This window comes from Mytilus trossulus, chromosome 10, assembly GCF_036588685.1.
Source record: "Mytilus trossulus isolate FHL-02 chromosome 10, PNRI_Mtr1.1.1.hap1, whole genome shotgun sequence".
NCBI lineage: Eukaryota > Metazoa > Mollusca > Bivalvia > Mytilida > Mytilidae > Mytilus > Mytilus trossulus.
Genome location: NC_086382.1, coordinates 894,533 through 966,621, shown reverse-complemented (window position 1 = coordinate 966,621; position 72,089 = coordinate 894,533). Strand labels below are relative to the sequence as shown.

The 72,089-nt window shown below is 32.2% G+C and overlaps 4 protein-coding genes and 1 long non-coding RNA gene across 5 annotated transcripts; 4 read left to right on the top strand and 1 right to left on the bottom strand.

Moving 5' to 3' along the window:
• Positions 1-12,289: 12,289 nt before the first annotated feature.
• LOC134686478 (uncharacterized) lies at positions 12,290-17,922 on the bottom strand. The gene is made up of 4 exons (XM_063546145.1): positions 17,863-17,922; positions 17,042-17,240; positions 16,388-16,496; positions 12,290-12,440 (listed from the first exon to the last, which is right to left on the bottom strand). The coding sequence occupies exons 1-4, from the start codon at positions 17,920-17,922 to the stop codon at positions 12,290-12,292; spliced, it is 519 nt and encodes a 172-aa protein (XP_063402215.1).
• A 12,841-nt stretch (positions 17,923-30,763) lies between these two features.
• LOC134685985 (uncharacterized) lies at positions 30,764-32,614 on the top strand. The gene is made up of 3 exons (XR_010101494.1): positions 30,764-30,849; positions 31,414-31,554; positions 32,504-32,614. It is a non-coding gene; the product is annotated as an uncharacterized LOC134685985 (long non-coding RNA).
• Positions 32,615-32,731: 117 nt separating this feature from the next.
• LOC134686476 (uncharacterized) lies at positions 32,732-35,672 on the top strand. The gene is made up of 4 exons (XM_063546143.1): positions 32,732-32,764; positions 33,300-33,498; positions 34,262-34,379; positions 35,493-35,672. Exons 1-4 carry the CDS (start codon positions 32,732-32,734, stop codon positions 35,644-35,646), a joined length of 504 nt encoding a protein of 167 aa, XP_063402213.1. The 3' UTR covers positions 35,647-35,672.
• A 9,685-nt stretch (positions 35,673-45,357) lies between these two features.
• On the top strand, positions 45,358-52,854 carry LOC134686475 (uncharacterized). The gene is made up of 6 exons (XM_063546141.1): positions 45,358-45,540; positions 46,198-46,275; positions 47,937-48,077; positions 48,763-48,873; positions 50,143-50,356; positions 52,733-52,854. The coding sequence occupies exons 2-6, from the start codon at positions 46,207-46,209 to the stop codon at positions 52,852-52,854; spliced, it is 657 nt and encodes a 218-aa protein (XP_063402211.1). The 5' UTR covers positions 45,358-45,540; positions 46,198-46,206.
• A 209-nt stretch (positions 52,855-53,063) lies between these two features.
• Positions 53,064-60,764, top strand: LOC134686697 (uncharacterized). Its single transcript, XM_063546379.1, has 6 exons — positions 53,064-53,153; positions 54,805-54,945; positions 55,631-55,741; positions 57,011-57,224; positions 59,600-59,717; positions 60,426-60,764. The coding sequence occupies exons 1-6, from the start codon at positions 53,085-53,087 to the stop codon at positions 60,577-60,579; spliced, it is 807 nt and encodes a 268-aa protein (XP_063402449.1). The 5' UTR covers positions 53,064-53,084; the 3' UTR covers positions 60,580-60,764.
• The last annotated feature ends 11,325 nt before the right edge of the window (positions 60,765-72,089 follow it).

Genomic DNA, 72,089 nt, shown 5'->3' with positions numbered 1-72,089 from the left:
AACTACAGGTCACTGTAAGCACTTCACCGATGGGTAAAATCAAACTACAGGTCACTGTAAGCACTTCACCGATGGGTAAAATCAAACAACTACAGGTCACTGTAAGCACTTCTTCGATGGGTGAAATCAAACAACTACAGGTCACTGTAAGCACTTCACCGATGGGTAAAATCAAACAACTACAGGTCACTGCAAGCACTTCAGCGATGGGTAAAATCAAACAACTACAGGTCACTGTAAGCACTTCACCGATGGGTAAAATCAAACAACTACAGGTCACTGTAAGCACTTCACCGATGGGTAAAATCAAACAACTACAGGTCACTGTAAGCACTTCACCGATGGGTAAAATCAAACAACTACAGGTCACTCTGAGCACTTCACTGATGGGTAAAATCAAACAACTACAGGTCACTGTAAGCACTTCACCGATGGGTAAAATCAAACAACTACAGGTCACTGTAAGCACTTCACCGATGGGTGAAATCAAACAACTACAGGTCACTGTAAGCACTTCATCGATGGGTAAAATCAAACAACTACAGGTCACTGTAAGCACTTCACCGATGGGTGAAATCAAACAACTACAGGTTACTGTAAGCACTTCACCGATGGGTGAAATCAAACAACTACAGGTCACTGTAAGCACTTCACCGATGGGTAAAATCAAACAACTACAGGTCACTGTAAGCACTTCACCGATGGGTAAAATCAAACAACTACAGGTCACTGTAAGCACTTCACCGATGGGTAAAATCAAACAACTACAGGTCACTGTAAGCACTTCACCGATGGGTAAAATCATACAACTACAGGTCACTGTAAGCACTTCACCGATGGGTAAAATCAAACAACTACAGGCCACTGTAAGCACTTCACCGATGGGTAAAATCAAACAACTACAGGTCACTCTGAGCACTTCACCGATGGGTAAAATCAAACAACTACAGGTCACTGTAAGCACTTCACCGATGGGTAAAATCAAACAACTACAGGTCACTGTAAGCACTTCACCGATGGGTGAAATCAAACAACTACAGGTCACTGTAAGCACTTCATCGATGGGTAAAATCAAACAACTACAGGTCACTGTAAGCACTTCACCGATGGGTGAAATCAAACAACTACAGGTTACTGTAAGCACTTCACCGATGGGTGAAATCAAACAACTACAGGTCACTGTAAGCACTTCACCGATGGGTAAAATCAAACAACTACAGGTCACTGTAAGCACTTCACCGATGGGTAAAATCAAACAACTACAGGTCACTGTAAGCACTTCACCGATGGGTAAAATCAAACAACTACAGGTCACTGTAAGCACTTCACCGATGGGTAAAATCAAACAACTACAGGTCACTGTAAGCACTTCACCGATGGGTAAAATCAAACAACTACAGGTCACTGTAAGCACTTCACCGATGGGTAAAATCAAACAACTACAGGTCACTGTAAGCACTTCACCGATGGGTAAAATCAAACAACTACAGGTCACTGTAAGCACTTCACCGATGGGTGAAATCAAACAACTACAGGTCACTGTAAGCACTTTACCGATGGGTGAAATCAAACAACTACAGGTCACTGTAAGCACTTCACCGATGGGTAAAATCAAACAACTACAGGTCACTGTAAGCACTTCACCGATGGGTAAAATCAAACAACTACAGGTCACTGTAAGCACTTCACCGATGGGTAACATCTTCATCTGATTAGATAATCTTAAAACATCTATTTGAAGTGTGTCCAAATACCATGAATGACTTTTTTTTTATACGACCACAAACACATTTGCTGTCGTATATTGGTATCACGTGGTGGTCGTCGTCCGAAGACATTTGGTTTCCTGACAATTACTTAAGTATAAGAAAATAGAAATCTATGAAATTTAAACACAAGGTTTATAACAATAAAAGGAATAAGGGGCCCAAATAGGCATTTTTTTCTAGTTTTGAGACAATAACTTGTAAAATGTTGCATGGATCTCTCTGAAATTAAACGACAAGTTTCCATACCACAAAGAGATGGTTAGGATTGGTTTTTGGGGGTTATGGCTAAAACCGTTTAGGAATTAGGAGCAACAAAGGGGAAAAACAAGGGTTTCCTGGTTAATGGTCAATTATTTTAGTACAATATAATTTTAACAGCAAAGTGGATTGCACAAAAGAAAAAATATTGAAAATATAAATTCAAATCATAAAATCAATTCTAAGGTCTTTGGCTACAGTTATTTTGTGTCAGAAACCTATTTTGTGGAATATTTAATTACAATCCAAATTGAGACCTGTATCAAGCACGAAAAATGTGTCCATTTTTGCCTCGACTGTTCAGGGTTTGACCTCTGCGGTCGTACCCAGCTGTGCTCAGTGAAGCAATTTATTCATAATTGCTATACATAATGATCTTTTGTATAGCCCTCTTGACATTTCGTTTGCCTAAAAAATGAATACATTTAGCTGAGTACAGAATTACAGAACTCCGACTCACATTCAGAAGTAGGAAGATTTCAACATTCTAAAGACGACCTTGGTGGCTTAGTGATCGAGGTAGTAAAACTAATGTATTACTATCCTGTCAACACTGAAGTTGAATTCGAAACCTGTTCATTACATGTGCGCTCGACTCCAATATTAATTGAATAGGATAGTCAGTTTTACTACCGAAAAGCGTCTGTTCTTTCTAGGCACTCCAGCTTCCTCCACAACAAAATTTGACCGCCACGAAATTGCACAACATTGCTGAAGTTTAGCCATTCGCATCTCGTTGGTTGGTTGGTGGGATAATCAGACTTTGAAAAAAAGATATGAACCCAAATGATGTTGGTGGCCAAGTTTGGTCAATGTCCCAGTAGTTTCAGATGAACAGAAGTTTACGAATGATGATGAGGTCAGAGGACTAGCCAGAACAACCATGGCCGAAGTGGTAGTGTGACCGAAACATCATGCATTGCTTACTTTATATCCCCTCTCGGTTTTTTTAGGGTTTTATTTGTTTATTTATTTGTTAATTTGTTTGGCCTTCTTGATTGCATACTCAAGTGAAGGTATAAATGAATGTTTTAAATTTTCAATTACTAGTACACAATGATATATTTCCTACTTGTCTATGATAAACAACTAAGTAGCAGGTTAGTGCTCGTATGCTGGTGTTTACTTTGCCTCTATTTGGTCTTTGATATTTCAGTTATTCTATCACTGACAGAGCGTTGGTATTGAGTGGACAAATAAGACTAGACTGGGATCCAGTATCATCATATTTTGGTGATATACATGTTGATCATTGTCGCTAAACTCGGATTTACGCGCATAATTAGCTTTTAAGTATTGCGTGTCTGATAAATTTAATTTTGTCTCGGAAATTATCACTAGAGTACGGAATCATTGGAAAATTAATAGATGTTGGACCCCTACGCCGACAAGTGCTTGAAGATGTGGATAACGTGCTTCATGAAATGACTTGGACAGGATTGAAACCACATCTGAACATCATGTATGATACTATTGGATATTTTGATTGACTACGGGTAGCTTTTGGGCATATAGATAGTGACAATTGCAACAAAAGTGAACCAGAGACATCAGATACCAAGACACAGATAAAAACTTTATTACATCTCAACATGAGGATGAAAGGCTACAAGAAATCAAAGATTTGATCAATCAAATTCATGCCAGATTGGATTCGAAAGACCAAAAATTGGACTAAGAACCATGGAACCATCAACAACCTACACAACATAGCCATGTCAACTGCCGAGTCAGTTCACATTGGCAGCAGCCAAATCCATTATCACCATGGAAACAAAAACCATAGTTAAGACAACAGCAACAACAATGTAGGTGTAATACCACCAAATCATAGTACATCGCATCCGGTTGCATACGAAATTGGGTTGAAAATAGAGACAGTTGTATGAAATTAATCCTACATTTCATTGCAGGTAAAAACAAATCTGGTTCAAAGAAATATATCTTTGGGTTTTCAAAGTACCATTATTTTTTTATTTATTGAGTGTATCGAATATTTATGAAACTTGAAGTTACATGGTTATTATAACTTGACTGTCCCTTTGGTATCTTTCGTCCTTCTTTTGTACGCAGGTAAAAACAAAGAGGTGAACATTTATTGGTTGACTTCCAGTGACGGTTATTTTCTAATATTCAATGCAATGTTATGTGAAATTGTCTATAATACTGGACAGGTTAAAAACTTTACTCATGCCAAATATTTTTTTATTTGAAAAAAAAAGATAAATTCTGCACAATTCTACAAAAGACTCATCATTGACGCTCGAATCAAAAAATGTTTAAAAGACCAAATAAAGTACGAAAAGTTAGTGATCTAAAGACATCACAGGGACTCTTTAGCCAGCCAACAGAAGTAAAATATGCATATGTAGGAAATATAAACATCAGCATTATGAGATACCAGGTTCAACCGTCAGCCAGTATTTCTTTGAACAACACACACACACACACACACACACACACACACACACATCACATTTAATGGAGATTGAAACCTTTCCTGAGATAGAGTGGGCAGCAACTTCCATACCTGGGTCATACTAAGATTTACATACAGATACCAGATTAACATCAATATTACCCATGTTTATTTCTAGTTATACCAGACAGTAGATAAAACAAACCGCTGGCTTTAGGTGCCAACACACTTTCAATCATTATAGATACACTACAGGGTAGTATATGAGGTAAACTTAAACAGTAAAGAAGCTTGACTACACCATGACACTTAGATGTATTAAACTCAGAGAAAAGCTAACGAAGAATAGCAACCGTCTTGGAGTTATCAGTTGAGAGATCAAGTCTATAACAGTACCACTACAATTATATATCACAGTAATCGGACACCTAGACAACGAAATACCGTACCAAGATTCGCCAGCTATATTACAGTTATCACAACTTATCAAAAGTTACACCTATCTAGACATTGAACTAACGCTTATCAGCTAACGACACCGAAATTATTAGTTTATATATGTTAATAAATTTGATATTATATTGCAGGGTTTCTTCTGACGACTTATTAAAACTACACAAAACCCTACATTAGTCAACTATGCATTTACGATCTGAATAGTGCGACTATTTTTTTGCCGTCTTAATTTTTTTTTATAAAGATCAAACTTGCTGGATGACCATTTTAGCAACAAAGTGAGGCTGTCACTGACTGATTCTATCTTAAGATACTCATATCATTCATGACAGTCTAAAACAATTTGATTGTGTTAACAAAAAAAATTAGGATGAAGTGTAATTTCAATCATAATATGTGATTTGTTTTAATAATGGGTAACAAGTTTGATAAAAATTACCTAAATTCTACATTTGCAAAATTGACAAAATTGACAAGAATATTGAAACAGTGCCAAATATAAACCAAATTAAAGTATAACTATCAGTTAATAAATTAATATTCTTTTTATCTTTTATCTTCATAGATATGAAACAGAAGTATAATAGAATCGACTTTCAATGTTTAACACGAATGACAATTTTCTCTAAAGTATTTTATGTTTGTTGTAAATATCTTCTCATATACCTGTATTTAAATATCATTCAATTTAAATTGAAACGCTAGACGATTAACAACTACTGCTGGTTTGTTGAATATAATCCACTATAAGATCTATTTATAATCAAAAACTATTTAAAAATTGTTAACGCCATCTTGTTTGGGAAAGAAATCCACATAGTTTGATATAAACAAGGTGTCGACGAGACACCATTTGGATTTCAATTTGGATAAAAATATGCGTGCTTAATATCTGGATTTTTTTCTATCAATTCAAGTGATTTGAATCTTACTACATTGACATATTATGAAAGACAACCGTTGTTTAAATCAATAATGGAATGTTTAGAACAAATTGTTAGTCAGGATGACATAGATCTGTATAATATTATATTTAAATATATACTACCTTTACCTATTGTCCACGAATCAACAAACATTAGCAATATTAATAATGATATTCCGGAAACATTAATAAAGACAGAATATCCAGAAATTGAAAATATTTTGTGGGCCGGTAGTAAAAGGGAAGGATTTACAATTCCAATTACAGCCAACCAACCAAACAATTATGCTATTCTGATGTCCGACTTTGACTTAATTGCAGTTCTTTCAGGTCTTATTGCCGTAGATGAAAATGCTTTAATAACCGAACTTCAACATGATGAGATTTTTCAAGTAAAAGTTGCGTCTCATCCTGGTTTTGTAAAACTGTTTTCAGTCGCTGATCAAAAATTATTTAGCGTGCGATTTGATTCGGATTGCTCCGGGAAAGTGAATTTGATGCGCAATGACGATTGCAAGTCTACAATAAATATTCCGGTGAATGAAATTATCGTTGAAAAAGTTGGACATTTCACAAGTGTCACAGAAAAATCTGCCCATGGTCCAGCATTGTGCTTTAAAATAAAAACCGAACATCCGGCAGTGGCTAAAACGACAGTAATCGGAGGTACCGAAGTTGATGTTGTTTTAGCCGTAAGAATGAGTTCGTGGCCTCAAGCGGCAAATAACTGGCATGTAAGACATAGAAGCTGTAACTGGCCATCCAAGGATTTGATCAGCAAAATAATGTGCTCCGCAATTCATTTAGTTCCTGTCGGTCATTCTAAAAGTGACAATTCAGAAAACGAATGGAGATACTCATTTGCAATACCAGAGCGATTACTTGCGCAAAGTCTTAGCGTGTTTCAAAGAGCATGTTATGTAATGGCAAAAATTTTGCTAAAGGCTGCATTTGCAGGCGACAGAGGTTTATCTCTATATCTTTTAAAAACAACTATGTTTTGGTTATGCGAGGAAATACCAGGCGTTTACTGGACAGATGACAGAATGGGATATTTTGTCTTGAAGCTTCTTTATCGTCTGCAGTGTAGTCTTCGCATACAAGACTTAAGACACTACTTCATACCAGCAAACAATATGGTCGATCATATCTCACCAACAATTCTACAAAATGTCGTTGAAAGATTAGCAGTGTGTATAAAAGACCCTTTGAAATTTCTATTCAGTTTTACAGAGGCTCATAAATATTTTGGTTTTTATGTACATCCTTCAAAAGAAATCTTTAACCCATTGATTGAATTAAGTAAATCACAGTCGGATAAATCTCTAAAGGATACGGAAATGATTAATTCGGCAATCCGTAAATTATTGTGGGAATTTGTAGGTCTGTATTCGTCATGGCTGAAAAGAAACATAGCGCCACCTGGTGTTTTCACACGTTCATTTGCTGAACTGAAATTCAGGCTTCTTTTGGGAATCGCAAAAGATATTCAAAATATAGACAAAGCAAATACAATTGATATTATTGTTACGTCGATTGCAAACGAAATAGAAACTCACAATGTAGATAATGCTCCCGAATTTGTGTCTTACGCAAAATCGTTTTTAAAGGCATCATAATAACAATACAAATGTGTTTCTAGTTGTAGTTTGACTTGCTTATCCAAATTTATAAATAATCGACAAAAAGATTATGGAAATCTCTTAAAGTATCAAATTGTAATAAAAAAATTAACTAGTATTTGAAGCCTATTTATTATCAAGGGTAGTCGGGAACTTCTGCACGTCAAACTCAAGACTCTAAAGTAATGAGAATTTATCAGCATGCTATCACGTATGCTTATCATACACCAGGGGGTAAGTTGATTTGCAACTTTAAAAGTCGTAAGGCCTGCTTTATACTTCACTGTAAATTTGAGCATGTATGAAATATCCCAGCATGTTCCGCGATAAACATCCAGCTTTGTAACATACGAAAAATTAAAACCACATGTATACATTATATGTCTGCATGGACAGACAAGCTTTGATATTAATGTTCCCATTCTAAAAGACAATAACAATCAAAACCAAGGAGTAAACAAAGACTCACAAAACCAAAGGACATTTTCATCAACAGTTATAAATAATAATTAAGAAACAACACGAACTCCACTAAAACAGGGAGTGAAATCAGGTGCTCCGGAAGGGTAAGCATTTCCTGCACCGTATACGGAATACGTCGTGTTATTCAGTCGTCTTTGTTCGGTAATGATGGAAGGTTATTATGACTGAGGAAGAATATCAGATATGATTTCTGACACACTTTTGTCAAAATGGCCAATTAGCTTATGATGGCGACTGTAAAATTTCTTGAGTGGTGACCATAATTTGATTGATTCATAGCCCTGTCTTAGCAAATTTTGAGAAAGTTGTATGATTTTCAAACATTAATTCCTCTTCAGCGACACCCAGTAGCCTCAGAGTGATCGAAAAAACATGACGGTGGATATTGAATTGATTGCGACTGTAGCAGAACAATGGGTTTCTGCAGTGAATGATTTTGCAGGTGAATTTGATAAACATATTTTAGGATTCACATGTGTACTAGGAAATGCTTGCTAATTTGTTAACACCTGATTATGATAATACATGTAAAGATGTTTGTGACGTTTCCTTTTTTAACGCACCTAGCCAGAATGACCAAGTGAGCTTTTCTCATCACTTGGTGTCGTCCGTTCGTCGTTCGTCTTCCGTCGTTCGTTATTCTCCTCTGAAACAACTGGGTCAAATTTAACCAAACTTGGCAACACTCATCATCATGGTTTCTAGTTTAAAAAATGTGTCCGATGACCCCGCCTTTCAACCATCATGGCCAACAGGATTAAAGATAGAACATAGGGGGAAAATGCAGTTTTTGGTTAATATCTTTGAAACTAAAGCAATTAGGGCCTATCTGATTGGTTACAAACATGTTCATCAGATTAAGATTTATCTGTCCTGAAATTTTTACACGAATCCGACAACCCATTGTTGGATTGCTTCCCCTGAGTTAGTAATTTTATGGGTATTTTGCAGTTTTTTTGTTAATATCTTAGATATCATTATAATATCTAATATCCAATACTACTAACTATGATTTTAACCTTATTTTACATGATTTCCAAAGCATCAGTAAATACAGGTAAACGACACAGCCTCTAGTCAATTGTATTTTTGTTCTTTTTCCTTGTGTGTCCCACATTCGTTTACCCATGTTCATGATCTTGCGTCTTTTGATACTACTTTTGAAAACACATGATCTACACAAGTATCTTCTTTTAATGTTTGACTGAGTGTGTGTGTATGTATAGTTTATGTGTCTATTAGGGAAAAAAAAAACCATCTGTTTTTGAAAACCCTAAGGCTAGATCAATGACAATAAATTAATTAATTTCTCAAACGGGTAAACGATTGCTAAGATTGAAACTATGTAAACAAAATATCAATTACATACATTTTTGTTTGTTTTACATCAGAAAAGAGGGGTTATCTCGCACAAAACATCTAAAATACGTTTAGGTGTTTCACATCCAATCTTTTAAGGTAATATTCTTTATAAAACACAAACATGTCAGTATTCACCTCAGAAGCTAACAAACCTTTAAATATACTTATTAAGAAGGGACATAGTTACGATACGGTTGTCAGGTAATTAAAGATTGCATATTTTGGCGTTAATATTGATTCACTTATAGGGTCTTTGCATCGGAACTAAACTCATTTATTTAAAAAAAAACCCAGTTGTTGGCATGACACGGGTTATGTTCTTCTCATATATGTTATCACTGAACTAGTAGAGATTTGTTTATGGGCCAGCTGAAGGACGCCTCCGGGTGCGGGAACTTTTCGCTACATTGAAGACCTGTTGGTGACCTTCTGCTGTTGTTTTTTTCTACGGTCGGGTTGTTGTCTCTTTGACACATTTCCCATTTCCATTCTCAATTTTATAATGGTATGATACTAAATCGCTAACGGGAGGGATTGTGACTGATATTCATATGATGAAGACATAATCTTTCAATCAGTTTAATTGAGTTCTGGAGCTGGCATGTCAGTTAACTGCCAGTAGTCTGTTGTTATGTATGTATTATTATCCTTTGTTACATCTTCTGACAAGACTTGGACTCCTCTTGAACTGAATTTTAAAGTGCGTATTGTTATGTCTATTAGTTGTTATATTTGCAGCTGTAGTATTGTTAATGATTAACATGAATTGCAAAATGACTGTTTTTGCTTTTAACCACGAGACATGATTTTAAGGGCCTATAGTAGTAACAACTCGATGACAATATGTTTCCAATGGCCATCTTCTTTAAATTAAAAAAAAAAAACTTCTACAAAGAAACTTTTCTGTTTATTTTCCTGATGATAATTTTGACATTTTAAATTTCACTTCATGAAGAAAATCTGATGGAGGCATATATGTCAGTGTGTTTCGTTTGGTAGTATATTACCTTAGCCGTATTTGGCACAACTTTTAGGAATTTTGGGTCCTCAATGCTCTTCAACTTTGTATTTGTTTGGCTTTTTAACTATTTTGATCTGAGCGTCACTGATGAGTCTTATGTAGACGAAACGCGCGTGTGGCGTATACAATTATAATCCTGGTACTTTTGATAACTATTTACACCACTGGGTCGATGCCACTGCTGGTGGACGTTTCGTCCCCGAGGGTATCACCAGCCCAGTAGTCAGCACTTCGGTGTTGACATGAATATCAATTATATGGTCATTTTTATAAATTTGCTGTTTACAAAACTTAGGATTTTCTTACCCCAGGAGTAGATTACCTTAGCCGTATTTGGCACAACTTTTAGGAATTTTGGGTCCTCAATGCTCTTCAACTTTGTATTTGTTTGGCTTTTTAACTATTTTGATCTGAGCGTCACTGATGAGTCTTATGTAGACGAAACGCGCGTCTGGCGTATACAATTATAATCCTGGTACTTTTGATAAATATATATATAAAAAGGTGATTTTGCCATTTGATTAGTGACTTTCGGTTTTGAAAGTTTCCCTAGAGTTCAGCATTTTTGTTATTTGAATTTTTGAGAACTTTAATGGAAAAATTGTAAAAAATAAAATGTAAAAATTTTAATCAAATGGATGGAAGTTAGTCTTGTCATTCTGACATTTCTGTAACTATCTAATATGTATTTCTATAACGATTGCATGTTTACTTGTATTTTTGTCCATCTGATGAGTTAAGCCTATTTCAACTGATTTTTATAGTTCGCTCTTATGTTGTACTGTTATACCACTGTCCCAGGTTAGGGGGAGGGTTGGGATTCGGCTAACATGTTTAATCCCGCCACATTATTTATGAATGTGCCTGTCCAAGTCAGGAGCAAGTAATTCAGTGTTTTTCGTTTGTGTATGGGTGACATATTTGTTTTTCGTTCATTCTTTTATATAAATAAGACCGTTAGTTTTCTCGTTTGAATTGTTTTACATTGTCATATCGGGGCCTTTTATAGCTGACTATGCGGTATAGGCTTTGCTCATTGTTGAAGGCCGTGCGGTGACCTATAGTAGTCAATGTCTGTGTCATTTAGGTAAAAAAAAATATTGTAAAATCTTGTTGAATCTTTTGTTTTTTTTTGTCTACCTTACGTTCTTTTATTCTTTTTTTTTATTGACTGATTTGTGTTACGGTTCTCTTTAAAATAAATCCCACAAAAGAGAAGTGCAAAATACCAAAAGGAACATATAAACTCATAATACGAAATAAATCGCCATGGAAAAAAACAAGATCCTCAGACAAACACAAGTACATAACACATAACAGAGAACACCAACAAAACATCGAGGGCGATCTCAGGTGCTCCAGAAGGCGGATCACCGTCATGTTGTTCATATTAGTACATACCCGGGCGTAAAGAGAAATTATATGATATTGAAAAAGAAACAATGACAGTTAACTGGTAACAAACTTACTATACATTGCGGACTTGTTAAGCTGGATATGCGGTATGTGCTTTGCTGATGGTTGAAGGCAGTACGGTGACCTATATTTGTTTACTTCTGTGTCTATTTGTCTCTTGTGAAGAGTTGTCTCATTGGCAATCGTACCACATTATTTTTTTAAATAAACTATACAAATTTTCAATAGATTCATAATAGTTTTCATTCTAACAATTTTAGCCTTGATATTGCCTCATGTGAAATATCGGATTTGGAACAATATCTTATATCATATTTTAATTCAATTCAAGCTTTTTTTAAATGTTGTAGATTATTTGTATTTACAAATCACTCAGTTGTAACAAAATAGCCATGTTTATTTTATATCGTGTATAATTTTCCAATATGTAGACTTAAATCACTAAAAAGATGATAACCATTATGATAAAACAAACACAATATTTGCGAAATTATTTTATTCAGATGAAAATATAATTTGGCATGTTCCAATTATTGGTAGTATAACACTTGATATATTCTACCATTTCATACTCATACACCGACAATCACCGCTAGCTACGTTGATGGATGTAACCCAAGAACAACATATGCATTGATAAACCAGTGGTGAAGTAATGCGAACATTATTACAATCTGTGAATACCCCCACTCCGTTTATAGTTTCTGGCCTGAAAAATATCAACGAAAATGATGTAACCTTATGACACAAAATGTTGTAAACGTTTGTTAGATATTGCTTAATCTATCTGGTCATGTAACGCACTTTTCATTACGGCTCAGTCTTTATTAAGGATGTCTGCTGGTCATGTTTTTGAATTCTTGTCATATTTTCGATTTTCTCAGGTTTTATCCATCCACATGTATTAAATTTTTTTTACACACGACACCCCACTTTTGTCTTCATAAATCTGTTCAATAGATCATTTCAGATTTAGTGATCCGGCGGCATGAAATCCTTGTTATTTTTTCTTGGTTTAAAGGGTAAAAAACAATTCCAATGTTAACAAATAGTAAAGTCTGAAGAAAACCCTTTTCCCGCCATTTTCTAAATGTCTCGTATTTTGAAAACTACACACGAGACTAATGATTTTATTACTTTATTTTGTTTAAATATCAAAGTTGTTTTCATTTTAAGCAACCACATGCAATCCTTGTTATTTTAAATTAGAGCAGCAGACATCCTTAAGTGAGTAAAATAAATGAAGTCTCGAAAAAGTAATGATGCTCATCACAATTTTGATAAAGTTCAAATCGTTTTTTCCATCGATTTAAGATAAGTCGTTGGATAGATGTCTCATTAGCAATCATACCACATCTTCTTTTTTATATTACATATTAGGTTTTCAAAAGTAATAATTTACACATCTTAGTTGTATTCTTTTAGTTTGTGACATTTTTCACTATGCCAAATTACATGTTTTTACCATAAAGTGATCAATTATTGTTATATCCGATGAGTTTTTGGGAACGTTTTTTCATATTCGAGAAACGTTGGTTTGATTGATTTATTGTTGATTGCTAAAGGTTCAGTTTGAAACACTCAGATTAAAGGATTGATACTTTTTTAAATTAAATCAATGTCGGTTTATTCAAAGAAAATTATCTATTTTTTCAAGCTCAAAGAGGGACAAAAGATACCAGAAGGACAGTCAAACTCACAGATTGAAAATAAACAGACAATGCCATGGCTAAAATAAAAAGACAAACAGACAAATAACAATACAGAAGATACAACATAGAAAACTAAAGACTAAGCTACACGAACCCTACCTTAACCTGGGGATGATCTCAGGTGCTCCAGAAGGATAAGCAGATCCTGCTACACAGGTTGCTTATGTTATTAAAATCCGATATATAGTCTTATTCGGTGGTTCACATCCGCGAAAAGGGAAATGAATTGAAGTTACGACAGAAGGGACAAATCCGATATCATCTGTGAAACGGTTATTCCATAACGATCAACCAACTCATGATAGCATTCGTTAAATTTACGAAGGGATTATTTCAACTTCACCATTTGGAACTTTTGGTTTAATAGCTTTATTGTGAGCAGTAATCATTTACCAAGGAAATCGTGATAGGAAATAAGAACACAGGAATATCGTATCAATTGGGAGTTATATACTACGTATGCAGGCGCTGCTGGAATGTTGTTACATAAAAACGGAAAGTTCACAATTGGGATGCTGAAATCATCTCTTTTGTCGCAAAGTTTGTTTTCAACCGACCCTCATTGTCAATTTCAAGATGTAAGTCAATATATGAGGCAAACTGTATATAAAGTATCTTTTATCTCTAGTGCGATGGGATAGATTCGTTCAACGTAGTCATCAAACTTTGTATTACTAGTATTAAGTGAGAGAACATCATCTATATAGTAGAAGGTCAAAATAAAAGATATTGCTAACTTCTTATCTTTCTTTCTAAGAAGTTCTTGTTTGGAGTCAGCTTCATAATAATAAAGAAACAAGTCGACAAGAAAAGAGGCACAATTGGTTCACATTGGAATTCCGACAATATATTGAAAAATATGTCCTCAAAACGTGACAAATATGTTGTCAATCAAGAAATAAAGCATCTTGATAATGTCAGTTTCGGAGAATTTTTTTTTTCAATCAGAGTGATTCTTTACAAAGTCGGATTTATCCATCCCCAAGACAATATATTAAAAAAGATGTGGTATGATTGCCAATTAGACAACTATCCACAAAAGACCAAAATGACACAAACATTAACAATTATAGGTCACCGTAAGTTTATTCAACGACTTATCTTAAGACAATTCTCCACAAAATACAAAAATGACACAGAAATAAAAAAAAAATATAGGTCATCGTACGGCCTTCAACAATGAGCAAACTACATACCGCATAGTTAGCTATAAAAGGTCACGAAATGACAATGTAAAAAAAACTCAAACGAGAAAACTAACGGCCCAATTTATTTATTAAAAATGAACGAAAAACAAATATGTAACACATTCACAAACGACAACCACTTAATTACAGGGTGCTGACTTTGGACAGGCACATACATACAGAATGTGGCGGAGTTTAAGATGTTAGCAGGATCTCTACCCTCCCCCTAACTGGAACAGTGGTATGATAACACAACATAAGAACGAACTATTAAAATCAGTTGAAAAAGGCTTAACTCATCAGATACTTATATCTACTTTTACCATTCCTTGTAATGAAGTAAAGTAATACCAACTTTTTCAATTTGTCTTTTAGTTTAGATTGGGTATTACTTGTGTAAAGTGTAGAAAGTCAAATGTTTTAATACTATTGCAAGATGAGAGAGTCTTAGATTGTATGTACTCTAACAGATTTTTTAGTATCCACGCCTTCACTAGAAGAGGCAGTTTCACAATAACTTTGGAGCCCGGCTTTGATTGCTGATAAAATAGATGTTAAAGAGTTAGAAAGAGGTTTCGTGGAGCACTTGAAATACCTAGTAATATACCGTTGCTTTTCTGGACACTTATGTAGTATCCAATACAGTGATGGAAGATCCAGTTCTTCATCTTGTTAGTGTGGAAATTCCAAAGGAACATAGAAACAGACCTATGATTTTTCAGTATTTCGTCATTGGTAAGTGTCGTGAGGGTATATGTTGAGTTTCCAAGTGAATTGTCAATACTTATCTCACCTATCAAGAAGTTTGTGTAGTGATTTTTGCACACAAAAACCAATGATGTTCGGGGTTTTATCTGCGGGGACAACAACATTTTTAACATGGAGGTAGGAGAAGTATTTTGCAACATGTGGGTCTTTAAAAAATTGACGTAACGTGGGTATTGTCTCATTTAGTTTCTTAATTCAGATTTGTATAAACGACCTCACAGCCTTAATCTATTCGGAAAGAGTATGTACGTCTTCTTTCTTAAGTTTAGCCCATCGCCTGCCTGTGTTTCTGATCTTTTCAATCTTGTTGAGTCGTTTTTAGGCAAACTCATATATGATTTTTACATGTCCTTGCAAAGAAATATTAATTTCCAAACAAATTAAGGCAATTTTTCTTGTCTAAATGGACAACCGTTTTTTCGGTAACATGCTGGTAAATAAATCATAGATACCAGGAATAAAATTTAATATTTTCGCCAGACGCGCGTTTCGTCTACAAAAGACTCATCAGTGACGCTTGAACGAATCAAAAATGTTATAACGGTGTCTTCGACTGGCAGTCAGGGTCAACGTTAATTGTCAAGTAGGATAAGCATCCCCTACGAATACGAGATGATGGCGAAAACCCTTGTCTTATTGATCCTTTCACTAAAACTATCCGGTGAAAAACTAAAATGAAAGTATTGAAAAGTAGTTTCTTACCAGAATAATTTATAGTCTCCTGATTTACGATTATTTTACTAACGCCTGAATGCATTAAGATTAAGACAAATCTTTTCTTCCAAATATTCAGAATTAGCTCGGAATATACCTTTTCCTTGTTTGATAAAACTGATATAATTGCTGATTAATCGTCTCGTCTAAAGGGTACCGATCACAATGCAGGATTAGTAAAGAATTCAGGTTTTCGAAAGAAGTAGAGATAGATTATAGAGAGGAACCGAATTAATCAGGTTAATTATGAGTGGACATTGTAATATATCACTCACCTTTGACATGTTCTAAGATGATTGCTACTCCGTCCAGAATCAAAACCGTACACAACCTTCATCCTGCAGTCATTATTAAAAGGGACAAATCCTCTTTTAGCACGATGTCCTAAATAAAAAGTACCACAACTATTAGAGCTTACGCTTTCATATCCATTGGACCACATTAATTATATAACATGAAAAGTCCCAAAGGATGATCCTCGTTAAAAAGCTTAGCTTTTATTTGATTAAGAAAAAAACCCAAAATCGCTCAATCAAAATACATCATTAATTCACCGTGACAATACACAATATATTTGTATTCATAAACAATTGAAAACACACAATTTATCATTTAAACACATTTGTTTTTCAAAAGATGTGCCGAATCTGGCTTAGGTTATTTATGCATGGGCATAGAAACCCTAATATTTGGAATTTTAGTATTTTATAATCAGTACATTTACTTGGTAGCTAATAACACACTTATGGTACCAATATTTCTTTACTAGATGCTCAATTTGACAACTGCAGTCTCTTCACTGATGTCCGACGACAAACTATTTAAAATTACATAATTTAAAAGATAAAACCGTAACCTTAGGGACATACAAACTCATTAAAGCTTCCACAATTCTTATTTGATACATGTAAGCAGAATATTTTTGTTACCTGTGGAGCGAGTCATATTGTATACTTCAGCATCTTGAGGTATCTTCTTTTCCTTGTATAGTGGGTATTCAAAATACTGATAAAACTCCTTTACAGCCCCTTTGAGGAAAGTAGGTTGTATGACGTCTTGAACATCAGCATAGTACACTTCCGTGACAACTTCCGCATCTGCACTTATTATGCTTTTATCGCCTTTATTCTTAAAAAAAAACCCCAGGTAAACAAATTAAAATAAAATCTATCTATTTACTGCAAAAGATTCACACTTCGACACTTTATAGTTCTTTAGTAAAGGTTGAGGCCAAGCAGAACTAAAAGTATTCTTTTATATCTAGGCTGAAAATACATTTTTTTTTATATTTTAAAAAGACAAAAGAATAATAAAAACCTATGTTTCAGCTGATTTTTTGTAAATTAAAATAATGTCATATCTACACTTAAAAGCTCTTTCAATATGTTTAAATCAGAGGTTATACTAATTTGTCATTATTATATAGTGATTATATGGAAAATGAAAACTAAATGTTAAGAAAATCACTGATGACTTGTTTGAATTCCTTTCAGTAATAGCAAATCAAAAATGAATGGCAATCTTATTTCCTTTCTCAATTTTCTTATAAAATTATATTTTCCGAGTTGTATCCATAATTTTTTTTCCCGAATTGGATGTTTTGTATTTATATACATGCATTTTTACATATTAGGGTAACTGAGAATAAATGACATGAAGTCGAAATTGTCGCAACACTGAACGGATGCCATATGTGCTTTAAGATAAGATCTATGCATTTACCCTTCCAGAGCACCCGAGATTACCAAACACTGTAGACGATCCCAGGTCCTCCAGAAGAGTAAGCAGGTACAAACGTAGCATATGTCATAGTTATATTGGTTTAGGGGGCTAGCTGAAGGACGGCTCCGGGTGCGTGAATTTCTCGTTACATTGAAAACCTGTTGGTGACCTTCTGCTGCTGTTTTTTCTATGATCGGGTTGTTGTCTCTTTGATACATTCCCCATTTCCATTCTCAATTTTATACTTTGTTAATATTTATACCCAGCTATGAATAAACGCCTCTGTTATTTGTCCAGCATCTACTGCGTGTTCTGTGTCTATATCTCTAACTCTGCACTGATTTATGGATGGGAGACATGTTAGCTGTTGACCCTGGAACACAATACTATAGTGTCAATAAAAAAGTAACAAGATGTTAGTCATTAATTTACTAGCCAATCGTCAGGCAAGTAGATATTTAAGCCATTTGAATTGGCATTTTTTTTCGTGAATTTTTTTGAAGAAATAAGGCTGTTAGTTTTCTCGTTTGAATTGTTTTACATTGTCTTATCGGGGCCTGTTATAGCTGACTATGCGGTAGGGGCTTTGCTCATTGTTAAAGGCCGCACGGTGACCAATAGTTCTTAATATCTGTGTCATTTTGGTATTTTGTGGATAGTTGACTCATTGGCAATCATACCACATCTTCTATTTTATAAGGTATGAACGATTTTTTTTCTGGGGAGAATGAGTTACGATATTACCAAATTAACATCCGTTGAAATGTTAGTTTTCAACATGAGAAGTTAATCAACATAAGAATTAACAGACGTTATTATTGCCAATGAGACAAGTATCCATTTAAACCAGGGAAATGATACAAAATAGGAATATTTGAAGTTAAACTTTATCTTAATAGAGATTAATAGTATTCGTATGTAAAATGACTGGATTATCAATGTCGTTGTTACCAAGTTACCTACCAGGAACCTTTTTTACAAATCAATATTGCCATCTTTTAAATCATTTTATTTAAAAGATTACCGGAGAAGAATTTTAAAATGTAACTTATGAAAGTAAAATGTAGTTGGGTTTATTGATATTTGCGTAATACAAGATACATGACTTTGTTTTAGTATTATTAATCCAGTTTCCGGTGTACAGAGTTCATATATCCGTTCTTCATAAGCTCTTCAATATAACACTAAATATGACATATAATGTGTCTAGTGCTAGAAAGTTTTGTACAGAACGGATATGATCTCTGCTCTGGAGATTGAAATACTTGTCAATAGTTATGAAAGGTACCAGGATTATAATTTAGTTCTTCAGACGCGTTTCGTCTACATAAGACTCACCAGTGACGCTCATATCAAAATATTTACAAAGCCAAACCAGTACAAAGTTGAGGATCCAAAATTCCAAAAAAGATATGCCACATATGGCTAAGGTAATCTACGCCTGGGATAAGAAAATGTTGACTACAATATGTGTAATACTACAAACCTGACGGAAGTCTTGTGTGCTGGTGTATGAATCTTCACTATATTCTTTTCCAGATTGGTTTCTATGTTTTCCAATTACTTTGCCTCCCCATCAATTATTTGATAATCAAATTTCTGAAAACAATCGAAATTCATCAATTTCAAACGATAAAATAAGTCGTATTATAGCATATGCATGATATTATATATATTTATAAATATAAGGCGGTAACCTCCCCCCCCAAAAAAAACCCAAAAAATTAAGTACGAAACAAGGAACTCTGACTTAAGAGTATTAAACGAAAGACAAGTAGAAGAAAGGCTACCTCGGTTGACAATTTAGTCAAAATACATGTCAGTAAAAAAAAAGTATGAAAAAAGGTAAAGGCCATCAACAGGAGACTAAGGTACTAATGAAGCATTTTTATCAAGATGTAGACTTGCATATCCAACTTTAAACAAATGTTTGTGTTATATCGCAAAGGTTTGCGTTTGTGTTATTAAACATTGGAAGAAATATAAAAAAAATAGTTGTATGGCGCTAATATACTTCCGTACAAATGTGTTAATACAAAAAAGAAAATAATACATAAAAGAAAATTGTCATATATCAGATATGTGTCCAACTTGTTAATGATCTGACATAGAAATATACATACTATATCAAAAGCCATGACAGCAGACATGAACAAACATTCAAAGACAATAATCATTATTCTTCCCATGTTTAAAGGTTATTTTTAAGTCTGCACTGACAATTATAAATTATTAATTCTAATTAATGAAATCGTTATAAAGCTAAGACAATTTAGACACAGTTTTTATTGAAGGTATATTATTTACAGGTAGAAAGTTTATCTTAAGAAAATATTAATAAAAAAGCTAGTCGGACTTGCTTATGAATTCAGTGTGAAGAAGATGACTGGTAAACGTTGATTTTTTTTATTATACCGTAATGTTTACTTCTAATAAACAGCTCTAAAAAAATAACTTGATTATACTATGCTGACCAAAAACTTTTAAGCAGATACAAAATATCATTTAAATTATAACTGTGCAAATGATGCAATTATAAACTCTAGTAAATAATCTATAGATTTCGAAACTACTTACTGTTCTCAAGTTCGAAATGAAAAAAATCATGAATGCTTTTATGCTAACCAACCAGGATGCACACTCTGATTTTGAGAATATCTAACTTAAGAAAATTCTGAGCATCTTTTGAAGACCTTCAGTAATTAATTTGACGACATGTACAGTGGTTTGAAGTAGCCATACCAGCATTGGCCAAAAAACCTTCTTTGATATGCTTAAGTATTCTGCGAATTCATCCTTATCAACGCCCTGTGAAAAATGATTTATTGGAAAGAAATCTTGCACCTACAAACATGATAATTCTGGTCACATTTTTCATGATTGTGTCTTTGTTAAAGAACTTTTAAAAACTTTTCCTTGGAGTTTGTTAGTTTATTTGTCAACATTTTGTAGCTGTTTTTGTTGGTTGTTGTCTGTCACATAAGGTTTTTGTTCAGTGTTGAACAATTAATAGGTAGCTAGATTTCTGGCTTTAGTGTGTCAGGTCGGAATATTAAAAACTTACTAAGAGGTACTAGATTTGTGAATAGTTTATAACATCCCCTTCCTTGGGATGATAGTTGTATCATTGATAGTCATACCACATATCGTTCATATTTTGGATTTGTGGATTGCAACTTTATTGTCAGGTGACAATTATTGTCTTTTTAATGAATAAATGTAAACCCAATGCATATCAATCTTTGTAATCTACAATGTATTTCTGTCGAAATTTAGTTTGGGCTTAATTGATTTGTTCATTCGGTTTATTGTTAAAACGTTATTACATTGTGACTACATCTAAACGGGGTACATGCACTATAACTTGTCATGTTTCGGCCTTTCTAAAATTTGGTTCCAACAAGTGAAAAATAACTGTCCTATTCCTGACTTGGTACATAAAACAAACAAATTTTGCCAAACCGTTTACCAATGTAATATTAATATCAAGATTTCGTTACCTTGGACTGGACACACAACTATTGAGAGCTAACACCGACATACTAACTATGTAACTCCCGGAGAGAAGATTCACAGAGCGTACATTTATATTTAAATAATAATAGGAACAAAGAGCATTTTTCTTCATACATATAGGGGTATTATTAACGAATTTCACATTAAAATGACATTGTATATAGATATAGGAAGATGTGGTGTGAGTGCCAATGAGACATATATATAGCTACATAGGTATTTGGGACTACATTTGAATGTTATTCCGGAGTAATATGATCTTACATTATTTTGTATATGAAATTCAGATGATTGTATTATTTTTTTTAGGAGACGAAAAGATCATGTTTATACAATGATTTATTTTTTGCACTGCAAAATTCTACATTTTCTATATATATAGGAATAATACCAACATTGATATTCCCCTATTAACCTTGTTTAATTTATTTGCACTTTCCCATACATTGGGAAGAATTTATCCTTGTTTCAAATAAAGAAATTCTTGACATGAGTTTTATCCTGTGCTGTAGACAAAATTTCACACTACATGTCATTGCGTATAAGAAAATATCAATCACTAGAAGTTAAACAATGCAATCTCACATTTGTTGCCCTGCATTCAAGCTCAAGTAACCATGTAACCTTAAGTTTTCCAACATATTCTATAGGAACAACAAATAAAAAAATAAATATCGGTGCTTTGAGATACACGTTTATAACTCCGAAATGTTTAATTGCTATGAAATGTAGGATTATTTTCATACAACTGTCAAATTCAAGTAATTTTTTTCCGACCTTTTTCGTCTGGAAAACCATATGTGACATTCTATAAGTTGTTGGTGTTTCACCTAAACAAACAATTTTAAATAAATATTGCTTATAACGTTTTTCGTAGTAATCAAGCTTTAAACATTTTCTTCGTAACAATAAGGGAAGTCTGCAATGATAAATTCGATGAGGTTTCAAGTAGCATTAAGTAGACATAAGTGGATAACGAATGTAAGTTCATCAATTTTTCCGTTCAAGTGTCCAGCGAATTTATAACCATTGCCTCCACGTAAACATATATTACTAATTATCACATATCGAAAAACAAAATATTATTGAGCTACAAACGTCAAGGACATTGTGTTTCGTTTCTTGCATTTTAGACAGTTGTATATATTTTAGTGTACATGATTTTTTTATCTGCGTGTTTTAACAAAAGTTTGATCAGGTGTTTTATATCTATATTTTATCAATTTATGTTTTTTTTTTTTTTTTGCTGTTGTTTTATTTTATTTTATTTTATTTTTAATTTTTTTTTAACCTTTTTTTTTTAATTTGATGAGCTTAATTGGGATTAAAAACATGATTGTTGTTATGTCATAATGCGCTTTACAAATACTGTTTTAAGTGTTATCATTTCACAATAGTCGCAAGGGGTCAATGCAAATGTCGATTTTGTCATCTGCAAATTAAAACATAACTAAATTCGGGATGTATAAATACTTTATGTGACAGAAATCAACCAATAAAAACTACTGCAGGACGGTGACAAATAAATAACAAACTCAAAGAAAAGTTTAAAAAAATTCCTTTAACAAAGACACAATCATAAAAATGTGACCAGAATTATTCTGTTTGTAGGTGCAAGGTTTCTTCCCAATGGATAGTTTTTTTTACAGGGCGTTGATAGAGATGAATTCGAAGAATACTTAACCATAGACAATCACATCAAATAACGTTTCTTGGCCAATGCTGGTATAACTACTTCATTCCACTTTACATGTCGTCAAATTAATTACTGAAGGTCTTCATAAGATGCTTAGATGGCTATAATTAATACATTAACAGAATTTCTTAAGTTGATAATTCTCTGAAGCAGAATCTGCATCGTAGTTTTTCCTTGCATAAAAGCATTGCTTATTTTTTTTCATTTCGAATTAGAAAGAGATGAATTTGCAGAATACTTAAGCATAATCGATCACATTGAAGAAGGTTTCTTGTCCAATTCTCGTATGACTTAATATCTCTTAACACCTCTTCAAATTACTTACTGATGATCTTCTTTAGATACTTATGAAGCGAATTATAAAGTTAATTTTTCCATATAGAGATTAACTACGAACTATCATTCTGAATTTTGTCTCTGATGCATTATTTGTAATTAATAATTATGTTTGACTTTTAACTAGCTTTCAGTAGCAATGAGTACTCCCAAATCGTAAATTCGTGTTAATTTCACTGGTACTCGGTCAATTTCGAGCAGTCAAAAAAAGTAAAATGAAATATATAATTGGTGCAATTTGGGGGGACATTCACTATTTTCCGATGATAGAGTCATGTATAGAAATCATTTAAATGGTTAACTTTTCTTCAAAATTGCACACAGTACAATCTTGAATTTACTTATTTCGCTTATTTAGATCGAGTACCACAGTGAAGGTAACCTGTTTCAAAAATATCAGTTCCGGAGTCAAAAGTCTGTAATATTAAAATTGACTATTTGCTTTTTTCTTTTATAAATGATTGTTAACACGTAGGATTTTTATTTTAAATTAGTACTAGATCACGACTATCATTCGGTTTATCGAGAGATATGATCGTGAAAGAATATCTAACGGCGGTCAAGTATTGAGAGACGATCGTGAAAGTTCTGGTAACGGATCATGAAAGTACCGGATTTGTAATCACATCAGCAACACGACGGGTGCCGCATGTGGAGCAGGATCTGCTTACCCTTCCAGTGCACCTGAGATCACCCCTAGCTTTTGGAAGGGTTCGTGTTGTTTATTCTTTAGCTTTCTATGTTGTGTCATGTGTACTATTGTTTTTCTGTTTGTCTTTTTCGTTTTTAGCCATGGCGTTGTCAGTTTGTTTTAGATTTATGAGTTTGACTGTCCCTTTGGTATCTTTCGTCCCTCTTTTAATGTACATTCTAGTTAGGATTTTTTGAAAAAATCGCTTAATTTTCAAAACGCAGAACAAATCAGAACAAAAAAATATGTCTGTCAAAATAGTTTAAACAACGCAGATAAGGATTGATTTAACTATATAGTACATACTATAATATATGGAATATGAAAGAGCAAATGCTGCAATGTCTTGTTTGCTTTACTTACGATAGTATATTTGTTGAACATCTATAATATCAAGGGTTTTACTAGAAGTGTCAAATGCGCTTATGATTGTCAATATTTAAAAGAAAAGGTCAAGGTCAGATCAACCATGCCATACAGATCTCTACAAATATCCCGTATACCAAATAAATGTGTTCCGATCCTTACAATGCCTTAGAAACTGACAAAGGTAAAAGTTATACTTGGCCAATCAATTCGGAATATAAGGACAAAAGTATATGAACCCTGACCGACAACCATACATAGACATCTTACTATCGTTTAATAAATCAAACACAATTGAAGTCATCATAATCATATAAGAAACAAGCAGACATACATGTACACCATACACGAAACACCTTGTTGCTATAGCATACAGGTATATATTTAAAAGACCAAACAACATTAAACAAACATTGCCGAATGATGTTTGAAAAGAGTTCAATGTTAGTTGCAACCTTGCACAAGTCGAAAATATACACCTTACAATCATAACAACAGACAATTATCCTAAAGCTTAACGAATCCTCGATACGGACTTGACCACTTAAATGAATCTTTATCCATGAAATGAGGCAAATTCAGGAACAGGTGAATCCTGTTTGACAAACATTTAGTTAAAAGGATTCAATATATAAAATATGAGTATCCTATAACTCTATTATCTGTTTATACATGGTTAGAAATTGATCTTGTTTAATTTTCAGTGGTATTTCTTCGTATCCAAGTATCAAAATTAACGAGAGCGTTGTCGGCATCATAAAACCCTTTGCTTGTATGACATGATTGGCCAGTGTTTTTATATCCAGTCATAAACCCTTGAAAACGTCCATGAAATAAAATTTTACCAATGTACCAGAACTGCTTGGTTTCTTTAAACGGATACCACATTAATATTGTTGTGGGTGTACTCCAAAACCTTAAAATGTCACAAAACAATAAAAAGCAAATATTTAAGAGTCGAATTTCATATTTGCTATGAGATTGAACAACATCAAAAGATACTATAGGAATCCAAACTTGCTATTTCTTTGATAACAATTGGTAATAACTGAACTATCTCATTCATTTCCACATCATCTTCACAATATTCGTGTGTTGCTTCTGTAATGTTACCTGCATCTTCTTTCATTGGCTCATTTTTACTGGATTGTTGGTTTTTTTTTTGGCGTTTTTTTCACCCATTGTCTTTTCTTATTGCCGCTATTTCATTTACTTTTCATTTTCTGAAAATATTAATAATTTGAAATGCTTCAACCTATTGAGGATGTTGACCTATCTAGTCTTTCTCAATACCAATAACAAATATCAATTATGATATAATGGAAGAATAATTTGAACGTCTTCGTAGCATTAGATCTTTCACGATCCTTTTCACGATTTTCAAAAATGCAGAACGTAATCTTTCACGATCTAAAAAATCAATTTGGTGTCAATAGTTCTTTTTTTACCAAGTTTCAGATTATATTTATACAAAATAACTATGAGAACCGTTTAATCAATTCAAATACAATGCCCTGATTCTGATAAACGTAGTTTAATTAGTCGAATTTGTGAAAAAAATCGTGATTGTTTACATTTTTTATGTCATTGAAATGTCGAGAAGCAATCTGCCTTTTGTCGTTTTGTAATAACTATGTACTTTTGAAACTGGATATTCTGACATACTGATCACAATGTTGAACCATTTTGACAGACACTTTTATTTTGTCGTAAATGTGTCTGTGTAATTAATCAAATTATAACATTAACTGACCTTTCATATGTCTTATAGATTAAATGTCTTTCACGATTTGTTACCAGAACTTACACGATCGTCTCTCAATACTTGACCGCCATTAGATATTCTTTCACGATCATTTCTCTCGATAAACAGAATGACACCCGTGAAGAGGATAGTATGAATTCACGGGTGACATTCGGTTTATCGAGAGAATTTGACACTTCTAGTAAAACCTTTTATATTATGGACGTTCAACAAATATACTATCATAAGTAAGGCAAACAAGATATTACAGCATTTGCGCTTTGGTATTCTATAGTATGTACGACTAACAGCAAACTTAGAACTGGTACGGACCAGGGGAATCCGACTGTCTAATTAAAACAAAGCATTGTGATGGCCGTAACCCGGTGTTGACGCAATGTGATTTCTGCACAGTGCTCTGAATGTCAAAGTGAAGAAATTCAATCAAGCGCGGGTAAATCAATCCTTATCTGCGTTGTTTATAAAGAACTTACAAAGTTCTGTTGCACAAAATGTTGGTTACAGTTCAATCACAAATTACACATCAAATGTGCGGTTTTTGCTATGATTTTTTGTTTGTTGGATAACATTGTGGTTTAAACGTTGCATATCAATATTATTGGCTTACTAGTGTCGTTCTGCCTGAAGTGCACTAGACCGATTCACAGAGCTGAATTTTTCCCACTTATTTAGCCACGTTATTAGTTTGGTTTTTTTTAACTTTCGTGGTAAAGTGATGAATAGAAAAAAGATAACAACTTTAATGTTCATCCTTTTCAAAATAGTTACAGGCTTCAACCACTTGCAGTTTTATCAAATGGTAAAAGAAATACTGATTTCTGATTACAAGTATTAAGTCTGGTCACGCATATTATTTCACGATCGAAATAATACGTTGCCTGATCTTTCACGATCAAGTTTGATGGAAATTCAACAAATTCAAGGTTTTCATTAACAAATTAACGCTTTTAATGGAAGAACATACTTTAATTTTCCTGTTCTATCAGATACACCAAAGATTAAATTTCAAATATATCATGATATTCTGAAATATGACCATTATAGGTACAAAAAGCGTGTTATTTGTAATTAATTTCATAGACACGCATTGCGCCTTGTGTTTTTACAAAAAGTACTTTAATATTTTCTTTTTTCTTCTTTCACCGTTATCATGGTTATGTTGAGGAAGTTAAACCATTTTGACAGACATATTTTTTTGTTCGGATTTGTTCCACGTTTTAAAAATTAAACGATTTTTTCAAAGATTCTGAACACGAATGTACATTAAATGTCTTTCACGATCCGTAACCAGAACTTTCAAGATCGTCTCTCAATACTTGACCACCGTTAGATATTCTTTCACGACCATTTCCCTCGATAAACCGAATGACACCCGTGGAATTGTTTAAAAAATATGTTAAAAAAAAAGGATTACAAATTATATATAGAAAAGTGATGTTTTTAATATTTACATCGAACTTCCTTGTCTAATTCACTTATGACCACTTGATTAGACCGTTGGTTTTCCTGTTTGAATGGTTTTACACTAGTAATTTTAGGGCCCTTTATATAGCTTGTTGTTCGGTGTGAGCCAAGGCTCCGTGTTGAAGGCCGTACTTTAACCTATAATGGTTTACTTTTAAAATTATTATTTGGATGGAGAGTTCTCTCATTGGCACTCACACCACATCTTCCTATATCTACTTGATAACACTTAAACTAATAAACAATTATTTCACTACCTAAATTGATAAAACAAGCAAAGGTAGAGTTTTTTTTTCATTTTGCATTTCATAAGACATTACAATATTAATTCAGTTTCATTTTTCTCCCTTTCTACACGGGGGGGGGGGTCTCAACATGGGATTTTGGGTACAGGTGTGCAGCTGGGATTTTTAAAACACCCCCCATTCATATATTGAATAATTGTGAAATCTCTACCTATTTATATATTTCACAGCGAAATCATAACCCATTCATATATTTATCAGCTCAAATAGTACCAGCAGATGTGGAAATTTTAATGACAAAGAGTTTGGGAAATTCAGTGAAGATCGTTGCACAACAAACTGAAATTTATGACCCATTGATATATCACAATCGGTCAATTACTACCTATTGATATATTTTTTTAATAAAATTGCACCCCATTGATATATTTGACGGATCAAAAAAGGGACCCATTCCAGCGGCACATATGTATATATCTTTATATACGAAGAGACCCCCCCACCGTGCCTTTCTAATGAAACAAAACCCCTTCTGTGCCATTTGTACATTTGTGCAATAGTCCATTTGCCAATTACCGATTTGATTCTGTTATTACACACTTTTTAAACAAATTACTTCCCTTTGTCAATCGTAGACTTGTTCCATACCGGACAAAATTGCTTTTGCCAATGCAAAACATGATGAATTGAAAGTGATTTATATGGGGTTTAACTAATTTTTCATGAAAAATAACTTTTTATTGCATTCATTCGCAAAGCACATTTCCAAAATTAATGTTACATAATCCATAGAGGTTGCAACATCAACTGGAAAAAATTGTAGCAGTGACACAATCATCCGAATAAGAAATTGAAAACGGATATAATCTGATGAGTTAAACCTTATCAACTGATTTTATAGTTCGTTCTTATGTTGTACAGTTACACCACTGTCCAAGGTTAGGTAGTGTTTGGATCCCGCTGGCGTGTTTAATCCCGCCACTTTCTATATGTATGTACCTTTTCCAAGCCAGGAGCCTGTACTTCAGTAGATATCGTTTGTTAATGTTTTACATATTTGTTTTATGTTCTTTTTTTGTTACACAAATTAGGCCATTAGTTTTCTTGTTTGAATAGTTTTACATTTGTTATTTCGGGGTCTTTTATATCTTCCTATGCGGTATATGTTTTGTTCATCATTGAAGGTCATACGATGACCCACAGTAGTTAATTTCTGTGTCATTTGGTCTCGTGTGGAGAGTTGTCTCATTTGCAATCATACCAAATCTTCTTTTGTATATATTACGTATTGAAAGTTATCCAACTTGGTATGGATGCGCTTTGTGGCCTTTAAGTTTTTATTCACCACGATGAAATCCAAGACTCCTTGTCAAAGCATTCATACTGCCTGCGGATATGTCAAAATACTAATGTAGTTAATTGTCTGCTATAAAATAATTAACGTTTAGCTTTGAGTCAGATGCTTGGTAAATAAAGATTATTCAGAATGTATTATTACTTTAACAATGATCGATTTCATATAAAAAAATAGGGCAAACATGTTCATGGTACTGCGTCTGAAAACCGATACCTTATTAAAATGGTCGGGATGTTTTTGTGTTCGAATAAGAATATATACATAATTTGTTTGGCAGACAATAACATGATTCATAAGCAAGTTCTCATATTCTTTTCGTGGAATACTAGTAAGAAACGTGTTTGAATGATATTTTTCTTACAATAGATCTTCAGTGTCCAAATATCTTATGACCACTTGTATTTACTTGAAATATATTCAAATAAACTCCTCCATACATAAGTGGCATAAAATTACTTGGAAACATATTTTGCATCCTGGACCAGCAGTATTTAAGAAACGACGCCTCTCCTATTATGAACTTGTGGCAAAACTGAAAAAGGTAAGCGAATCCGAATTCTAAAATGATAATAACTAGAGGTATTAAATTTTTTAGATGAATTAGATTAATTTACCTTTTCTTTGTTAAAATTAACCTGAATTTTTAGCCAACTGCAATAAATCGAAAACAAAAATGTATCCACAGTACACGGATGCCCCACTCGCACTATCATTTTCTTTGTTCACTGAACCGTGAAATTGGAATAAATTCTCTAATTTGGCATTAAAATTAGAATGATCTTATCAAAGGGAACATGTATACTAAGTTTCAAGTTGACTTCAACTTCATCAAAAACTACCTTGACCAAAAACTACCTTGACCAAAAACTTTAACCTGAAGTGTAACAGACGGACGAACGAACAGACGGACGGACGGACGAACGGACGGACGGATGAACGGACGAACGGATGAACGAACGGACGAATGGACGCACAGACCAGAAAACATAATGCCCCTTTACTATCGTAGGTGGGGCATAACAATAACAACATTGATAAACTAAATTAATTATTTCTGACAAAATTAATATATAGATATAAATTCATTTGTTATAAAAAAAATTATACCTTTATGTACCGAATTAAAATTGTGATTTTATTGAGGTGTAAATTCGACCTTCCTCTTACAACTTAGTACTTCTTGATGTTTAGTCTGTCGACATGAAAACCAGATGTAACAGAAAAAAGTAAAATCACAAAAATACTGAACTAAGAGGAAAATCAATTAGGAAAGTCCATCATCACATGGCAAAATAAAATAACAAAACGCATAAAAAACGAATGGACAAGAACTCTCATATTCCTGACTTGGTACAGGCATTAACTTAAATAAATTCATGATAATAACCTGAATCCCTTAGAACGCAAGTGTTAGACTGCAATTGTGAGTAAATATTTTGAGTAAATTTAAGTTTATTGCTCTGTTTTCCCTAATGTTTTTTTTTTTTACATTTTACAGAAAGAATTCAACATGAACCGTTCACTGATGATTCTGATAAACGCTGTATCCCTTTCCGTTGTCACGGCTTCTATGGATATGGTATGCTAATTTATTTTTAAGAGCATGCATAAGTTCCAAGCATGACTTAAATACATTGTGTGCGCTTAAAATTTATTTTCATACATTCTTATCCGCGAACACTGGAGTGATAAGCGATAAATGTTTTAGACTTAATGTTTGTAATTTTCCTCTTGGTGTTAATTTAGCTGTAACTAATGAGGATTTTTTTAAATCGCAATCAAGTCTATGATTGGATTGGTTTCATTTCACAAATCTGACATATTACATATAAAATGGTAGGTAAAGGCTAAATTATGTCTAAGAATAAAAAAGCAATTCATAAATACATTTGGCATATGTATTATGTCTCTGTGATTAATCGTTCCCGATCTCCTATATAAAGTGCATTTGTATTATATGGTTTATTCAATGACAAGTACACTCTTCTGATCCACTTTTGTTGTTTTGAATTTGATTCGCCTTCTTGTCATTTTTTTTTTTACATTTTTGATTAAAATCGATTTCTATTTATTTTCTTGTTCTCACCTGCTAAGTCTCTATTCAATTGTTTTTGTAACTCACGATATTTGTTTTTTTTAATAGAAATTTGGTTATCACGTTATAGACGGGAATGCCAAATATTTGGAGAGCATAGAGATGAATTTAGAAGAGAATACAGTAAAAATTCACACCCCAGCACACAATGATGTTATGGAATCGTACCTACTTCAAGATTTCCGTCAGGTGTGTAAATAACAACACTATAAGACAGAAACGGGGATTTATTAACACAATTGTCATTACTTACACACTTAAACGTGGTGAAAATCTTTAAAAAAAAAGTATTCATAGAATTGCTCATGTTATCTTCAAAAAACTTCTAATCGAAGTCAACAATGAAGTAGGAAAACATTTTTTTTTCATTTTAATTTATAATCTCTGCTTGCTTCAGTCAATATAGAGCATATTTGTTAGATGTCATTTTTGGGACCCATAACAAACGAAAACGATTGCCATTCTTTATCTACTTGCAGTTCATACCGAGAAAGAAAAATACTGCTAACAGTAAATTACAGGATGATTTTAAAAAACTTTGTGCAAATTTCCGTCTATATGAAGGAAACAATTATGCACTGAAAAAAAATATAATAACATAACTAAAGAAATCTTTGAGGGATAAAATATGAAATGATATAAAGGAGATAATTTTTATCAGCATAATGAAAATACTCTTTATTAAATTCATTGGGTTCAAAACCTTTTACGGATTAACATTCACTAGGAACGCATAAACAATTTATTTGATCCTTTACATTATAAACTTAAAAACAAGATCTAACCTGCTATGAAGTGTTTCAGATGTATTAACAGACGAGGAAACGTTCTATATTATAATGAAAAGTCAAAGCAATTAGTTCAAATCAAATTACCTTCTTGAGTAAAATGAAAAGTTAAAAAAACAATTGCAGCTTTCAAGAATATTTGTCAATTTTTTAAGAAACAAGTTTTGACCTATGATTTACGTTTTTTGTGATCCGAAATTACGGAATGCTCTTGTACTTCACACAGAGAAAATGTTTATTGAAGGATATACCGCATTTAATATATATATACATATACCAACCGATTAATCAGTTAATAAACGACTTAACATTGCAGAAAGTTCCTTTACAATAGTGGTGTTTCATTACAGGGTCAGTAGATGAAATGTCTCCCTTCCTTAAGGCAATGTAGACTGAGGGACATTGACAGAAAAAATGCAGTAGATGCTGGACAAACTACAGAGGCTTTTATTCACAGCTGGGTATAGAATATATGAACACTATTTGAAAAGTTATATTTGTCATGTTATCATATAAATCTGTACAAAAATTGTAAAATAGAGTGCAATGCATGCGAATGTTGAGTGTGATACACCAAAATGAATGTAGATTTCTTTTATTTATCATTGGACGTACAGTTTGACAAATGAAACACTTATTTTGAAAATAAGAATCAATGATAATTATTTTTAAACTACATACTATTTTTAAAAAGTAAATATATATCGTGGTCAACTGGAACAATCTATGATCGATATAAAATAAATGTCGATGAAACAAAACAAGTTCAAGCACTATGTGTGCTTCTTTTGTCCTCCATTAGATGATAGTTTCATTTGATTTGAAACACTAGTCAATTTAAATATTAACTCAATAGAGCATATTTTAGAAAATAAAAAAGAAATGGTTTTCAGAACTCCAAGATAGTACTAGTATTATTTTTTTTGTTGTGATATATATTTATCAATTGATAATTGCTGATATAAAACTACCATGCATGTTTCTAAAATTGAATATTTTAATGTATTTTATTCTTGTTTCTCATTATAATATATATATATATATATATATATAGGTGTCAGTGTGTATGGGAGTGTTTGTGTGTGTGCGTATATATAGGTGTGTGTATCTGTGTGTAAACAACCACACACTCTTTTTTTTTTACAGAACAAGGAAGATAATACTATAAATAGTAACAACGAAGAAGTGATCAAGGAAATGTATTATGTTAATTTGGATGAAGTTATTGACAATAACTCCCTTGTAGGGGCTTTGAAAGAGTTTTATCAGGATTTTAAGTATCCTGTGTATAAGGAAAAGAAGATACCTCAAGATGCTGAAATATTAAATATAACACGTTCCGCAGGTGAAATTAAAAAAACAAACTTTAAAAAAGTGAAACGTTCATCATTTTCCGTTTTTAAGTATATATCATGTATACAGATGACATTCAATTTAACTGTGTACGGAGTATTTATATTAACAATAGCAATTTTACTGCACCAAATCATCATGTGTAGCAACGGGAAAGACGTTCCAAACGAAAAATAGGATAACTTTGTAGAACATACTCCTCATTAATTAAGACAATATGCAGTATAGTTACAATACAATATATTGCATATTTGTTCAATGTTTATTAAGGAGTTTAATATCCCTTAAAAAAATTACAGGAGAGCTTTGTAATGGAATAAATTATCAAAAATCAGTATTCAATGTTCTATAAAGGCAACAGTAGTATACCACTGTTCAAAACTCATAAATCCATGGACAAAAAAACAAAATTGGGGTAACAAACTAAAACCGAGGGAAACGTATTAAATATAAGAGGGGAACAACGACACAACACTTAAATGTAACACATATAGAAACGGACCAAGCATCAGACAAAATCCCACGAGAATAACAAATATAACATCAAAACCAAATACATGAATTTGGGATATACAAGTACCATAACACGTCTTATCGCAATGTGAATTTACACTAAAAAATAAGAGAAAACAAACACGCAACGTTAAAATGTAACACACACAGAAACGAACAATAATATAACAATGTGATAATGTGAACTCGGAACACAAAAATGTGAATAAAACCAGTGATTGAATGTTACATTACATTTGCAGGTGGTCGTGTCAAAAGGTTTAGTGCATATTATAATTCGGACTGCAACGGACTGTTTCCTAGGAGAGTTTTTGGAAGGGATACAGGAACAAGTTCAAATTATCTTAAAATATGCCAAAGGTAAGTTATACATTAACATTATTATCTTGATTATTTCTGAATGTTTTATGACGCCACTGATGAGTAAATTAATAAAAAAGAATTCCTTCATTTCCTTGTATTGTTTTTTTTATTCTTTTATGCTTGCAATATTAAGCAATATCTAAAAAATAATTTCATCAATAGTTATTAAAGTACCAGGATTATAGTTTAGTACGCCAGATGCGCGTTCCGTCTACAAAAGACTCATCAGTGACACTCATACCAAAATATTTATAAAGCCAAAAAAGTACGACTTTGAAGAGCATTGGGGCGCCATCAAGAGACGTTGTGATGTTTACTACGACGTTAGATAAGTTTTACGTTGCAACTCGGATAAAGTGTCAAAGCTAACTGCATCAATGCATGAATCATTCCTTTAGACAACAATATAACGCCTGCACAACTAAAATACTGTTTACTGTAATGTTTTAAAATAACAAAACCAAACCAAACTAATAAATCTATAACTATTGAGAAAACAAGTACTTAATCATACAAGTTTAATATACATAAGAAAAATGAAAATAGTGAACATTGATGTTATTCTAAAGACTAGTTATCAGTAAGAATATTTTATTAGCAATAATTTTTATTTATTAAAATATCAGCGTGAATCATCATTCAACCGATGCGTTATATATATTGATATTCTCATTGTGTGCATGTTCTCATTATACGATGTTTATTAACTGGAACAAGAGCGGTATACCTAATCTCCCACAGCTTATATATAGGTGTAATAATTGAAATCGGCACTTATCACGAATGAAGTGACCGATATGATGATTATGTTAATCACTGGCATCGTCGTCGTTGTAAATAGACTGATTGTGTCTCTTTTTCTAACGTGTTGTTACAAAGTCTTTATTCGAATGGAAGTGAGGTATGCATATAAGATGACACTGATCTTGTTATATTGCTTAAAAAATGTATCAGAGGACAAATGTTTTAACTGAAACGAGACTAGGACTAGAAAAAGTATTCAATTATACTTAAAAGTCTTCAGAATAATCCGTTTCTAACAGTAACAGTTGCTACACATACCTGATAAATATCTCGAAAATACTTTATTTTTTTTATCAATAATTTCAGAAATGAAAGAATAAATGGGCAGTGGAGACTGACTGATTGTGGCAACATACACATACTTTCACCCTTGATCTATCACTGCATATGCTGTCCTTGGGTTACAATGATTAATCCGGCAAGCGATGAGTGTACATGTACAAGAATGAATGAATGGTAGAACATAAGAGAGTAAAACACACCATATAACCGGATGTAAATTTTTATTCTTATTGAAAAAAAATACCATTCAAGTTTTATCATTTATCTTTTATCAGCATGGTTGTTGCGTTTGTCTGTGTGCTGCCTTGATACAAAATACTTATGCACAATACATTATTTTTGAATACAATTGGGATTTCTGAACAACAGAACATATTAAAAATGCCGACACAACAATTTGATACCAGAAACAAATTATTTTATTAAACAGGACTTTCTGTTAAAACTGAATGCTGTCTATATGGTTTAGTTACAACGATTCTAAGCATGTACTTAGTCAGTCATTCAATATGTAGTTCATTAAAACATATTTACATGTGCAGAATTAAATTAAGCTCGCACATTCAACATTTTATTATGTTTAAACAGTAAGTTGGAATGCTCATATATTATTTTCTTTTCTTGATTTGTTATGATTTTTTTTTCTCAGAAAGCTTAATAATTAATCAAAGAATGTTAATTGATGTGTTTTTTTAATATAAATGTGTTTCTTAAAGAGGAACGAAAGATACCAGAGGAGCAGTCATCCTCATAAATCGAAAATAAACTGTCAACACCATGGCTAAAAAAGAAAAAGACAAACAGACACACAACAGTACATATGACACAACATAGAAAACTAACGAATAAGCAACCCGAACCCCCGCTAAAAACTAGGGGTGATCTCAGGAGCTCCGGAAGTGAAAAAAGATCCTGCTGCCCCTATGGTTCCCGTCGTGTTGCTAATGTTATAACAAACTTCGATAAAAAAAACGGGGTGTCGTTTGAATATGTAATGTTTTGGCATTATATGCATTTATTCATTGAAAAACATAACATTTTGAAGGTAAATTAAATCTTATCAGTCATTTAATTGTCCCGGACCCAAATTGTCTAAAATTGTAATCTAAATTGTAACCTTTATTTCAACCAAAGAAATACTTTGCATGGATAAAGTTTAATCCTTTCCAGTGATACAGAGAAAATTTATCACTACATTTCATTGCATATAAGAAAGTTACCATCACCGGAAGTAAACAACCCAATTTTTACACTGTTATTTACTGGTTACCTGCTTTGGTAACTATGTAACCTTAACGTTCCAAAATATTTTATAAGACCATCAAATAAAAAAAGAATGATGCTTTCAGACATCCAACATACATATTTACGACTCAGAAAAATTTAAGTGCATTGAAATGCAGGGTTAATTTTCTACCACTGTCAAATTCAAGGGAATATTTTTTAGGCCTACTTTCGTATGCAACCGGATGTGACGTACCATGATTTGGTGGTATTACACCTAAAGAACACCTAAATGTCAAATAAACTTAATGTATTTTTTTTCCCTCCAATTGCAAGTTATTTCAAGCATATCTTTAAAGTTTTGTCTCAGTCAGAGCTATAGTTTTAGAGAAAATCACTATAATGTAAGGCCATATCCTGCGGCAATTTCATTCTAATTTCTTCGAAAAATCATAATTTCAGTGTAACATTATAAAATGCAGTGTTGACTAATATCTGACCATAAACTCATGATCTATGCATTCAAACAATTAAATAGAATACAAAAGTTAACATGATATAAAATTTTATTGCACCTTTTGAAGTTCATTTGAAGGTCTGTTTTGGTCTGTTTTGGTCCATTTTTCCTCCTTCCTTCCTTTTTCATCAAAACTTGATATTTTTTGTGTAAAAAATAAAACAAATGTGATTAATTTCCCACAAAAATGAAATAAATGTAATGTTAAAGCAATAATTAAAGTGTTTTAGCTGAAAAAACTGTCTCTATAAATGTTAACAGTCTACACGGAAGTTTCAATAAGCCCTTAGGTGTAACTTGAGTTTTTGGTCTGTTCCCCTAGTGTAACAAATCACGGTTCCCTTTCAGTCAATCATTTATTGTTACTGGTATCAAAGTATTTTTATTTACTCATAGAAATATATTTCTAATAGATTTACACAAAAAGTCCACTTTCTTGTATTTAACATTAGAAAATGGGGAGAAAGAGTAATACAAAAATATCTCAAAATGTTTTTTAAAAGGGTTATGTCCTTTGGAATGCTGGTACAAAAAATAAATTGGTAAGAATTATAAAGTTTAAGTATGTGAGACTGGATTCTGATCTGTATAAATCCAGAGCAAATAAGTGTTTAGATGATATATTGTGTGTGCAAAATGTAGAAGGCACAATGGCAAATTGTAAACTTTTGCGGCCAAAAAAAAAAAAACATGACGATCGTTGATACATACTTTAATACTGAAGTGTCATCTGCAGACCAATTCACATATAAGATTTTTCAACAGAATGCTCTTCAGAACTTGGTTAACACTGAAATAAAAAAATCAGATGTTGTATAAACAAAACTGTAAGGGTAATTTAAAATTTAACACAGTAAACTAAAAACAGTTTCGTCTGTCCACCTATTTAACTTAGAAAACACCCGTAAACCCCCATTTAAAGGCAATTTTACCTCAAACGTGCTTTCTGTGTCTAAATCCACTCCGAATAGTCCATGTTTACAATGTACGAACTGGTTTATTAATAACTTTTAAAAATGAAAGTACAATAAGGTCACGAGTGCACATGTAGTTTCCCTAAATAGGTGTAATACCACCATTGATTTTTCCCTATAAGTCTTTGTTAAATTGGCACTTTTAAAAAAAAATGTACAGTATTTACTTTTATTTCAACCAAAGAAATACTTTGCATGTATAAAGTTTAATCCTTTCCAGTGATACAGTGAAAATTTCACACTACATTTCATTGCATATAAGAAAGTAACTAACACCGGTAGTAAACAACCAAATTTTTACACTGTTATTTACTGGTTACCTGCTTTGGTAACTATGTAACCTTAACGTTCCAAAATATTTTATAAGACCTTCAAATAAAAAAAGAATGATGCTTTCAGACATCCAACATACATATTTACGACTCAGAAAAATTTAAGTGCATTGAAATGCAGGGTTAATTTTCTACCACTGTCAAATTCAAGGGAATATTTTTTTAGGCCTACTTTCGTTTGCAACCGGATGTGACGTACCATGATTTGGTGGTATTACACCTACAAAACCCATACGCATAGTCAGCTGTCATTTGCGAAGGCACATAACTCTAACTTTATTTATTTTCGAATCTGTTTGATGTTAAAAAAACGAAAATCAATAAACATTAACAGATCCCTGTGGTACTCCTGATTTTTAAGGCGGTTAAAGAGGTTCATCCTTTACATAAAAACTAAATCACAAAAATACTGAACTCAGAGGAAAATCAAATCGGGAAATCCCTAATAACATTGCAAAATCAATGATAAAACTCATAAAAAAACGAATGAACAACAACCGTCACATTCCCGACCCGGCACAGGCACCCCAAAACATATATGCATATATATATCTGTGTTACTCGTTTATAAACCAAACCCGTATCACTAGAGTATTATGATTTATATTCCATAATGCTCTAATTTCACTAAAAGCCAAATGTTTGGTAATGCAAAGAGCCTTTTTCTCAAGTTGAATAATAGGATATCTACTTTTTCTATGTTATCTATATTTTTAGCGCTTTACTACTAAATTACAATCTAAAAATATGACAATCTGACCAAAACTGTCAATTTACCCCTTATGGAGTGATTGCCCTTTATATTCAATTTAAACAAAAATTGTAATCTTTAACCAAAGTTTTCTCAAATTTATAAACTGGACCATATAAATTTAAACGTAACCACAATTTGTAATAGTCTATACTGATTGAAAACGTTTCAGATGGCACTGCCAATAGACATAGAAAGATGTGGTGCCAATGAGACAACTCTCCAACCAAATAACAATTTAAAAAAGTTAACCATGTATTTGCATCATATGAAAACACAGCCGTGTATGGAGGAAATCCATATTGTAGAGGGGAGTTTGTTTCGATGCGGATGTATAAATTTAAAATCCTCATTATTTCTGAAAGGGAACATTAGATATATTGCCATATTTTATTCAAATACAAAACTTTTTTCACATTACGAACTCTACAGCAATCAGTCAATAAAATAAAATCTTTTTGTCTACAATTTTTTCACCCTACTGTTTTGAATCTAGAATTTCTAAAAATTCTATTGTTAATTTTGTTCTATTGACAGAACAATTTGTCTTTCTGCAATTTTGGCAATATAATCGTCAATTCACTACTGGTATCTGAATTACAAAGTGAGTACGTACTTATCGTAAGTTCACTAAAAAATATATCATATGACAAACACACCTTCCCAGATGGTCTTTGAAAAACGAATAAATTCTACAGAACCATTAGGTATTATCTTTGCAAGACATTGTGTTTTTGTCCACTATGGTCAATGGCCTTCTTCTACAAATTACTTTAAACTGAACAGGCAAGTTTTCAAATTTTGCTTCTAAATTTCAGTCATTTTAAAAATGACTAGGTAATTTTAGTCATTTTGTATAATGCCTGTCAAGTTTAGGCATTTTATAAATTGCCTGAAAATTTAGTCATTTTACAAAATGTCTAAATTAAGAAAATGCCTGTTACATATGAATATATATATAGAAGAAATTGTACTACTGTCTCCAGTATTGAATTGAGAAATAAAAGACTCGAAGAACTTAACGAAATACTATTAGAGAGAAAATATCCAAAAACTTTGATTAATAATGGAATAAAACGTGCAAAGGCTATAAATATTCAAGAACTAAGAAGACCGAAAAACACAGTAATTGATACGAATCAAATTTTACCATACATCTCATCGTATAATCCTAGAAATACAGAGGCGTATACCATAATATATCAGAATGTACCAACTTTGATGAAAGATCAAAGAATGAAAAGAGCCCTTGCTACACAGAAAACTGTTAAGAGTAAAAGACAATCAAAATCCTTGAAGAAATTACTCACCAGCGCGAAATTAAGCAAAGATGATACAATTCCTTCTGTAAAAAAAATGCGGACGTTCAAGTTGCGGTATTTGTCAAAATATTATGGAAGGACAATCGTATGAATTTAAATCAGGAGAGATTTTCACTATCCAAAACTATTTCACGTGTACATCGAGCAATTTAATTTATGTCATCTAATGTAATGGGTGTAAAAAATATTATATTGGACAAACAGGAAACACTTTACGGAAAAGATTTACTGTTCACCGACAACAAATCCGACATAAAGAAATAAGGATGATTAACGTAAGTGAACACCAGGTTTTATGCGCTAGCAACAAATCACCCAAATACTATGTGTTCCCATTTTACCCATGTGACGATCAATTCACCGAGGAAAAGAGAATTAACAAAAAAAATATGTTTATACAAAAGTACAAACCAAGCCCAAACAGATAAGACGTTACTTTTGTAAGGGTTACGTCCCTTTAATGAATTGTTACAGACTTATTATCGTGACGTTTGTTACTGTTAGTTACATTCATCCATGATTATCACAAAGATGTGAAACCGGTTGGAGAAAAAATGTAGAGAATTGAAGGACTTTAAAAGCATTTCGAAATTTAATTTTATTTATATATATATGTAGGACTCAGAGGTGCGATGGTACTTCGAACCGCGATGGTCACGCTGAAGAGCGATGGTCTATGCTGAAGTGCGTTGGGTAACACGATGAAGTGCGATGGTGACATTGTGACGTTTACTTGTTGCTAACTACGCTGAAGTTCGCTGGTCTGTCTGCATGTGACATTGAGTAAAAAAAAATAATGTTTTAATGAAACTACATCTTTAAAAGTTGACAAAAGTAGCTGCTAGCCTCTTATTTTAAATATCTTTTCATTTCTGTTCAGTTCCAACCAAGGACTTTACAATCTTAATTAGTTTTAATCTAATTTATAATTTGACATTTCTCCGATTAGTATGGAGTCAGAAAATATGGTATAGAAATAACAAAAAAAACAGATTTAGAGTGTAGATTTATATAAACTAAAAAGAAATTGTAACGTTTTTCTACCAAATTTTTGGAAATAAGCTGATTCTCCGCTGAGGAGAATAAAGTAAATTGGGAAGTACACGTCTAGGCACCAGTCAGGTTATTTTCGGTATAACATGATCTACAAAACTAAATACTGTAATCACAATAAAATAAGGTTAGAGTGAGGGTGTTCTTTCAAATCAGGATCTATCTCGGAACTAAAGGAACATTATATCAACTTGATATAGCAAAAACATTAATACTTTTATGTAAGTTCTTCATTAAATCGTCCACACAAAATCGTGTAAAAGAGGGACGAAAGATACCAAAGGGACAGTCAAACTCGTAAATCTAAAACAAACTGACAACGCCATGGCTAAAAATGAAAAAGACAAACAGAAAAACAATAGTACACATGACAGAACATAGAAAACTAAAGAATAAACAACAAGTATACTTACAGAGGAGTCAAAATGAATATTTAGCCCAATAGTTATAAAAAATACCAGGATTATAATTTAGTACGCCAGACGCGCGTTTCGTCTACATGAGACTCATCAGTGACGCTCAAATCAAAAAAATTTATAAAGCCAAAAAAGTACAAAGTACAAAGAGCATTGAGGATCCAAAATTTCAAAACGTTATACTAAATACGGCTAAGGTATTCTATGCCTGGGATAAGAAAATCCTTAGTGCTTCGAAAAATTCTAAGTTTTGTAAACAGGAAATTTATAAAAATGACCACACTATTCATATTCATGTCAAAACCGAAATGTTGACTACTGGGCTGGTAATACCCTCAGGGACGAAACGTCCACCAGCAGTGGCATCTACCCAGTGGTGTAAATAGTTATCAAAGGTACCAGGATTATACTTGAGAACGCTCAAGACATTGCATTTGTCGTACAAAAAGTTTGCAACGAACACGGGTAAGCTCCTGCCTGTGATACCCTGTTTTATTCTGTATTCTGTTGTATTTGATGTAAGGTTGTATTAAAAAACGTCACAATATATAAACGTCAGGCCGAACCATCGCACATCATCGTACTTCGGCGCAGACCATTGCACTTCAGCGTGACCATCACACTTCAGCGTCCTCATCGCACCTCCGAGTCCTACATACATATGATTTTAAATTTTAGTTTCTTGTGTATAATTCGGAGTTCAGTATGACGTCCATTATCACTGTACTATTATGCATATTTTAGGGGCCACCTGAAGGACACCTACGGGTGCGGGAATTCTCGCTGCATTGAAGACCAATTGGTTGCCTTCGGATGTTATTTGCTCTATGGTCGGGTGGTTTTCGCTTTGACATATTTACCATTTCCTTTCTCAATTTTATATATATATACAGAGTGTCTAGAAAATAAACCTAACGATGTTAGAGTAGATTTGGTTCGTTACTTCCTGCCCGGCGCCGGGGCTGGAACCTGTACTTTTTTCTAACTTCTACGACAACACCGCCTAGAATTGTGCAGAGACCTTATCCCCTCCTCTAGCTTTTAAAAATAAGTTTTCGTTTCGGGAGGTGTTTCCTGCTTGTAGGAATTAAACAAGGATCTCTCTTACAATACACGAAGCATTTATTTTTAGTGTACAGAAATGATCATCTATGCATCTCTTCAGTATAATTGCAGGATGCTAATCTTTTTTAGAAGCATACAATCACTGTAAATAAATATATGTATATGTCTTTCTGTGTGTAGTGACAACTGCAAATTATATATTGTCCATCGGATTTCTTATGATTAAGAGACTGTTGTTTGTGCTGTATTACAAAATTTGTTTTACATACACAAGTATAAAAATTGCAGTTTTTATCAAACGCAATAATAGGGTTGAACGTTGTTTTAAATTTAAACTAGTTAAGAATTATAAATATACATAACAAGTACGGAAACCAATTAATTACAAACACGATAGTGTACATACTTTACATTTAAAGTGTTAATTTCATTTACACAGAAATCGATAGAATGTGTTCCCGGTAAATGTGGAGGTGTTCAATAATATCTACGTCAGAAACATGAATTCCTTAAACCGTTGACTAACCTGGATCGTATAGAATTAATATATCAGATTTTATTTATACTAAAAACCAAGAACTTTGAACTCCAGTATTCTAACATTGTTTCATGTAAGGATGAAGGTTGGTTCCTACTAAAATGTGAACACAAGCTGCATTTGTTTGCATCTAGCCTTGGTCAGGAACCTGATGTTAAGTGGTTATCGTTTATTGATGTCGGTCATAAGTGTTTATGATTTTTTTATATAGATAAGACCGTTGGTTTTCCTGTTTGATATTTTTAAAAAATAAATCATGTTTGGGCCATTTTAAAGCTTGCTGTTTGGTTAACCAAGGCCCCACCTCGTGTTGAAGATCGTACGTTGACCTATGATAGTTTACTTTTACACATTTTTACTTGGATGGAGAGTTGTCTCACTGGCAATCATACTATATCTTCTGATGTTTATTTAAACAATATTTAACATTTGAGAGCATGACAAATTACCATGAACAAACAATCACATGTAACAAGGAAACAAATTTACTGTTATATAATAAATGCAACAGTAGTATACCGCTGTTCAATATTCATAATTTGATTAGCAAATAACTCGATAAAAAACATAGAGTAAAACTAGAAGAGGAAAACAACGGAACAACAAAACTTGCTGAACTACCACAAAAGCAAAACGGCATATACATGTAAAATATATTCATAGATTTTAACATGTTCTTTTCTATATCGACCCTAATAGCCTCCCGACTCCCATATAAGCCATAGGGCTGATACGAGTGGAGGTATGATATTAGGGCATGCATTGAAAAGGCCATACTAAAATTCATACACCAGATAGTATACAAAGGCTTAGTATGAAGTAATTTATCATTCAATCTGACAAATTCAAATATTTGTTAATGTCAATACAATATTTTCTCAAATAAAATTGAACAAGGAAATGGGGAATGGGTCAAGAGACAACAATCTGACTATAGTGCAGACAACAGTCGAAGGCTACCAATAGGTCTCCAACGCAGCAAGTATTAATGTTTTGTTTTATATCTTTAAAAGAAAATCCTCCACAATTTTTTTACGATATTTCTCGTCCGACATTGTGGTAACTTGCTTAAGACAGGAATATGACTATGACAAATCTGCGTTTATTGCATATGCAGAACACACCGTTAGAGTAATAGATGTAAATTATTACAATATACCACATTGGAAACTGACAATTATACAACACGAACACAGCAATAACCGTGCTTTATTCCATCAGTCAGTAATCTCATAACATTTGTATGACAGAAATAAACAGTTTATTGTTTCTTTCGTTTGATTAAATATAGTAAATTTGTATATGGTAGTGCAGAGTTCCTCTTAAATTGTAGTACAGTGTTATAGGTATTCTTGGTCTAGATCACTTAGTTTAAACATATTTATTTAGAGTGGATTGGGAAACAAGTTTTGCAACTTATATTAATCCCTCTCCACTTTGCGGGTGCGAGTGCTGCCTTGTAGCGGCATTAGCCTACTCTTTTTCGAAATCTACAAGGGTGTCTTTAACGTGCAAGAGATGTGGCTCTCTCTTAACACGGGTCAGCCATTTATCGTCCCCGTCCGACGGACTATCATCGTTTCCTCAAGACCATAATCGCAAATGGTGTCAAGGGAGAGCCGAAAATTGAGTTCCTGAAATTTTCATCCCAAACGGGAATCGAACCAGGAACCTTTGTGCTAGATCACTTATGACCACTTGATTTCACTTGAACATTTGTCAAGTTAACTCCTACATGCTGACGTGACATACTATTAGTGGGAAAACATGTATTGTCCAGTTGTTAAATGTTCGCAGAAATAAGATTGTTTCTTCCTTGTCGGATAGTATTTAAGTAGCAATGCTCTTTCCAGAACACTATTGTGACAAGACTGCAAAAGGTAAGCGATTTTTATTTAGAAAATACTATTTACTAGAGGTATTAAGCTTATGAATGAAATAAATTTATTTGCCTTTTTCCTTGTTTGAATGTATTGAAGTTCATCAATCATATCAAATGTAAACATAAGAAAACTGAAATTCACAAATTTTAAAGTTTATTGTTTGAATTGTGATTCAGTCGAAATTAATATGAAATGTCTATTTCGATGTTAACAATACATCTTAACATTTGGAGTAAAGCAGCAAACTTGCCGCATTTGTTAAAAGTGAATTAACAAAAATACCAAACTCTTAGGAAATTTCAAAACCGAAAAGCTCAAATGACAAGAAACGCTTTAACACATTAGAAGCAGATTCAACATACGGTTACATTTTTAAATAGCAGTAGTTGATTTGACTTTTCGGTCTCAATTTTAAATAGAAGAAATGTTTGTTTTTCAAATTACAATAGTTACTTTATTATTGTATGTCAATTGTGCGTAACTTTGTCGTTTTGAAAATAAGAAGAGTTATTCGAATAACTTCGTGAAATTTCCCTAATTGCTTTGATATTTTTTCTCTTATTAGAGAGCATTTGATAATGATACATCTGGAAATAGTTTTTGTTTACCGACGTATAATTTAATAATGTATTTTCCCTCTCGTCTTTTTAACAGATATCAACAATGATTCGTTTAGTGATGATTTTGATGAATGCTGTATTTCTTTGTGTTGTCACAGCGGATATGGATATGGTATGTTTATTTTTTTTTCAGAAAAGAATTATTTCAATGCATAATTTATAAATTGTATGTTAGTTGTATTCATTCATTCTACTCCGCCGTCCTTTCCGGAGCAACACGCTGTTGTAATTTGTATTTTTTCTGCTCGTTCGTTGTTTTTCACTAAATTGTATTTTAGTCTATTCGTCTTTTTTCTTTTTATCTAAGTTTCGGTTCTCTTTCAATTATCGTCTCATATTGCCCTCTTTGGTGTTTTCCATCTCTGTTCTTAAAAATATGAATCATTAAATATCTTTTTTATTATTCAATTTCACGTGAAATCGTAAATATGTAAAAAAAAAAAAAAAAAAAAAAAAATAACATATGTACCTAACGTGGTCAATGTTGACTTTTTTTGTAAAGATATGACAACGTTGTGTTTTGCTGTGTAAAATTAAATAAAACATCTAGATACCAGGGTTAAATTTTGTATTTACGCAGTTTTGTCTACAAAAGACTTATCAGTGACACTCAATTCAAAAAAGATTTTCTGAAAACTACAACATTTTGAACAAAATGTGTGCTGGATATTAGTTATTTACTTGAAGTAATTACTGTGATACTTGCAAAAAATTAAAATAAGTAGAATAACGGTATATATGGTCCCGATATATACAGATTGAAGTACTTTATATAAAAAAAACATATCTACTGGTTATAAAAGAAGCATCAAGTTGTTTGTCCTCTTCGATAACAAATTGTTGCTGTTTTAGGGGGCATTACACTCGCTATTGTTTTAATAACCAGTAAATAAGTGTATACTACTGATTCCATGCAAAACATGAGCCGTTTAAGAAGAATGGCGAAAAACGGACAACTACTGTTTATTCTTTTCTCATTTATTTAGAATAACGGTAAAAGTGGGGGGGGGGGGGGGGGGGGGGGATCAAGTGAACGCAGAAAAATTAATCCTATGAGGCTTATGTACATGTTCAAATAGTAAAAAATAAAAGCTGTAAATAAACTCATCATAGATACCAGGACTAAATTTTGTATTTACGGCAGACGCGCGTTTCGTCTACAAAAGACTCATCAGTGAAGTTCGAGTCTAAAAATATTAAAAATTACCAAATAAGAACTAAGTTGAAGAGCTTTAAGAACCACAGTTCCTAAGAGTTCTGCCAAATACAGCTAAGGTTATCTATGCCTGAGGAAGATTAGACTCAGTTTTTCAAACATTCAAAATTTGGTAAACAGTTAATTTATCAATATAACCATATCAATGATAATTCATATGAGCACAAAAAATTATGATGATAATTTCATATTGTAATTCTTTTATAGTAATCAAGCTGCTTTTGTTGTTTCCCCCCCCCCCCCCAAAATTGTTGATAAGCGATATTGTTACATTATGTAAGAAAATAAAAAAGTGTTTTTAATAATCATGTAATGTCATTTATACATTGTCACTATTTCAACGGTTCACGTTCGCTCATATAAACTGCATTTATTTGTATATTGTTTATTTGATAAATCTTTCAAGTGATATATTGTTTTTGAATTTGCTTCTCCTTCTTTATCATTATTAATTTTCTTTAAATACAATACGATTTTTTTGTTTTAAGACATGTTTTGTGTTATTTTTTTAAGTTTAAAGGCAGTCATTATAAGCAAAACCTGTTCGTTCTTTTTAGAAATTTGGCTATCACGTTGTTGAGGGGAATGCCAGATATTTGGAAAACATAGAAACCAACCTAGCAGAGAATACGGTAAAAATTCACACCCCAGCACACAATGATGTTATGGAATCGTACCAAATCCAAGATTTTCGTCAGGTTTGTAAAGCAACAACCCTTTATTTTTAATGGTGATTTGATCCGTGTTATCTTAAAAAAATATGTATAAATAGAAGTCAACACTGGACATGCTGAAGCGGAAAACATTTTCTAAAATTTTATTTATATTCTTATTTGTATCAGTCATGATAAAGAAATATCTATTCCCCGTTTGAGGTCGTATAAAACTAATAAAAAATGAAAACTATTTGCATTGTTTGCCAAATTGCATTTTATATTGTGTAAATTAAAAAAGTGAAGACAGAAAACTATTTTAAGGACTCAATTTAAAAGCTTTACAAAAAAAAACCCGCTATTATGGAACATATTAAAGAATACAATTTGAAAGAAAACAGAAACGAAATATGGTTCATATCAACATGATAAAAAGCGAAATAATCACTCTATAAAGTGTTCCGAAACGATTATTTTTCTTAATTTACCTTCAGTGGAACCGATTTCAGAAGATCAACGTATTGTTTTAGTTACATAAGAAAAAAAATATATATTCAATATTTTATGTGTTATAAACTCGATTATATCAATACTTCCATTCTAAAAAGTTTTATGTCTTATATTTGAAATAAGAAAAATACGTTCTATATGTATCACAAAAAATATCCTTAAAAAATTGAATAACTTTCTTGAGTGAAATGAAAATTTAAATTTTTTTTTTTTTTTACAGGGTATGCAGATGAAATGTCTTCCTTCCGTCGAGCAGTGTAGACTACGGGACATAGACAGAAAAACTGCAGGAGATGCCGGTCAAGTTACAGAGGGATTTATCCACAGCTGGGTAAGAAATAGATGAAAACTATTTAAAAAGTTTTAACCTGGTACCTTGTGTTGGCTATTATTCGTTTGTTTCTCTGTCCTATATTTTCTCACATTTATTTGTATTGTAGTCCTGTCATATTTTGTTGCCATTTTAGTGTTATAATTAACAAAGCGGGAGGTTTGGCATGCCACAAAACCAGGTTCAACCCACCATTTTTTTAAATGCCCTATACCAAGTCAAGAAAAACGCTATTGTTATGTTAAATTATAATTCGATTCTTTGTGTTACATTTTAATGGTGTGTTTCTGTTCTGTCGTAGTTTTCTTATATTTGATACGTTTCCCTCAGTTTTAGTTTGTAACCCTGATTTGTTTTTGTCTCTATCGATTTATGAATTTCGAACAGCGGTATACTACTGTTGGCTTTATTTATATTCGTCTGTTACTAGTGACCAGAATCTTTAAAAAAAAAACAAAATAAAAATCAGTCAAATTCAAGGCTTTCTATGTATATAGCCATTCCAAAAAATCTAAAAGAGATAAAAGGCATTCGTGTGGTGTGTGCATTACGTTGTTCGAAAGAGGTATTCTATTGTGTTAAGAATAAATATTCTTAATCCAGTTTATACAAAAAACATTAGTTGATAAAGATTTTTTTTAATTTATTATTTGGCGAACAGAAAATTAGCATTTGTCTAACTGAACACTTATTAAAAAGATTAACATACATAACAATTGATGTGTTTGAAGTACAGAGTCGTCGCCATCTTAAACTAATTATGATCAATTTAGTGTAGTTCTGTATTTGAAACTACAAAAGTAAAAATTATCTTCTTTGTCAAGCTATACTTTTTTGATCCGTGCATACTTATTCAATACTATATCCCGCTACTTCGGGATTCCCGATCATTGGCAGTTAATCCAGAAAAGTCTTTCGAATGCAGCAAATTGATCAAAAATATCTTTGTACTATATACAAGATGAAGTCTGTAAAATAACTGATAGTTTAAATTGAAAGTCTGTACAGACTAAAAGCGATTACAAGCATATGACTCTTCAAATATCAACTCAATAAAGCACTAGTATGGAAAAGAAAAGATTCAGAATTTCTTTGTTTTAAAGTAAACGTGTATATCACAAAATAGATGACTGATGAGATATACCCACCATGTTTTGTTTTTCTTATTGCCAAATTAATATATAATGTTTATGTGTGTGTGTGTGTGTGTTTATATGTCTTTGTTGGTGTGTTTACGTGCGAATGGTAACAAACTTCTTTATTTTACAGAACAAAGGAGATAATACTATAAATAGTGACAACGAGAAAGTCGTGAAGGAAATGTATTATATCAATTTAGATCAGGTAGTGGATGTCAAATCACTTGAAGGGGCATTGAAAAAGTTTTATCAGGATTTTAATTACCCTGTGTATAAGGAAAAGAAGATACCAGACGATGCTGAAATGTTGAATATAACACGTTCGACAGGTTACAAAAACAAAGGTTATTATTTTTAGATATTTTTTTTTAAAGTGAAGCGTAAATAATTTTCTGTATTTTTGTCTATATACGTAGATAATAATCAAAATCTATATATTTGTCTGCTTTTTAAACTTCGACGTTCAATTTCTTGTTTGACTTTTTATATTCAAGTTTTAACTCCGATATATTACTGTTTATACATAAACTTTCCTTCTCAGTTTTTGACCTATATAATCACTCAGTGATCAATTGTCAAGATAGAAGCTTCAAATTTTGTGTTTCACTATTCATACCTTGATTTAAACACACGATTTAGTTTTTTTGTACATTGACTTTAAAAGCCGTTTTTTTAATGTTAAACCTGTATATTTTCACTTTTGTTTCACTGTGCTTACCTGAGCCTTTATATCAATATTTCGCTATTTCTCCTTTGTTTTTTAAATCAATATTTGACTTCGTATCTTTACAAATGTATATTAGAAAAAACCCATGTGAGTAAATCGGGATGTGCTAGAGTTAAGTTTTGTGCTAAAAAATTTCTGTAACAAAATTTGTATATGAATTTAGAAATAAGTTCGAATAAGTCTTATTTTGAAAATTACGGATAATATTCGGATACAAGATAATCTAATCGTGCACTTTGATTTAATAATGCATCGTTTAACATGATAACAGTGTTATTTCAACTCACTCATTATACCTCCATATAAAATAAGGCTTTAATTATGAAAAGATATCAACACATAAGGGTAAGTAAGAGATACAACGGTAAGAGTTGAATCAGGGATACATGTTTATTTTTTACCAAGAATCAAAGCTTATTTATTGTATCTATAATACATAATCACCTCGTTATTTAAACAGCACTCCATACTCGTGAATTTAATTGGAAATTATTAAATATGTATATATGCCGACATTTGAACACTGAATAATCTAATTTTTTGATAAGAAAGGTTGCGGAGTGAAAAATATCAATGTGGATTCATTTACTTTCGTATATACCATTGGTGGACAACTTTAACTTTTTTTTTCTATTTGATTTATTTGTTTTGCCAAAGTCTGTATACAAGCATAGAGAAAATTTGAAACCAATTGATTGTTTAAAATCATGGTTGACTTGTACCTACAAAACCCATTACAATGAGTATACAAACGAAGTTGAATAATTATTAAATCCGCAGTAGATTTTGATATCATCTTTGATTGAGAAATTTAGGAGTTTAGGTGCATTACGCTTTTGAAACAAGTAAAATAAAATTGAGAATGGAAATGGGGAATGTGTCAAAGAGACAACAATCCGACCAAATAAAAAAACAACAGCAGAAGGTCACCAACAGGTCTTCAATGTAGCGAGAAATTCCCGCACCCGGAGGCGTCCTTCAGCTGGCCCCTAAACAAATATATACTAGTTCAGTGATAATGAACGCCATACTAATTTCCAAATTGTACACAAGAAACTAAAATTAAAATAATACAAGAGTGTACGTTAGCAGTTATCAAAAAGACAGTCTTAGCTCCAAGTAACACATCTTTTTTTCTAAATCTTGAAACTGATAATAACAAACGCATTACTGAATTAATCAGTATTAAAATTAGAATGACCAACTGAATTGCGACAAATGATAAATGTGTTACAAATCCATGGTGTAATAAAATTAAATAGAAATACGAACATGGCTGGATTTTTATACAATAAATTTTTAATAGATATAAGACGATATGGTTTGAGTGCCAATGAGACAACTCTCCATCCAAGTAACAATTTGTAAAAGTATTCCATTAAAGTTCAAGGTACGGCGTCCAACATGGAGACTTGACTCACACCGTACAGCAAGTTATAAAGGGCCTTAAAACATTCAAACGGGACAACCAACGGTATAATCTATATAAAAACCAGAAACTTAATGTTTATTTAGGATGTAAATTAATGAGGGTTAGGATTGTATACTCGGAAATTGGACTCCTTGGTTTTTCCATACGATAAAAGGTAATTTATTTTGCCCCCCCCCCCCTAACAACGATTTTTTTCATAAAAGACTTCAATAGTTAAGCAAAGATCATTCAGTAAAACTTAAGCAGATTCTTTATTTCTTTTACTTTTGATTTAAGACCCAATTAATACCAATGCAAATATTAGGTAAATACCCGAGTCGACCATTTCCCATTATTTTGAAAGAAAATTGAATATGTCATAAAGAGCTCCTTAACCTATCAATATGTTCAGCTTGTTATGTTTCCAAACTAATGCTCTTCTGATTTAAATTATCCATTTTGAAATATCGATTTTTTTTTATTTCTCTTTAGTTCTTTATCATCACAACTAACCTTGTAGTATTAGATCGGTTTCATAAACTATGAGAAAGAACTGTTATCGATTGTAACATACTTTTTTAGGTGGTCGTGTTAAAAGGCAATTCACGACGCTAAATAACGATTGCAAACAACAGCAAGCAAAGACAATTTTTGGTATTGATTCAGGGAGAAGTTGCAATCATCTAAAAATGTGTGAAACGTAAGTTATACTTAATAATTTTCCTCTTGATTTCAACTGTTTTGATTGGACTACCGCGAACGAGTAAAATAAGAAGAGTTATTCGAATAACTTCGTGAAATTTCCCTAATTGCTTTGATATTTTTTCTCTTATTAGAAAGCATTTGATAATGATACATCTGGAAATAGTTTTTGTTTACCGAGGTATAATTTAATAATGTATTTTCCCTCTCGTCTTTTTAACAGATATCAACAATGATTCGTTTAGTGATGATTTTGATGAATGCTGTATTTCTTTGTGTTGTCACAGCGGATATGGATATGGTATGTTTATTTTTTTTTCAGAAAAGAATTATTTCAATGCATAATTTATAAATTGTATGTTAGTTGTATTCATTCATTCTACTCCGCCGTCCTTTCCGGAGCAACACGCTGTTGTAATTTGTATTTTTTCTGCTCGTTCGTTGTTTTTCACTAAATTGTATTTTAGTCTATTCGTCTTTTTTCTTTTTATCTAAGTTTCGGTTCTCTTTCAATTATCGTCTCATATTGCCCTCTTTGGTGTTTTCCATCTCTGTTCTTAAAAATATGAATCATTAAATATCTTTTTTATTATTCAATTTCACGTGAAATCGTAAATATGTAAAAAAAAAAAAAAAAAAAAAAAAATAACATATGTACCTAACGTGGTCAATGTTGACTTTTTTTGTAAAGATATGACAACGTTGTGTTTTGCTGTGTAAAATTAAATAAAACATCTAGATACCAGGGTTAAATTTTGTATTTACGCAGTTTTGTCTACAAAAGACTTATCAGTGACACTCAATTCAAAAAAGATTTTCTGAAAACTACAACATTTTGAACAAAATGTGTGCTGGATATTAGTTATTTACTTGAAGTAATTACTGTGATACTTGCAAAAAATTAAAATAAGTAGAATAACGGTATATATGGTCCCGATATATACAGATTGAAGTACTTTATATAAAAAAAACATATCTACTGGTTATAAAAGAAGCATCAAGTTGTTTGTCCTCTTCGATAACAAATTGTTGCTGTTTTAGGGGGCATTACACTCGCTATTGTTTTAATAACCAGTAAATAAGTGTATACTACTGATTCCATGCAAAACATGAGCCGTTTAAGAAGAATGGCGAAAAACGGACAACTACTGTTTATTCTTTTCTCATTTATTTAGAATAACGGTAAAAGTGGGGGGGGGGGGGGATCAAGTGAACGCAGAAAAATTAATCCTATGAGGCTTATGTACATGTTCAAATAGTAAAAAATAAAAGCTGTAAATAAACTCATCATAGATACCAGGACTAAATTTTGTATTTACGGCAGACGCGCGTTTCGTCTACAAAAGACTCATCAGTGAAGTTCGAGTCTAAAAATATTAAAAATTACCAAATAAGAACTAAGTTGAAGAGCTTTAAGAACCACAGTTCCTAAGAGTTCTGCCAAATACAGCTAAGGTTATCTATGCCTGAGGAAGATTAGACTCAGTTTTTCAAACATTCAAAATTTGGTAAACAGTTAATTTATCAATATAACCATATCAATGATAATTCATATGAGCACAAAAAATTATGATGATAATTTCATATTGTAATTCTTTTATAGTAATCAAGCTGCTTTTGTTGTTTCCCCCCCCCCCCCAAAATTGTTGATAAGCGATATTGTTACATTATGTAAGAAAATAAAAAAGTGTTTTTAATAATCATGTAATGTCATTTATACATTGTCACTATTTCAACGGTTCACGTTCGCTCATATAAACTGCATTTATTTGTATATTGTTTATTTGATAAATCTTTCAAGTGATATATTGTTTTTGAATTTGCTTCTCCTTCTTTATCATTATTAATTTTCTTTAAATACAATACGATTTTTTTGTTTTAAGACATGTTTTGTGTTATTTTTTTAAGTTTAAAGGCAGTCATTATAAGCAAAACCTGTTCGTTCTTTTTAGAAATTTGGCTATCACGTTGTTGAGGGGAATGCCAGATATTTGGAAAACATAGAAACCAACCTAGCAGAGAATACGGTAAAAATTCACACCCCAGCACACAATGATGTTATGGAATCGTACCAAATCCAAGATTTTCGTCAGGTTTGTAAAGCAACAACCCTTTATTTTTAATGGTGATTTGATCCGTGTTATCTTAAAAAAATATGTATAAATAGAAGTCAACACTGGACATGCTGAAGCGGAAAACATTTTCTAAAATTTTATTTATATTCTTATTTGTATCAGTCATGATAAAGAAATATCTATTCCCCGTTTGAGGTCGTATAAAACTAATAAAAAATGAAAACTATTTGCATTGTTTGCCAAATTGCATTTTATATTGTGTAAATTAAAAAAGTGAAGACAGAAAACTATTTTAAGGACTCAATTTAAAAGCTTTACAAAAAAAAACCCGCTATTATGGAACATATTAAAGAATACAATTTGAAAGAAAACAGAAACGAAATATGGTTCATATCAACATGATAAAAAGCGAAATAATCACTCTATAAAGTGTTCCGAAACGATTATTTTTCTTAATTTACCTTCAGTGGAACCGATTTCAGAAGATCAACGTATTGTTTTAGTTACATAAGAAAAAAAATATATATTCAATATTTTATGTGTTATAAACTCGATTATATCAATACTTCCATTCTAAAAAGTTTTATGTCTTATATTTGAAATAAGAAAAATACGTTCTATATGTATCACAAAAAATATCCTTAAAAAATTGAATAACTTTCTTGAGTGAAATGAAAATTTAAATTTTTTTTTTTTTTTACAGGGTATGCAGATGAAATGTCTTCCTTCCGTCGAGCAGTGTAGACTACGGGACATAGACAGAAAAACTGCAGGAGATGCCGGTCAAGTTACAGAGGGATTTATCCACAGCTGGGTAAGAAATAGATGAAAACTATTTAAAAAGTTTTAACCTGGTACCTTGTGTTGGCTATTATTCGTTTGTTTCTCTGTCCTATATTTTCTCACATTTATTTGTATTGTAGTCCTGTCATATTTTGTTGCCATTTTAGTGTTATAATTAACAAAGCGGGAGGTTTGGCATGCCACAAAACCAGGTTCAACCCACCATTTTTTTAAATGCCCTATACCAAGTCAAGAAAAACGCTATTGTTATGTTAAATTATAATTCGATTCTTTGTGTTACATTTTAATGGTGTGTTTCTGTTCTGTCGTAGTTTTCTTATATTTGATACGTTTCCCTCAGTTTTAGTTTGTAACCCTGATTTGTTTTTGTCTCTATCGATTTATGAATTTCGAACAGCGGTATACTACTGTTGGCTTTATTTATATTCGTCTGTTACTAGTGACCAGAATCTTTAAAAAAAAAACAAAATAAAAATCAGTCAAATTCAAGGCTTTCTATGTATATAGCCATTCCAAAAAATCTAAAAGAGATAAAAGGCATTCGTGTGGTGTGTGCATTACGTTGTTCGAAAGAGGTATTCTATTGTGTTAAGAATAAATATTCTTAATCCAGTTTATACAAAAAACATTAGTTGATAAAGATTTTTTTTAATTTATTATTTGGCGAACAGAAAATTAGCATTTGTCTAACTGAACACTTATTAAAAAGATTAACATACATAACAATTGATGTGTTTGAAGTACAGAGTCGTCGCCATCTTAAACTAATTATGATCAATTTAGTGTAGTTCTGTATTTGAAACTACAAAAGTAAAAATTATCTTCTTTGTCAAGCTATACTTTTTTGATCCGTGCATACTTATTCAATACTATATCCCGCTACTTCGGGATTCCCGATCATTGGCAGTTAATCCAGAAAAGTCTTTCGAATGCAGCAAATTGATCAAAAATATCTTTGTACTATATACAAGATGAAGTCTGTAAAATAACTGATAGTTTAAATTGAAAGTCTGTACAGACTAAAAGCGATTACAAGCATATGACTCTTCAAATATCAACTCAATAAAGCACTAGTATGGAAAAGAAAAGATTCAGAATTTCTTTGTTTTAAAGTAAACGTGTATATCACAAAATAGATGACTGATGAGATATACCCACCATGTTTTGTTTTTCTTATTGCCAAATTAATATATAATGTTTATGTGTGTGTGTGTGTGTGTTTATATGTCTTTGTTGGTGTGTTTACGTGCGAATGGTAACAAACTTCTTTATTTTACAGAACAAAGGAGATAATACTATAAATAGTGACAACGAGAAAGTCGTGAAGGAAATGTATTATATCAATTTAGATCAGGTAGTGGATGTCAAATCACTTGAAGGGGCATTGAAAAAGTTTTATCAGGATTTTAATTACCCTGTGTATAAGGAAAAGAAGATACCAGACGATGCTGAAATGTTGAATATAACACGTTCGACAGGTTACAAAAACAAAGGTTATTATTTTTAGATATTTTTTTTTAAAGTGAAGCGTAAATAATTTTCTGTATTTTTGTCTATATACGTAGATAATAATCAAAATCTATATATTTGTCTGCTTTTTAAACTTCGACGTTCAATTTCTTGTTTGACTTTTTATATTCAAGTTTTAACTCCGATATATTACTGTTTATACATAAACTTTCCTTCTCAGTTTTTGACCTATATAATCACTCAGTGATCAATTGTCAAGATAGAAGCTTCAAATTTTGTGTTTCACTATTCATACCTTGATTTAAACACACGATTTAGTTTTTTTGTACATTGACTTTAAAAGCCGTTTTTTAATGTTAAACCTGTATATTTTCACTTTTGTTTCACTGTGCTTACCTGAGCCTTTATATCAATATTTCGCTATTTCTCCTTTGTTTTTTAAATCAATATTTGACTTCGTATCTTTACAAATGTATATTAGAAAAAACCCATGTGAGTAAATCGGGATGTGCTAGAGTTAAGTTTTGTGCTAAAAAATTTCTGTAACAAAATTTGTATATGAATTTAGAAATAAGTTCGAATAAGTCTTATTTTGAAAATTACGGATAATATTCGGATACAAGATAATCTAATCGTGCACTTTGATTTAATAATGCATCGTTTAACATGATAACAGTGTTATTTCAACTCACTCATTATACCTCCATATAAAATAAGGCTTTAATTATGAAAAGATATCAACACATAAGGGTAAGTAAGAGATACAACGGTAAGAGTTGAATCAGGGATACATGTTTATTTTTTACCAAGAATCAAAGCTTATTTATTGTATCTATAATACATAATCACCTCGTTATTTAAACAGCACTCCATACTCGTGAATTTAATTGGAAATTATTAAATATGTATATATGCCGACATTTGAACACTGAATAATCTAATTTTTTGATAAGAAAGGTTGCGGAGTGAAAAATATCAATGTGGATTCATTTACTTTCGTATATACCATTGGTGGACAACTTTAACTTTTTTTTTCTATTTGATTTATTTGTTTTGCCAAAGTCTGTATACAAGCATAGAGAAAATTTGAAACCAATTGATTGTTTAAAATCATGGTTGACTTGTACCTACAAAACCCATTACAATGAGTATACAAACGAAGTTGAATAATTATTAAATCCGCAGTAGATTTTGATATCATCTTTGATTGAGAAATTTAGGAGTTTAGGTGCATTACGCTTTTGAAACAAGTAAAATAAAATTGAGAATGGAAATGGGGAATGTGTCAAAGAGACAACAATCCGACCAAATAAAAAAACAACAGCAGAAGGTCACCAACAGGTCTTCAATGTAGCGAGAAATTCCCGCACCCGGAGGCGTCCTTCAGCTGGCCCCTAAACAAATATATACTAGTTCAGTGATAATGAACGCCATACTAATTTCCAAATTGTACACAAGAAACTAAAATTAAAATAATACAAGAGTGTACGTTAGCAGTTATCAAAAAGACAGTCTTAGCTCCAAGTAACACATCTTTTTTTCTAAATCTTGAAACTGATAATAACAAACGCATTACTGAATTAATCAGTATTAAAATTAGAATGACCAACTGAATTGCGACAAATGATAAATGTGTTACAAATCCATGGTGTAATAAAATTAAATAGAAATACGAACATGGCTGGATTTTTATACAATAAATTTTTAATAGATATAAGACGATATGGTTTGAGTGCCAATGAGACAACTCTCCATCCAAGTAACAATTTGTAAAAGTATTCCATTAAAGTTCAAGGTACGGCGTCCAACATGGAGACTTGACTCACACCGTACAGCAAGTTATAAAGGGCCTTAAAACATTCAAACGGGACAACCAACGGTATAATCTATATAAAAACCAGAAACTTAATGTTTATTTAGGATGTAAATTAATGAGGGTTAGGATTGTATACTCGGAAATTGGACTCCTTGGTTTTTCCATACGATAAAAGGTAATTTATTTTGCCCCCCCCCCCCTAACAACGATTTTTTTCATAAAAGACTTCAATAGTTAAGCAAAGATCATTCAGTAAAACTTAAGCAGATTCTTTATTTCTTTTACTTTTGATTTAAGACCCAATTAATACCAATGCAAATATTAGGTAAATACCCGAGTCGACCATTTCCCATTATTTTGAAAGAAAATTGAATATGTCATAAAGAGCTCCTTAACCTATCAATATGTTCAGCTTGTTATGTTTCCAAACTAATGCTCTTCTGATTTAAATTATCCATTTTGAAATATCGATTTTTTTTTATTTCTCTTTAGTTCTTTATCATCACAACTAACCTTGTAGTATTAGATCGGTTTCATAAACTATGAGAAAGAACTGTTATCGATTGTAACATACTTTTTTAGGTGGTCGTGTTAAAAGGCAATTCACGACGCTAAATAACGATTGCAAACAACAGCAAGCAAAGACAATTTTTGGTATTGATTCAGGGAGAAGTTGCAATCATCTAAAAATGTGTGAAACGTAAGTTATACTTAATAATTTTCCTCTTGATTTCAACTGTTTTGATTGGACTACCGCGAACGAGTCTTCAACATTATTCATGCTGTTTTTGAAATCATTTTATCGCCAGACTTTGTTATGTTGCCAAAGATATATACAAATTAAGGCAAGATATGAAATATCTGTTTCACTTATGACAATGAATATGTTTCAATTTACAGTTTGTCTTTTTCATTTTTAGCCATGACGTTGTCAGTTTGTTTAAGATTTATGAGTTTGACTGTCCCTTTGGTATCTTTCGTCCCTCTTTTTTCAATCGTCAGAATTACGCTTTCGTCCTCTTTATTTCTGTGACCTATTGAATTTGACTAATCACTAAATTTTAACTTACACGAGGAACGTAAAGAAACCGAAATCTTGAAAACTTGCTGCCTTTTTTCGGTTTTAAATTGCAATGGAAAACATAGTATACATCCTATCATATCTGTAAAAAAAGATCTGAAGGAAAATACCTATAACGATACTAAAAGAAAATTATTTATTCTTTTTACGCATATAGGAAAACATTCTTAAGGCAAATAAGGTTTATTATCTAACTAATTTTGTTGAGTTTTCTGTGAAAACGAATTAAAACCTAATAATATCATCAATCTGATTTCGTAAATGTTCCATTTATAAGCAATTTCCTCAAAATTTAGGTAACTTAAATTATTTTCATGTATATTTCAGAAAGGAAAGAAGAAATGGGCGATGGGTACTGACAGATTGTGACAATGTACACATTACTTCACCATTAGTCTATCTATGTGTGTGCTGTCCTTGGGTAACATCAATCGATCTAAACGGAAATGAATGTGCATGTTCTAGAATGCAGGACTGGTAGAATATACTAGTTAAGATAAACACTCCAAATAACAGGATTATGCAGAACAGTATTCTTATCTGAATAAAATAACATTTCCAATTGAAGTGTGTCTATCAGCTTTGACCACCATGATTAATGTTTTGTATGAATCTTCTCTTTATGCAAACATAGTATTTCAGAAAATAAAATATGTAAAACATGAAGATGCAGAAAAATGTAAAACCAGATATAATTCTTTTATCCTATTTAACATTTTGTTACTACACTTAAATACTATCAACATTGGTTAATTGCAAAGGATGCATACTTGTACTTCTTCTAAATTTTACTGTAGCTCCAATATTTGTTTTATTTCCTATTATGTTTTCCGTGATGAAGGCCCATGGATAAAATCGTCGTCTACGTTCATATCCGTGCATATGGACATCACGAGTTGGTTGACAGTTATGAAATAACCGTTTCACAAATGATATCGGTAATGGTCCTTATGTCGTAACTACAATTCACTTCCCTTTTAACAAATAATGTGACCTACCAAATTAGACCGGTTTTATTATAACATGAGCAACATGACGGGTGACACATATGGAGCAGGATCCCTATTTTTGGTGGGGTTCGTGTTGCTTAGTCTTTAGTTTCCTATGTTGTGTCTTGTGTAAATATTATTTGTCTGTTTGTCTTTTTATTTTTTAGCCATGGCGTTGTCAGTTTATTTTCGATCTATGAGGTTGAATGTCCCTCTGGTATCTTTTGTCTTCCTTTTTTAACACCCTCTAGTACCATGTACTTGGATACTCCAGGGTGTAAAAATATCCGTATATACGGATATGATAACTCATGATACATCATGTACAGTGATAACATCCTGGAAAACGCCGACGAGTAAAGAACATCACTCAACTAATGAAAGACATTATTTCTATAGCCTAGTTGGTCGAGTGGTATAGGTAGCTTGCCATAGCACAGGCGGTGTTGCCATGATTTCTCAGATTCAAGGGTTCTAATCACACAGAGACGCAAAAGAATCATTTGCTCATGCAAATTAAAAGATCGAACATTATTATGCAAAATTTGAGATGAAGTTAACATGCCTCTATCAATCACGAAATTATAGTTGTGCATTTACATCTTTTTCGACATTATGTTAATGGTGACAATTGTCGACAAAAATCAATAGGATTTGCCTTAAGACTGCATAACAAATATATAGAGTGAAATTAAGTACATGTATGTTCATTTTTCATACCCAGCTATGGATAAACCTTCTTTAACTTGACCAGTAACTCCTTTGGATGTTCCGTTTATGCCCTGCAGTCTGATTGCTTTAAGGAAGTGAGACTTTTCATCTGCTGACCCTGTAATGAAAACCTACTGATTCAAAGAAAGATATAAGTTTTCAAAATGATGATGATAATGAATGGCTGATTAACGTCCAGCGGCAAATACATATGCATAGTCAGGACAAAAATACATTAATGCTATATGAATATTGACCAAGTATTGCTCTTATTCCTTAATTACGAGTAGCTAACGTATAACCAGCAAATACCTATTTGAAAGTCTTTGGTTTAAATTGACAATTTTCAAACCTTGACCTTCCAATCTCGAGGCAAAGACACTGCTACAGCTATAGGACCATCGAGGGCTATACAAGTTTTAAGCAATGTTAATTAATTCGGAATATGTACTTTTTTCAATACATATAATAAGACTTTGGAATACAATTCTACAAAACATCATTGAATGTACTCTCGATGGCAGTCCTAGATTATTCCGTCATTTGCGATCACACAATGCGTAATTTATCGTTCCGAATGAGTTGCTTAAATACCCAGGTTTAATTCCCTTCTTTCTACAGAAGGAAATAAATTCAACTTAGATACCAGGATCAAATGTTTTCTGTACTAAGTAATGAATATGAAAGTTGGTTTGCCTTCGTTTGAAGTGTTTAAGCTTTTTCTTTTGCCTCTCGATAAGGGACTTCCCGATTAAAATTATCGTTGGAGTTTGGTAATTTTTTTACTTTTTTTTATTTTATGATTTGCAATACGAAATGGTTACGTACAATACATATCCTTGGAAATGACTGAAACACAACAAAGGAATAAAGCATTAATTAAAATCATCTGTAAAAGAGCCATTATAAATTTATGTAAAAAATAAACAATAAGGAAACAATAATCAAACTGTTCATTTTTTAAATTGATAACTATAAGGACATAAAAAAAATACTATTTTCAACTGAATTCTTAACAGATGCCTTCGTAGAGCGGAAAATAATCTCAACAATTAAGTGTAGCTGTCTGAATTTATCAAAGAAAAATCATGAAACGTTTTCTTATATTCATATCGACAGAGTCAAGTAATAATTAAAATAAGAGCAAGTTTTAAGTTGAACACGAAAGGTCAAATTTACACCACAATACATGGGAAACACGAGCGGGCCATTGACTGAATCAAAGTACCTGTAGCTTACTTTCATCCTGGATTTTCAGTATTCGTATTATCATTTGTAGGCGAGTGATATGAGAGCCAAATTTACATTTTTAATGCACCTATCTAACACACGGCTAAATTATATATCATTGGAAAGCTAAGAATGTGTACTTTCTAAATATCCCGGTCGTCAAAAGAAATTATGGTGCATTTTTTTTTTAAATCGAGGTCAAAGGTCATTGGTGCAATTTCAATTCTCGGATACTTCCAGTGGAAAAATCGAGTCAAAACAAATGCAAAAACAAAACAATTTTATGGAAATGCTGTATTACTGTTGGGAAAATATATTTCTATCATAATATTAATTAATTTTGGTTGATTTTAACGGTAACGCATTTACGTAACGTTTTCTCTCGGAGTCTTTGAAAATCAATCATTAAGTAACACAAATGTATCTAAAGTCACCCTTGCATCATCTAAATCTTATAATTCCTCCATATCATTTGATTACACGTATTTACAAACATATATCTTTAAATTTGATATAAATATTCCGAAATAAAATATTTGAAGCAAGGGGAAAATATAACATATGACGTATTCTTAATTGGTTAGAAAAGTCCCATAATGAGCTGTAAAATAAAATAAAATTGAGAAAGCGAATGGTCTCCTGTTAGTTTGAAAGCCTGCCAACTGCTTAAAGATGAGACAACAATAGGGCAGATTTCTTTTTTATTATTGTAGTGCAATATGTTGAGTCTGGATCATACCGCAATTCCATTTACATCACTAACTCAGATATGATAAGAGTACTAACTAACATTACTAAAATGAGTAAAGTGCTACTAGTATATTTATATCAACAAATTGACAATTTTAATATAAAACATCACAAGGAAAATATGATTAATCATTGTACGTCTAACTGTGTTTGATTTTACTTTAGTCGGCCGCCGTGTATCTTGAGATATCTAGTTAATCAAACAACACTTTACAAAGTAGTTTGTACTTTTTTTAAATTACGCTAGTGATGACGTTCGGCTACTTTGGCACTAAGTATTACTTTTTTATATCTTGTTTCACCGCTTCAAAAGGGAGGACAAGGTTATCCTAATACTGAACCTTTTATTTGGCTTTCTTGTGTTAAAATTCCGTTAGCGTGTAACCTAAATGATCGAAACGTCGGACCAATGAGATGTTCGACCATTTAGGTGTATAGAATATTGCGATATCGGAATATTATAGCTTCATTTTATCTTGTAATCTCATCATTCTTAACGGTCAACTTGTCCATACAAAGACAACTTCCTTGGCATGGCAATGATATTGTTTGCCTTTATCAGTGGAGAATAAAGGCTTTTCCCCCTGAATAAGAATCCCAATTTTGAAAAAAAATGGCTTAAAATTATTCCCAAAAAGACAACTTTTTTCCCAAACAGAGCAGTCTCAGTAGTTATTGTGCATGAATTCAAACTAAAAACCACTCATTTATACATTTTTCATGCCTAAAATGACTGTATGTGCAGATATGAGGATCTAACTATGTATCATTACTGACAAAAAGGAGTTTCATTCCAAAGTAGGACGTGACTCTTGAAAGGGGGTCTGTAAATCGAAGTTTCAGTCAAATTCATGGTTTATTCTAAATTTCACAATTTGATGAAAATTGCGCATATTTTCCCCAAAAAAAGGGTAGAGGTCGTTTTGAAAAAAGTCAACAATATCACTGTATGGGTATATATCAGTACAGCAGAGGGTTTGCTTAAAGCGGACATAAGATCTACTATATACAGATTGAAATAAAAATTGGGAAATGAACATGAAGGATTTGTCAAAGAGACACCAACCCGTTCAAAAAGCAGGCAACGACCGAAGACCACCAAATGGGTCATCAATGCAGCAAGAAACTTCAAAACCTGGAGGAGTTATTCAGCTGGCCCCTAAACAAAAATGTACTAGTTTGAAATGATAATGAACGTCATACTAAGCTTCGAAATATACTCAAGAAGTTAAAATAAAAAATCTTACAAAACTAAGAAAGGCCAGAGGCTTCTGACTTGGGACAGGCGCAAAATTGTGTCGGAGTTAAACATGTTTTGGGAAATCTCAACCCTCCCCTATACCTATACCAATGCGTGAACAGATCAAATCTTGTAGAAAATTGGATGACATCATACCGGACCGATGTTGCCTTTTAGCCAACCAAAGTCATACGGAGAACTTATTGTTTCTGTTGTTAGGTCGACATTGTCTTGGATAAAACTTGTACCCAAGTAGAAAAACAATGCCATGTAGAATGTATGCCCCATTTTCAATTTTTCTAATCTCCTGATCAGTCAAACTTGTTTAATAATTATCAAAGGTGTGTCCATAAATACGGTGCATTTGTAATGATAAACATAAATGAACTAGAGTAAAAAGAAAATAAAGATTATATACATTCTACTAAAGCCATACATCTAAGAACTTTGTCAATAGGAATATTGTACGCTTTATTGACTGCCGCAGATGTGCCATCATCCAAAAGACAATACAGAAATATTTTTAAAGCAGGTGCCGTAATTTCAATTGAATAGTCCAGTGAAATGTTTTTAGATAATGGATATTCATCTGATTGAATTACAACTTTACCCTCTATCTGCTTCTGTAAAATACAAGTAGCTGCATAAAGTGCTTACAACCAGTTTCGCAGTCACTGCTCAGATCTTTAAAATTGACAGACTATATATCACAGTCATTTTAAACGGGTAGTTTTCCGTCATTACGGCATAAGACAACATTATAGAGATACTGTATACAATATTGGATTTACCTTGGTCTTGTTGAGGCTGTTTACATATAACTATAAATTAACATTTTATAGGTTTTGTTGAAGCTGATAATATGTTGTGTAGTTTTCTCGGCGGCGATCCTCGAGCAGAAATTAAGCCCGGTTAACTGATCAAGTAATCAGTAAAGTTGTTAACCAGAATACTTCCTTGTATACATGCACGTCGTCTTTAATCGTCGAAATGTTAGTAAAAGCTGTTTTATGCTCAGAATTAAATAGCTCTTTACTTTCTGATTTCAAATTGTGTAGCAAATATTTAGCGATGCAAGCTCGATGGTATAAAGACTTACTTTTGAAATATTTATAGCAACTCTTATGATATTTTGAATTTTCAAATGGGATGTTTTCATTTTTTTTTATATTCATCGACCAGTCTTCTGTAAATTTCATCTTTTTGTTTTCCCACTGCGGCAATACAACTGTATCTTCGTTAAGTGTTTAACTGCATATTTTCTATGTAGTAAATATATGACAGACTATGTATCTGTGTCAATTAATGGATCGTTTTTGCTTTTTAGCATAGGAAGGGTTTGATTTTGAACTGGACAGTGAAAATTTGACACGACTCGGAAGATTTTCGACAATTTTCCGATACGATTCCTTATTTAGAAAGGGGTGAATTCTACAGAACTCAAAAACTATGTTTTACTTTGATTTTATCTTAATTTCGGACGATTTTATATCTATTTAAGCTACAATGAAGTTAAAGATAGAAATAGAACCCTTTAAATATGATTTATCGTACTCTAATAGCACTATTTAGTACACGGAAATCGACTAATATATTCAGTAAAAAACCGACAACGAAATAGATAAGGGATTCCGGAAACGATAGTGATTTTACCCAACATCATAAAATTACAGAAATTCGTGATTTTAAGAAATGTTGAGATAAAGTCTTGATCTTGAATGAAAAAACGATAACTGATGAGTAATTTGGTGTGTTCTAAAACGGATAGAGTGCAAAAGTATTTAATAAAAAAATAATTGTAGATCCGAAAAGATCAGGATTATGAAATTTTTTGTACAAAATGTCAAATATTTAGAAGGAATGCAAAAGCATGCGGACTTACAGTTGTAAATATTGTTTTTCATTATTTTAAGAATCTAATTTACTTAATTATTCTGTCTTAAAGAAGACATACTACTTATTTCTTTTGCTTGAAAAATATGTCGTTATGTCAAAATTTTCAACTAATTTCTGAAATAAACATCAATTTTACAAAAACTGCACCGTACGATTTTGTGACGACCGGGCAAAAATCAAAGTTAAATCATTATTCTTTTATTTAAAGCAAAAATTAGCCGTGTGTTAGGTGGGTGCATTAAAGTCCTTTACTAGACGTCTTTTTCAAATATTACACTCGACTATTGGTAAGTTATGCTGGTTATAAGGTGCAAAGTATTCTGCGTTTCGAAATATTCCTGTTTGAATATATCCCAGTTCATACTAAAACAGGAAACTACTACTACTTGTAATTATAGTTTTGATTAAATTTAGTAGTGACAATCCCTGAATACTAATAAAGTTCAGGTGTGATTATGACCCTTGTATATGGCTATTCCCCAAAACACCACTTTTTGGTGCGTCTGACAAAGACTGAAGGTACATAATAGATAACAGACCCGGAATTTTCTAATTAGTTGTAAGATCAATTATTTGGAAAACAAAAGGACCTGAAAAGGTGTAATTTTTAATCAACACCATAGTCATATATTAGTCATAAATAAAGTTGAATTCTTTATTCGTCGTTTTTACTTTATACTGACTAACAATTAAGACCTAGTTATTTTAGAAGTATAGATGTAAAGGTTTTAAACGTGTTTTTTTTTTATATCGCATAAAATATACACCTGGAGAAAAAAAACAGGCAATAAACGATGTTAAAGACCTTCCGAGATAAAGAAGACCCCCTATACCATTTGCTAGGGAAAATTAGGCATAATGAAGGTTGGTCAGGAAATCCATTGCATACAATACAATCCTAAGAGATTGAGAGAGTGGTGGGTATACAGGAGCCTTTTAACAAGAACTGTTTGAGATCGACTCATCGCATCTGGTTATCGTGCGATAAAACTATTTCGGATACCTTTGTTTACGAACAGACACACAGTTTTCCGTATCCAATGTAGTGCAGAGCTCGCCAAAGTTGAAAATTAGCCTCGTGGAGGAAGATCCACTGTTCTATAGAATTCGGTTCATCTTCCTTGGCCCGATCGTAGCCAAGATTTGAACCATATTGAGCATATATGGGACATTATTGGGCGTAAAGTGCGCGACAGGACACCACAGTTCAAACACATCATGAAATAAACAATGCCCTTCATCAGAAATGGTTGCTGCAACATTAGAAACAATTCAGTCGATTTATAGCAGAAATCAGAAGACGTTATGATGCAGTTATCCGTTTTAATGGAGGCTGAGCACAAAGTACTAATTCTTTGGCGTATAACGATCACTCATGATGTGGACAGTCATCGGAAGATTAATTTTGAAATGTCTGACAATGTAATGTTCGACTACAGTACTGTAATAGTTGTAAAATGCATTTTTTGGTACAAAAAACACTTCATTTTATTATCAAGATTGTGATTATATAAATCATTTTTTTTGTTCAACAATTTTTGTTCGTTTAAATGCCAATGTTACCATAAACTATGTTTCAATAATAGTATACAAATATTTTACTATATTTCATCCAAAAAAAGAGGTTGAGTTTTCAAGTTTTAAAAAATCAAGGTGTTGCAATACTTTTTCCATGTGTATAGATATTTATATATCGTGTCTGAATAATAATTCAACTAAGCAACGTTATGACTTTGAGTACATCAATGTTAATTAAGCTATGGAAAAAAAAAGTAAATTAATTCATTTAATCCATGAGCTTAATTTCATCTCTTACCTTTTGCAGTCGTCCCCCACTGTTGATATTGACGAAGCGTTGCTGCTCAAATACTATCAGTCAATGATTATAAATACTTGTTTCTTAGAACATTTTGCAACTGCGCAATTGTTTTTTCCACTAACATATTTCACGTTTTCATGTAAGAGTTATTTTCACAAAATTTTCAGTAAAATGAAGTGGTCATAAGAGATAAGAACTAGGGAGATAGCTTAAGTATATTATGATTTATAAGTAACAATTTATCCTTAAGCATTCTACGAAACCAAGACTATGACTTGCCAAATTATTTTGTTAGATCTAAATTATAATAATTCATACTATTCTCTTACACGAATGATATATATCTCCTTCATGGGAACAAATTTGATGAAGCATATTAAAAATTTTTTTTTTGTATATTTCAACGAGGTTTTGCAAGGTATCGGTTGTCAAATCAGGAAAATGGTAGTTGTTTCAACTTTTTTTTTGCTGATTGATATCGTTTGATTTTCGTCGTTACCTTTAGTATATTTTTTTTCCCTCTGAAAAGGTCTAAGTTATGAAATTTTATTTCTGTTTCTTTGGCCGGCCTTTTTTTTTATTTTCCCTGTCTTTCGTTTTTTTTTTTTATTGTTAAACATTTTTTTAAATTTCGTTTGTTTGATTTAAATTCATCATTTATGTATTAGTTTTCTGATATATTTTTTTCTGTCAATTTGTTTTTATTGCATTTATGTGTTCTGGTGTTTCTTTGTTTTCCCCTTATGGTTGATGTGTTTCCCTCGGTTTTAGTATGTAACACGGATTTGTTTTCTCTGAATCGATTTATGACTTTTGAACAGCGGTATACTACTGTTGCTTCTATAAGGAATGAGCAAATCAACCTAATTATATTTATAGTTTATTGTTTAGGGTTAATTTAAACTATACCCTAATTAATTCGCCTATTAAGATTTGAACCACTATAAGTAATCTAATTTTTCGTACAACAAAAATGAAAATGAAATACGTGCATATTTTTATTGTTTTATTGGGCCACAAAGTAGGATCGTGTGAAATAACTTATGTGTGTAAACAAGTACGGAAACCAACAAGTTACAGGTTATTGTGCATAGAAATCGATATAATTATTCCCGGTAAATTTTGAGGTTAGTAAATAATACTACGTCAGAAACATAAATTCCTGAAACTGTTGACTAACATGATTCATACAAAAGTCAAAACAGATTCGATTTATGATTAAAAAAAAACCTACCAATTTGCGTGTTTTAGACCATCTGAATAGATATAGGAAGATGTGGTGTGAGTGCCAATGAGACAACTCTCCATCCAAATAACAATTTAAAAAGTAAACCATTATAGGTTAAAGTACGGCCTTCAACACGGAGCCTTGGCTCACACCGAACAACAAGCTATAAAGGGCCCCAAAATTACTAGTGTAAACCCATTCAAACGGGAAACCCAACGGTCTTATCTATATAAACAAAACGAGAAACGAGAAACACGTATATATTACATAAACAAACGACAACGTCTGTACATCAGATTCCTGACTTAGGTGCAAACATTTGCAGCGGGATTAAACGTTTTAATGGATCCAAACCTTCTCCCTTTTTCTGAAACAATAGCATAACATTACAACATAGAAAAACACACGATAAAATATCAATTGGCAGACTTAACTCAATAAAAAAACGTATGATTACACAATGAACGAATAAATTTGATCTGCGATATCTGAATACAAATGAACAGTTACATATATATCTTGCATTCTTTAGTCCAAAGTTTGCAAAATCTTAGATATAAAACTTTTGGGGGATAAGATGTAATCATAAAAACCTGAGCAAACTTTTTACACAATTTTCGTTTGATGTGTTTGAGCTTTTAAACCATTTGATTAGGGACTCTCCGAGTTCAATTTTTTTTATTAAATTTTACTCTTTACAATTACCCAATTTCAGTATGGACGCGCAGGTCTTTTTTCGGCCTATTAAATCCAAGGTTATTAAAAACAAAATCGTTCACTTCCCCGGTAAATCTGTATGACTGTTATGAGCTTTGAACAGCGGTATACTACTGTTGCCTTTATTTATTGTACCTTACTATTCATGGCAATTTTTTACAGATTACCTAATAAGTAAAAAGTTTGTTTAGAATTTATTATCATTATCATTGCAGGAAAAGATGTAACTTATATTCATCGTAATGTGGTTATATCAAAGGAACTCACCAGCAAAAGACAACTTTGTTTAATTTGCTTTAAACAGATGAATTTGTATTCAGGCAAAATATTAGTAAAAGATGTTTTTCAGCAAAAGAATTTAATCAACAAATTATAATCTTATTTTCGAGGAAAGTGATGTATTTATTTCTAACGAGTATCCAGTTTTACTTGAAATTTGTAACCTTATTTAATTCCTACATACTTTAGCATGTTTAATGGAAACGGCTTTTGTATAACTGTCAAATCATTGTACTCTTTGATATGGTCTATTGCAACAACTTGTAAATGTCATCATCAATGTAAACATATAAGTTTTAAAAAGTTTTAGAAAAGTATAATATCAAATGAAAATTATTAAAGTTAGGGGAGGTTGGGATCCCACTTACATGTTTAACCCCGCCACATTCTGGATGTTTGTGCTTGTCTCAAGTCATGAGTCTGTAATCAGTGGTTGGAGTTTGTTTATGTGTTACATATTTGTTTTTCGTTTATTTTTTGTACATTAATTAGGCCGTTAGTTTTCTCGTTTGAATTGTTTCACATTGTCATTTCGGTGCTTTTTATAGCTGACTATTCGATATAAGATTTGCTCATTGTTGAAGGCCGTACGTCGACCTGTAGTTGTTTATTTCTGTGTCTTACGGTCTCTTGTGGAGAGTTGTGGCAAGGCAATCATACCACATCTTCTTTTTTTAGTTAGAGACCACCTGTATTAAGCAAAATCTTGTGTTAAAAGACCACCAGTTATAGATCCCTCTGTAGCACTTTTCATATAAATTGAATCTGTATTAAAAGACCACATGCCTTAACAAACCATTTTTTGGCTGTTCCTTAAGTGGTCTCTTAAAACAGGTTTGACTGATTCACGAGTGAAATGAAACTTTGTTTTCTGAAAAATTTGAGTAGGTCCACGGAAAATTCCTAATAATTCTTAAAATAGGTATGGTAACGTGTTGAGGGGTAAACAATTTGAAGCAAAGCCATTTTTTAAATTAAATGTTAATGATAAATGACTGTTCAATTCACTGGACACGATTTTTTTGTCAGCTTTTTCGTGGCGAAGTGGAGATCAAAGGGAGATAAATCCGTACGTGCATCGTTAGAAATTGCAAGTTAACAAAAGAAAATTCGAGTAAAATGATTGTAGTTA

What these genes read in the sequence shown, in the direction of transcription:
- LOC134686478 (XM_063546145.1), bottom strand. Translation starts at nt 17,922, where the DNA reads ATGACATATGCTACGTTTGTACCTGCTTACTCTTCTGGAGGACCTGGG. An exon ending in CAATATGACTCGCTCCACAG is followed by an intron (nt 16,497 to 17,041) that starts GTAACAAAAATA and finishes CTTTTTATTTAG; the next exon opens with GACATCGTGCTAAAAGAGGA. An exon ending in CATCTTAGAACATGTCAAAG is followed by an intron (nt 12,441 to 16,387) that starts GTGAGTGATATA and finishes GATATTTTTCAG; the next exon opens with GCCAGAAACTATAAACGGAG.
- LOC134686476 (XM_063546143.1), top strand. Translation starts at nt 32,732, where the DNA reads ATGAATGTAGATTTCTTTTATTTATCATTGGAC. An exon ending in TCTTTTATTTATCATTGGAC is followed by an intron (nt 32,765 to 33,299) that starts GTACAGTTTGAC and finishes TTTTTTTTACAG; the next exon opens with AACAAGGAAGATAATACTAT. An exon ending in TATCTTAAAATATGCCAAAG is followed by an intron (nt 34,380 to 35,492) that starts GTAAGTTATACA and finishes CAATAATTTCAG; the next exon opens with AAATGAAAGAATAAATGGGC.
- LOC134686475 (XM_063546141.1), top strand. Translation starts at nt 46,207, where the DNA reads ATGATTCGTTTAGTGATGATTTTGATGAATGCTGTATTTCTTTGTGTT. An exon ending in AAATCCAAGATTTTCGTCAG is followed by an intron (nt 48,078 to 48,762) that starts GTTTGTAAAGCA and finishes TTTTTTTTACAG; the next exon opens with GGTATGCAGATGAAATGTCT. An exon ending in GACAGGTTACAAAAACAAAG is followed by an intron (nt 50,357 to 52,732) that starts GTTATTATTTTT and finishes ATACTTTTTTAG; the next exon opens with GTGGTCGTGTTAAAAGGCAA.
- LOC134686697 (XM_063546379.1), top strand. Translation starts at nt 53,085, where the DNA reads ATGATTCGTTTAGTGATGATTTTGATGAATGCTGTATTTCTTTGTGTT. An exon ending in GACAGGTTACAAAAACAAAG is followed by an intron (nt 57,225 to 59,599) that starts GTTATTATTTTT and finishes ATACTTTTTTAG; the next exon opens with GTGGTCGTGTTAAAAGGCAA. An exon ending in CATCTAAAAATGTGTGAAAC is followed by an intron (nt 59,718 to 60,425) that starts GTAAGTTATACT and finishes TGTATATTTCAG; the next exon opens with AAAGGAAAGAAGAAATGGGC.